General features: G+C 43.5%; 2 long non-coding RNA genes across 6 annotated transcripts; one reads left to right on the top strand and one right to left on the bottom strand.

The window, feature by feature from the left end:
- Positions 1-43: 43 nt before the first annotated feature.
- Positions 44-39,936, bottom strand: LOC138831451 (uncharacterized). Of its 5 annotated transcripts, none has more exons than XR_011373303.1 (4): positions 39,489-39,936; positions 3,540-3,660; positions 2,050-2,157; positions 44-131 (listed from the first exon to the last, which is right to left on the bottom strand). It is a non-coding gene; the product is annotated as an uncharacterized lncRNA (long non-coding RNA). The 5 variants fall into 5 exon arrangements; XR_011373302.1 differs by having other exon boundaries at positions 39,439-39,936; XR_011373304.1 differs by lacking the exon at positions 39,489-39,936 and adding an exon at positions 39,245-39,299.
- Positions 39,937-54,046: 14,110 nt separating this feature from the next.
- LOC138831450 (uncharacterized) lies at positions 54,047-64,804 on the top strand. The gene is made up of 3 exons (XR_011373299.1): positions 54,047-54,160; positions 54,697-54,816; positions 64,671-64,804. It is a non-coding gene; the product is annotated as an uncharacterized lncRNA (long non-coding RNA).
- The last annotated feature ends 7,285 nt before the right edge of the window (positions 64,805-72,089 follow it).

The raw sequence follows: 72,089 nt of genomic DNA on the forward strand, positions 1-72,089 counted from the left end.
TATACTGTTCCTCTTCTTGCTCTGCCAAAGTAGCAGACACCAGGAAATGCTTACCCAAGGATACCAGCCAGGTCAGGCGAGAGATGCCACTGAATGCAGGAAAGCCAAACTGCTCTTCGTCCATTGGCCAGCTGTGGGCAATCACAAATGCTGTGAGGACTAGGAAGTAGAGAATGCCTGACAAAGAGCAGGACCCAGGTGCATGGGAGAGCGCATGGACACAGGGACCTTGCCTTACAAGGCAGCCAAATGTAGCCTCAAATAAGAAAGCCTCTTGTAGGTTTGAACTTCAATTTTGCTAGTAAAATGAGACATGCTCCTGGCAATAGCACACAATTCAGCTAAACAGTATGATGAAAAGTTCTAGGCTTTAAATATAGGAAGTTTACATGTACTTAGGAAGACAGCTACCCTCCACCCACCCCCCAAAAAAAAAAAACGCCTCTACAATAAATGATTTAAAGTCACCCACCATCCAGGCACAGTAGAGCAAACCGTAATACAAGCTACTTGGGACATGGACACTGGAGGAGTGTGGTTCAAGACCAGCAGTCTGGACAAAAGTTACTGAGGTTCTATATCAAAGTCTATATCAAAGTATAAGGGCCTGTGGTCCCAGTACTCACAGGCAGGACTAGGAAGGTCACTGACTGCATCTGGCACCAGGTAAATGTTCAGGACCCTCTGACAAACAAACTAAAGCCAAAGGTGCTGAGGCATAGCTTATGTGTAGCAGGTAGAGAGTCCTGAGTCATTTGCCACTGCTGCCAATAATGTTAAAGTCTTCTGGCAAGAGGAGAACAACCATGGTCTGCTAAGCTCCTGAAACCCAGATTCTTATCAACTCCATGTGAAATGGCGCACATCATGAAAATGGAAATAGAGAAAACAGCAACACTGGTCAGCTAGTTCAAGAGCATCAAGTTGATGGAGTGCTAAATATTCCCTTCTCTCTTCACAAAACCACACTCTGGAGAGTGTATGTACTAGAATTTCTGCCTGATTATGAAACTGACTGCTCATCTTCGTCCTTAGCCCAAATCTTAAACAAAACCTAAACTTAAGACTTCATATACGTTATATTAAATTTGTCAATCATTTCTTATGATTCTGACATTAACACTTAAAACAATGAGCGTGTTCTAGAGAATGACATATACAAGTTGTAGCTGGGTGCTGGCAGCTCATGTCTAGAATCAGCTACTTGGGAGACTGCAATCTGGAATCATGGTGTGAAGTCCATTGGGTCAGGAAAGTCTGTGACGCTCATGTTCATGAACCACAGAAAGCCAGAAATGGAGCTGTGGCACATGGTGGAGTGCTAGCCCTGTGAGGAAAAGCTAAGGGAGAGCACACAGACCCTGAGCTCAAGCCCCAGCCTTGACACACAGAAAAATTCTAAGGAAGCACACATAACAATTCATGGAGGCACTAGGACCTAAATGAAGCATCAAACTTAGAAGCAAAATCAGCTCCCTCCAGGCTGCTCACCATCTCCTGAAGTCCATCTCCTCTGAACACCTTACACAACAGCTCCTACCACCTCCTGCCACAAACTGAATCTAACCTGGTCCTGACTGGTATGTGAGCTCAATGCCTGTGACCTTCTATTGCTTTACCTGTTCTGAAGGTAATAATTACCAACTTTACTTGGCTATTATGTGAGTTTCTGACACATATTGTTATACTCCTTGTCATAAGTCTCCTATATCATTTTCAAACATCTGGACAATGATATTCCATTGTTTTGAAACTCATGAGGAGATAAAGCATCTTATCACCCATTGAAGTCCAGGATCCTAAAGATTTTCCTTCTCTAATAAAAGCCACTCAGATGGTCCTGATACCCATATGAGCATTCATCCAAGCACAAGAGCAGGTATCTCTAACAGGGTCCTTTTCTCCTATTCTTGCTCAAAGAATGACTACCATACAATAAATGATCCAATGTACAATACATGAAATACTGTGCACCCAGCCAATGTTCCTCTAATTTCCCGGACAAGGAAAGGAGCTGAGTGTTCAATGAGTCTGCAGACTAAAACTGACCTGTGAAGAGAAGGGACCCTTTGAGCAGTTCTTTCCCCAGGACTTCTCTTTGCAGGATTGCAAATTCCTCCATCAAGAGTTCTCTGTGTTCTTCCTGTATGACTTTTCCTGTCATGACAAAAATCGGTTACACATGCCAATTTGAAGTACTGGGTACAGGTGCACATCTTGAGAGGCTGTGTCAGCCTCAGGAAAGGACAGGACACGTGTCCCTTAGAAATATTTCTCTTAGCAAGGTCCCAGTGTCTCACTACTGTAATCCAAGCTACTCTGCGATCCTTGGACCAGCACAGAAACAAGTACTATCCTGGCCAGGTGTCTAGGCTCTCCGCACACCTCCACCCACGTGCCAGCTGAAGGAGACTCCAGGTGGAAGCTCAAAACAAATAAAACTCTAAGAAAGCACGACGGTAGCCACCTGTCTCCAAAGACACCATGAAACTTCAGAAGTGTCTGAGAGCCCACAAGGGGTTAATCTGGGTTCTGGAAAGGATTCAGTTACACACACACACACACACACACACACACACACACACACACACACACACACACACACACCTATGACCTGAGGAAGGGAGATAATGTGTGACTCTATTAAAACTGAAGGAACCATGATTTATCAAATGATCATGTCTTCAGGATCACTGAGAAACATTATTTAAATTGTTGTACAAGTAAGATGTTAACAGTTTTTGATGTGTGGTGGAATTTTCATATCAAGGTGTGATGTTTCCCTGTATGTAAAACAAACAGGCTCACAGGTTGTTTGAGTTACACAAATTATCTAGAATAAAATAAAATAGAACACAGAGCCAGGCACCAGTGGCTCACAACTATAATTCTAGCTACTCAGGAAGCTGAGATCTGAAGATCAAGGTTCAAAGTCAGCCCAGATAGTAAAGCCCAGGTAGTATAGTTATGTCCAATTAACTACTAAAAATAGTCAGAAGTGGAGCTGTGGCTCCAGTGGTAGAGTGCTAGCCTTGAGCAAAAGAAGCTCAGAGATAGTGCCTTCCCCCTGAGTTCAAGCCACAGGAATGGCACAAAAAGAAAAAAGGATCACAATGCTACTCTGTTCACAATGCGTTCTTTTATTTCACATCTTTGGAAAAGTACCAAGCAATCACACTTGCCTGTGTGTTGGGGAAACGGGAATCATATGGGACAGGCCCTCTGGGACTCAATGTCAGGCTCCTTCACTGGAATTAGGGAGTCAGGAAGATAGTTATTGGTGTGATGGTAGTGAAAACACAAGACTGGCTGAATCACAGCCCAATAATGTCTTGCAATACAAAAGCTTTACAAAGGACGAGCAAGTGTCCAACGGCCCTCCAGGGCCAGTACACATGTTACTCCATACTACGACATCATGACCTAGCTGGTCCCAACAGCTGGCCTCTGGGAGGCTGCACTCAAGAGGGCTAACCTCCAGAGCATCAGGCAAAATGTGCTAGGGAACCCATCCCTATAAGGACAAAGCCAATACTTACTGCTCCTTATCAGTCGTTCCCAGTTGACAGCAGCCACAGGCAGAAGCAGGAAAGGCAGTGCAAGCTGCAGAGATGAGATACCTCTTGGCCTCAGAAGTATTTGCAGCCTGCGATGAGGACCCTGTAAGCCACGTAGTGCATTAGAGTCCGTTCCATCATTTTGCAAACATTTGACCTCCCTCCCTGAGATCTAGATCCTGTGTCAAACACAAAGAAGATCACAAATATGGGAAACAAGCTTGTTCTTGGGGTAAAAAATACTGATGGCCAGGGGGAAATCTGTGCTGTTGAAGTGTCATCATTTTCTCTCCTTGTAATTTTCCACCTTTGCTGCCTGTACCCAACACTTCTACTACTGGATGAGATGCTGAACTCAGTAGGCTAGAACAACAAGGGGCAGAGGAGGTTAAATGTAACCTCCTTAGGAAAGAAAAGAAAAAGTAGTAAGGAAATAAGGAAACAGTCTCATTCTTGGTTTTGGCATCTCTAAGAGGTAATGTTGAGTGGATGGTCTCAAAGGTCCTCCCAATATGATAACATGACTCACTAGTCATCAGCAAAAAGGAAGGTAGAATACAATAAAATGCCAGGTTCACCCTTCAAATGAGAAAAGCGCAAAGAATACAACAATACCATGCATCAACAAAAATATGGCATAAGCCAGATACTGGTGGCTTGTGCCTGTAATCCCAGCTACTCAGGAGGCTGATCTGAGGTAGCAGGGTTTCCCAGTGAGCCTAAGCAGGATAGTTCATGAGTCTTTGATGACTAATTAACCATCAAAAAGCCAGAAGTGGAGGTATGGCTTAAGTGACAGAACACAAACCTTGAGTGTAAAAGCCAAGAGAAAGTTTAAGGTCCCAAGTTCAAGGCCCAGTATCAGAATACACATGCGCACAAAAACACATGGAATGACCAAGATCACATACACAATGCTAAATGAAGTGTAAATTAGCATAACCTGTGTGGAGAACAATTCACTTACTAGAATAAAGTTGAACAAATTCAACAGGGCCTTTATTCAGAGTCTAGGATAACCCGTCTGGGTTAAATACATAAAAATATGAATTACAGAATGCTTCTTTTGGTGGAATTAAAAACAATTTCCATGTCTAGCGGTGTATAAGGGAAGTACACAATGCACTTGGGTGGTCTAACAGCTTAGTCTTCTTTGCATTGCTAAAACAAATACTTGAGGTGAATCAGCTTATACAGAAGAAAGGTATTATTTCAGTTTAGTTTTAGAGGTTCCAGTTCAGGGTCATTTGGCCCTTTGCTTTCAAGTCTGTGGCAAGGAGTACCACCATAGTGGGAGTATACACATAATAGCCAAGGAGAGAAAAAGACAAGGGCTCAAGATCCCAGGATCCACTTCAAGAGCAAGCTGCTCCCCACGCCCCACCATTGACCTACCTTCCCTTCCATCAGGCTCTTCCTCCTGAAGGTTCCACTTCTCTTTCCTAGTGCCTCTGACTTGTCACTTGGCCTTTCACACATGAGCCTTATACGATATTCCAGATACAAACTCTAGTATCCAATTCACAGCAGTTAAAGGGATAAATAGTACTTGTATAGCTCCTATTATGTTTTTGCAAAGAACAGATAAAATAAGAAGTTGATCAATATATAGATCATTCCTGAGAATCAGAAAAGAAAACAAAGAAGAGAAAAGAAAAACAAAAGGGGAAAAAAAAGACTTTAAAAACCAAGTAATTGGGCTGGGAAGGTGGCTCAGTGGTAGAGCCCTTGCCTTGCATGCCTAAGGCCCTGGGTTCGATTCCTCAGCACCACATAAGCAGAAAGAAAAAAGCCAGAAGTGGTGCTGTGGCTCAAGTGGTAGAGCGCTAGCCTTGAGCTGAAGAACTGAGGGACAGCGCCCAGGCCCAGAGTTCAGGCCCCACAACCGGACCCAAAAAAAGACAACCAAATAATTTTCTGACCCAGTAAAGAACATAGAGCTCAGCAGAATCTCGGCAGAAAGCACCTCCAGGAAGCTCACACACAATAGGGTTTTGCACATAACAAATAAAGTTCCCTAAAACCTACTGGATACTATTGATGATTTCTATTAAAACTTACTTATTAGTAACACAAATTATTTTAAAAGCTATCATTACTGGTTCGTGCTGATTTACAGGCATTATTTCATGGACACTCCTTAGTGACTTTCTCTGACAAGCATCTCACTTATATATTACTGCATGGAAACAATCCTAAACCCAGTAGTTTCAAACAATAACAATAGTTTTAGTCCTCTTAGAAAAGGGCCAGGGTTGGTCTGTGTTCAAGCAGAGTCAACTAAACCCAGGCTTTCTGGATGATCCACTTGCAAGACCGTCATTCACATGGTCAGGATTGGTCCCAGGCATTTACCAAGAGCTCAGCCAGGCCTGAGGGCCACAGGGCTCAATGATTCCCACATGGGTGTGGGCTTCCTCACAGCATGGCGGCTGGATTCCAAGAGCAATACATGTCTAGGTGCTTAGCATTTTGATCATAGAGCTTTGCTAGGAATATAATAATCGATTTCACTACAGTCTGTCTGTCAGTCAAGGCTGTCACAACATAATCCTGGAGACCAAAGAGAAGACACATCAACCCTACCACAAGGTGAGAGGAGTAAAAAGGGAGCAGTGTGGGAAATGTGTGTCCAGAGATCCATGCATGGCTATCTTTGGAAAATTCAATATGCTACAGGGTCCTTGGTATCATCTCCATTTGGAAAATGAAGAAACTGTGTCCTACACAGACTCAGACACAGTTTTCTAGGCAGCACACAGCTCACAAGGCAGAGTCCTTGCCAGCAACTCTCCAGCCTTCTAGTTCTTCTAAAATTTCTCCTGTAATTAATCTGGCCTGGATCACCTCTACTTTCCTTTTCTGGGAAGGGTCTATGTCATGTCACTAACAGGAAGATGAAGGTAAACTTCCCATTATGGGAGATTTTGCTAAATGAGATACCTGTCCTTTCTCCTCAACTAAAGTCTGAACTGCTTGCAAGACAGGAAGCAGCTCAGTAATACCTTGTATCCACTTGAAATTTGATCCGGTTCCATGGGCACAACAGGAGTTCAATGAACTCCTATTTGAGATGCACCTATTTATTTCCAGCCTGGGTCTCTGACTCTCCACTACGCTATGAATAAAAGGCACAGGGAGAGGGGCTGGAGGCCTGTTTATACCTCCTACTCTACCTCCTCATCCCTCAACTCACATATAGCCCCTCATGTTATAATCCTTGAATGAATTAAGGAATGTATGCACGCATGAATGAATGACAGATGGATCTAAGTGGGGTAGTGTTCCAGGTTTATCATCACTTTCTTGATCCAAACAAGCAAAATCTAGCATAAGAGATAGACAATGCCTTCTCATTGAGACCTCCAAGCCTAAGACAAGGCAACCTGATGTTTTGGTGGAAAATTAAACCCAGTGGGCCTCATGTTGGAAAGAAGCAGATAAAGATGCATCATACAGAGGATGGCAGTGCAAAGAGTTTTTAGCTGAAAGAGAGAAAGGATGTAAGCTTTGTTGTTTTCATTTTATGCTGGTACTGGGACTTGAACACAGGATCTGTACACTGTCTCTTAGCTTATTCACTCAAGACTTGTGCTTTACTATGTGAGCCACATCCCCATTTCTAGCATTTTGGTGGTTAATTGAAAATAAATGTATCATGTACTTTCTTGACCTGGCTGTCTTTGAACCGTGATCTTCATAGCATTATAGAGGTGAAACACTGCTGCAATCTTTAAGCCTGCTCATCTTCTCTGACATTTTCTAACACTCTCCTTACTGGGATCCTGTGGTTAAGTGCAGAAGACACAAGGATAAGAGGAGGAGGAAGCAGTCAGTGTTCCCTGATGCCTTCTCTACTCCATGCTGTCTGCTGAGTAGAAGCTTGGGCGTTTACTCCTACTTAGACAGTTTCATAATGAAATGAAATGGGGCTGGGGGAAGGCAGCTGCAACTGGAAGTAGGGACAAGAAGTAGCTGAGATGCAGCAACCAATTCCAGTTCACCAAGATTCTACATTGGAAATCCCACAGTTATCCTGAACTGTTAATGGAGTAACTCAGAGGTTCATTCTCCTTTACCACACATCTCTGTAAATAAATAAAACCCTCTGGCTTCTACTTACCATGCCAATCTAAACCTGGTTTCTCCCATCTACCACACTTTCTTGGTTTGAAAAGAAATCACTGCAGGAAGGTACACACATTTTTGTTTCCCACAATGAGTGGCACAATGAATTGTAACCGTGGAGCGATCGTGGAGAAAATTTTCTATTTTTCTATTTTTGCCTTCTCAGAGTTCCTTCAGCAACAATTAATTTTGCTGAGTCTTGACCCTTAAGGGTCTTAGAGGGAGGTCATAAACTGACCTCAATTGAAATGCTGAATTGAAATCTCTTTGTACAACTACTGAATAATATATGTATGTATGTATGTAGATTTATAAAACATTTACTAAATAGCATGCTGTGAAAATAAATGAAGAAATAAGAGAGAGGTAATGCATTCTCTTGTCTAATTTCTCTATTGTGTTGAAAGGTATCTTTTCATAAACACAGTCTACCAAAATATTGGGTACTAGTGATGACTCACACCTGTAATCCTAGCTACTCAGGAGGCTGAGGTCTGAGGATCATGATTCCTAGCCAGGCCAGGCAGAAAAGTCCGTGAGACTCTTATCCTCAATTAACCATCCAAAAGCCAGAGGTGGAGGTGTGTGTGGTCAAGTAATAGAACTCCACCAGCCTTGAATGAAAAAAGCCAAGTGAGAACTCCTGAGACCCCGAGTTTAAGACTGTTGAGAGAAAGATTCTTATGATCAGTGAGCATAGTTTTTTCCTTGTCTGGTCTGTAGTAATTTGCTGTGCTTTATCAAAGGCACTCAACAAGCACCTCCACAGTCTGCACTTCTCAGCATGGTAGGGGAACAAAGTCCCTGCATGGCTGCAGCTGTGTGACTACTGAGGAGGGAGCTTGAGTCTTCCTCCACTGTGAGGCCCTGCCTGGGGATTCAGGCCCTGGCACCTTATCAGCTGCCTGGCAACACCTCAGTCATGAGGTAAAGAAGGATATGTTAAGATGGTAACAGAGCTGGGAAATTCCTACCACCCACTGATGTCCCAGGCTCAAACAGCAAGGCAGGCCTCAGTGTCTGTGATGACAAGTGAGAGGCCAGGTGCCTGCAGGTACCATGGAAAGCCAGCACTCTCTCCACTCTATAAGCACACCACCCTGCTGTGCCCTGAATGCCTTTGCTCCTTTATGTGCTTACTACCTGGTACTTTCCAGCCCTTACAGCATGTTTCTTCTTCCATTAAAAAAAAAATCAGCACCCATTCTATGGACACAGCTTCATATTTGTGTTTATTGTTGCATTTTTCTGTGCTGTTAAAAAATATTTTGTTTGCTTGTTTTTAACAAGGTCTTGCAGTGTAGCTCAGGCAGTATTCAAGGTCTCAATCGACCTGCCTCTGTTTCCTAAGGGCTAGGATTTCAATTGTATGCCACTTCCCCCTACTTACTGCATCCAGAGACCACATAGAGTACCTGACCTGAAACAACCAGGTTTGTACAGGTACACAGGTATCGTCCACACCTAGGACTCATTCGTTCACCACCAAATGATGGATGATTGATGAATATTGGATTGGTTAAGTGATGCGCAACTATGTACATAATTTGTGCTCCAGAGAGAAGATTCTTTTCTAATTACAGTCCACTTCACCGTTTTCCACTACCATCCACCTCTGTCCATAACACAACTTCTAGAATCGAAGGCACGACTCAAGGGGTAGAGTAACAGCCATGAACAAGAACACTAAGGGACAGCATCCAGGGTCTGAATTCAAGCCCCAATACTGCCACAACATCAACATCTGAAGAGAAAATTACAATAATGGGGAAGAGAGAAGTACTGAGTATTTATAAGCAGCACTTCCAAGTCAGGGAAGTGTTAGAAGATAAGAGTGCTGTGACTGTGCTATGCGAGGTGCGAATAATTTCCAGGGCTTTAATTTACTGTCGAGTTGGATTTATTTTAATTGCTTTTTAATAAAAGGTAAAGTGTGTTGTTGCTGTTTTTATCTATATCCTAGTTGTTACAAGGAAGAAACCTCATACTGTGTGACTATACTGAGAAACAGTTCAGCAAACTTAAGATTTCCTTGTCTATTGAACTGTAGGGGTCAGTATCATTACTTTGTCATTAATAATTGCACACTGTGGGCTAGATGCAGGAAAGACCGTCTGTCACCCACATATGACTATGCTAACATCTTCATATTATTTTGCTCATCGTTTATGGAACTGAGACCACACTCTTTCAAACCACATGGCTTGTCCTTATAGGCATCTTCCCTTGCACAAAATGCTTCAGTCATTGCTCTAAAACTGAATGCAGGAAGACAATCACATTTCCATTTACTTCTCACTGGAAAACTAGGCTGTTTTCATTTCTTCCCACACAGCTAAGCAGAGTCAAACTCTTTAAACAAAAATCCTTGTCCAGAGTGCAAGATAAAACCCTTGAAACTTTTACCAAGTTCCAGGCACTACATTATGTCCTGGAACTTTCTGCACCTTGCTCCCAGTCATCTTACCAGCAGCTCTGAGGCATGTGCTCTGGTTTCACCCATTAAATAGGAGGAAGGAGAGCATTCAGGTCAGGGAGGGCAAAGTACATGGACCAGCACACTAGCTGGGTCCCCATCAGGCTAGGATCTGTCATCTAGACAGATCACAGGGGAAACCACATAGGCCAAGTTCACAGTCCCAACATGGACAAACTGCCTCCTAGAAAAGCCGGAGCGATTTTACCCAGCAGAGCTGTCCTGGCATGGCCAACAGCAGGACAGCAGTTTTATTAGGCTTTGAGCCAGGGACAAACACATTTTAAATATGATCATCTAGGCACAGGGGTGCATTTGCCATCCAGCTTATAAAACCCTTTCCATGATTGAGCCCTTGCCATTCTCACTCTAGGTCATTTTTGTTTCCTTTTGTCACTACTTTGGTGTTATTTTCTTGCAAGCCCTGCAACCCTAGATCCATTGTCTAGCAAGACCACTGGGGGGCTGTGGCAAACATAATGCTAAGTGCACTATGCCAATGGCACTTTCCATAGCCACACATTTCCCAGGCACCTTGGAATTTGCCACAACTTCAAGGAACACAAGTAGAATGTAGGCCCCAGGTTGGCAATGCCCCTGAACAGCCCCATTCGCACTACATCAATAGTTTGGGGTCATTTTATTGGATAAAATTCTTAAGAGGACACTGATTGGAACAGATGAAACCAGTAATGGACTCACTCGTGTTAATAAATAAGCGAATAGATCCAAGAAGGAGCTCTTGGCCTATCCTGGCAGCCCTGACTTCAGTTAATGGCAGAAGGACAGATAGCTCATTAGAATAATGTCAAACATAACTAATTAGACAATTATGCTGTCACCAATTAGAACCTGTCGATATCTAATTTTGACTTCTGTCTAATCAGGCAGGCCCCAAGTTCTCCTAACTTGTTTGTGACTCAGGGCTAACGATTATTTTTTCTTTTTCTTTTGTTTTTAATTGCTCTGTAGTATACTCTGCTGAATGTAATTAGTCTAAGAGGGTCTTTTTTTTTTCTTTTGTTTGAAACAGCATTTAGCCTTACCTAGGTAACTAAGGAGGAAAGCAATGTCTTCCAAGAATGAACCACTCTCAAGTCCTGCCAGTCTTTATGGCTCTCTTGGCACGTCCAAGTCCAAATTACCTAGCTCACTTGGCATCTTTTGTTCCTGTTTCCAGCCAAGCCATCCAGTCTGCCCACTTGGCTGTGACATTTCAGAGCTGGAACCTCCTAATATCAGGGCATAAGCACAACGCAGAATTCCTAGCCACGTCTTCCTTAGGCCTAAATATACTCTGCACCAGGCTTAGCTGTCTACTGAGGAGGCAGAGTGAGAGGCTAAGTTGAACAATTTCCTCCAAATAGTTTAAAATCCAAAGTTGTCTGCAAAGGAGCACAGATGTTCTGATCTCTGACAACAGCCAGAATTTGTTGCCAACACATCAGCCCACTGGCAGAGAAAAACAGACACAAAATACCAGATCTACGTGACTCTCTTTCTGCCTGACCTAGCACCAACTCTGTGATCTCCCAGGGCACACATACTTGGCGATTATCAGCCAGGAAGGCTCAATGTCACTAGTACCCTTCAGAAACCTCTGTACTCCAGCCAACAACCTTATCAAATTTTTATCACGGTTCATTTGGGTCACCCTCCACATACCATAAACCTTTTCCTGTGAGGATTCTCTCCACATAACAAAGCAGAGAATACAGAATCAAGACTTTGGAAGCTGATACCTCAATTCACCCCCTGCTTCTTCAGGATTTGAATCTGAAGCCAATGAATGAAGCATCAAAGGTAGGAGGAGAAAAGTAAAGTCTTTCTCAAAACTGGGCACTGTGATGGATCTTTCAGAATATTCTCCCAACAGGCAGGAATGAAAACCACCAGGTATCACAAACTTCAGCAGAACAGAGCTAGCCAGAGGATTAAGTCACTTTCATTGCCCAAAACTGGCCTAGTGCTTGGAGTTTGCAAATATACTATGGGGTTTAACTACAAGGAGCAGGACCAGAAGTGATGGGTGGGTGGATCAGTCCTGAGTAAGACCAAGAAGCCAATCTACTCTCCACAAATACAGACAAGGGGTATCTCTGTCCCCATCCAAATGGTAACCTTTAAAAAGTGCAGTTTACAACCCTAGTGTATTGTGCAACTGAAGTATTTGTGCCCTTGTTAGACTCATAAGCTCTGATGCTTAGGACATCTGGCCAACAAGAACAAAGCCAGGCTCAGCCAAAGTAGAGGGGCCCACCTTGATATCAGCATCAGATGCATCCTCAGCCCCAACCTGAAACACCACACAAGCAAAACAGGATTTATTCATTATTGATGACACTCATACTGTCCAGAGAAATAAATCAATGAAGAAACATGGATGCCTTCTTCATCATCGTCTTAATTCAGCCCTGAAAGAACCTTAGTTTTAAATCTCCACAGGGAATTTATCCAACAGGCTGGATATTATTGACTTAATTCATCAGGTTGGTTTTTAAATTTTCATGTGCTTTACTTTGGCCTCAGGGGTCTAGTATAAGTCAGAACACATGCGTAGCATTAATTGGGAAACTCATGTGGTTTTCCTGCTTCCGCTGGAGGATTTGGCTCTTGGCAAGAACAGACAACACTTTTAGGGAATCTGGTTTCATCAGGAAGCAGTTGGTTTTCACTGGCTTGCCACATTCCTGTGGCTGTTCTAACCGGTGAACAGGTGCATAAGCAAAAGAGGCAAGGACAGTCACCTTCCTGCTTAGGAGAGGATTTTAGAACATGTTCACTAATTGTCAAGTAGTGTATATCAGTACTGGAAGGTGTCCCATTGAAAGAACTCGCCAAATCCAAGGATGCTTTGGAGTTCCTTTGTGGGCTGGCTATGAACACTTGGAAACTTGTACACTTTTCTACTTATAATTCATAGGAAAGGGAGGCTACAAGTCTGTGTTGAATGTTCCTATCTTGCAGGGGAAGAATGGGAGATTTTCAAGCACTACCTACATTAGAGTCTCAATCCTATGACACTGAAAAAGGATCCAGGTCTGCCTCTTCCTGACTCCAGGCTCTCTGCCCCACACAGATATCTTTCCCCATGACAGGCAATTTCCTAAGAATATTGAAGAGGAAAACCCTCAGCACTTTCCTTCAGTAACATATGTCATGATTTCTTATGCCATCTGCCTTAAGACAGACACCAGTGGTTTATGCCAGTAATCCCAGCCACTCAGGATGCTGAGATAAGAGGATCACGGTTCAAAGCCAGGCTGAACTAAAAGTTCATGAGACTCTTACCTCCAGTTAGCCAGCAAAAGTACAGAAATGGAGCTGTGGTTCACGTGGTAGAGCACCAGTCTTGAGCGAAAAATCTAAGCAAGAGCAGGAGGCCCAGAGTTCAAACCTCAGTAATGGCACACAGACACACAAAAAGACATTCCTCTTACAAGCTGTGGCAAACTGCGCATATGACTAAGCTATGTCATACCTAACCTGTAAAGGCTCACTTTCCCTCTGAAATTAAAGAAACTCATACCTATCAATTCATTTCTCACACCTCTCTTCTTAATCTTCCTATGTATTTCATTGTAGCTCTTTCCTCAGATATAAAGATCTGCTATTGCTACAATCTATATAACAATGTAGAGGGAAATCATTCTTTCCTGAAAGTGCCCTCCTGAGGTTTTACCTCAAGAATCCTGCAAATGAACCTGGAAGATGGGGGTCAGATTGCCTTCCCTTCCTCTTCCTAAAGGTGTAAGAGCCTGTACCTGAGAGCGGCTGCTTTCATGATCAATGAATGGGAGATGTGGGGCTGAGAGCTCTGCGAGGTGGTGGTCTAGGATCCTCCCTCATGGGAGACCCCTTGAGCCACAGATCCACTTCTGGCAGTTTCTTGGTTAACAGGAGGTAAAGGTCTCATGAACTTTCCTTACCAGGATGGCTTGGAACTAAGATCCTCAGATTGCAGCCTCCTAAGGAGCTAGGAGCTATAGTGAATGCCCATCCCAAAGCTTTTCTAATCTTCTAACAAAAGGACACCCCCTTCCAAGCACAATTCAGAGAACTTCAGGCCATCTTTCCATTCAACTCCAGCCTCTGCTGAGATCCACCACCTTCCATAAGTTCATCCTCTCTGAATTGTGAACTTTTCTCATATGAAACAGGAGTACTACTAGTTAAAGGGCTACAGTGAGAATTAAATGAGATAAGCTGACTCCATCAGTGAGCACCTTTCTTTCCAGTGAATGCTCCAAATGCAAATATCACCATCACCAACACTGAGGTTTCAAGCTATGTCCTATCCAGCCTCTGCACCAGCTCAGGCCCCACACAGGCTCTGCAGTGCATCAGTGCTGCCCAGGCCTTTTCTAGACCCAATTATACTTCAATGTCTCTTAAAATCACTGCAGCTTAGTCTCATCTGTAGCAAGAACATTAGCTCCATCACAGGTCTGCTGTGCTCACTCTGCTTCATCAAATATGGGTTAACAGAAACAAACAAACAAACATTTAAGTATTCCTTTTAAGCCAGCAGGAAGGTCTCACACATTTCTTCCACATTCTGGCAACTGTTCACTCAGCATCCTCATCCAGAATCCTATCCCTAAAAAGTCTGTAGCTTCCTTCGGGAAAAATCACAAGCCAATCTTTGTAAAGCCTCCCCTGAGCCTCCTAAGGCAGTGGAGAGAGTTCAGAACTCCAGGGATGTCTTTGGAAATGACCTTCAAGCCACTGACTGTCTACAGTGTGAACTCTGACAGCTCCCCGCCCCCAGGCCTACGTGTTAGGTCTGATGGCAGCCTGGAAGGTTCTAGAACCTTAGCAAGAAGGGCTTAGTGGAAGGAAGTCAGGTCACTGGAGACTTGTCTAAGGGATGGTGGGACCCCACCCCTTCCTGTTCCTCTCTTTTTGCCTCCCGGCCACCATAAAGTAGGCAGCTTTGCTCCATCCTGTGCTTCCACCATGAGGACTTGCTTTGCCACAAGGCCCAAAGGCAAGGGGCCAAGACACCAAGACCCAAATCCCTGAAACCGAAATAAACCTTTCTTCCTTAGGGTTTGGCTGATCTGGGTGTTTTGTCACAATGACAAAAAGCTGGTAACACAGGTGTGGAGCCGACCCTATGGCTTTCCTAAGTCAGACTGACACCCAGACTGCTCCTGTCAAGAATATTAACCTATGTACTTCGGTGGAATCAAATGGCTTGACTCATGGTCAACTTTTTTTGCAGTTCAGTTGCTAGAATAATAGGAAATCTCTGTAATGAGCTGTATTCACTGAGAGAGGAGAGAAAAAGTTTTCTTTGGTGGTGCTGGGGTTTGAACTCAGGGCCTCCCATTGGCTAAACAAGTGCTCAGCCAATTGAGTCACTCCAACAGTTGCTTGATGCAGTGTTATTTTTGTTTGTTTGTTTTTGTTGGTCATGGGGCTGAACTCTGGGCCCTGTTGCTGTCCCTGAGTTCTGCAGCTCATGGTGAGCACCCTACCACTTGAGCCACAGTGCCACTTCCAATTTTCTGGTGGTTAATTGGAAATAAGAGTCTCATGGACTTTCCTGCCTGGGCTGGCTTTGAACCATGATCCTCAGATCTCAGCCTCCTGTGTAAAGAGGATTACAGGCATGAGCCACCAGCACCAGGCTGCAGTTTATTTTCAAGGTGAGGTCTCAATTATGTCCCAATCAATGTAGACTGTGATCCTCCTATTGGTGCTTCCCTTCACGGATGACAGGCATGTGCCACCAAGCCCAGTGATTGACTGCATGGGTCTCAAGAACTTTTATGGCCTCAAAGTACCATCCCCCAATCTGCACCTCCCAAATAGCTAGGATTACAGGCTTGAGCCATGACATCTGGCTGAGGAGCACTTCATAAAGATATAAGCTGGGCTAAGATTTTTCCCAACTTCTGGACTTGACAAAAATCATGCAATAGATATGATGGTCCTGGCCAAGAATGAGAGGCCCAGCCTCCCTCCAGGAAAACCTCAGAGCCTAGTCACATCCATAAGAAACAGCAGCAGCCATCACACCATAGGGTGGCAGCAACCTGCACAGAACATAATCACAGCTCATGCCCACAGAGACCCTCCTTCCTATGTGGCAAATGGAAAGCCACTGCTGACATGGGGGAAAGTAAGCATCATTACAATGACCTAGGATGAAATTTGGAAAATCTGTTATGGACTCCCAAGGCTCAGCCCTTTCGTGGACAAAAAAGCTGTGTTAGTTACACACGAGTGTGAATCATCTATGCACGAATACATCTGTGTGTGCATGTGTATTGGTGCATGTGTGCATATATACATGTATCTGCCTTTGTGAGTGTATATTTGTGTGGGCATTGTGAGCGTGGTGCATGAATCTGTGTATGCATGTGTCTGTGTGTGTCTCTGTACACATGTGTGTGAGCACGCACCTATGTAGGCATGTGTGTGCATATGAGCCTGTGTGTGCATGTGTGTGCATGCGTTTCAGAATATTCATGTATATATGCACATGAGTGGGCAGCTGTGTGGGCATATATGCATGCATCCCTGTTTGTATGTGCATGTGTGTGCACACATATTCGTAAGTTTAAGGAAATAGACTCCAGACTTCTCATAGGAAGGGAGGAGTTAATATTCCACAGGTTATTAATCCTGTAAGCCTCTTCCTCTGGGGACACATCCCAGGAAAAAGGGAAGCAGGTCAGAGGGACCAAACAGTCTATAAAGTAGTACAAGATTCTAGAGCTAACCTTGCCTCTCATAAAAGGGGGAAAAAGTGAGTGATGACTTTGGGCACCTGTCCCCAGATACTAAACTTGTGGAAAGGTGAAAGTAAAACTTCAGAGGAGCTGTCCATCCTCAGGACAATGAAGGTTGCTCTGCAGCCACTTAGCAGCTCTGAGTAAGGGGACATCTGGTCCACACAGGGAGAGGACACCCCAGTGAACAAGCAGGGACATGCTGCAAAGCCCAGGACTCCCACCTCCTCCGCACAACCACCAGGGCCCCGGGCCCACACATGATGCACCAGTCCTCATACAAGTCCCCAAGTCCACATACAACCTAAGAGATGAAACCCACGTAAAGGAAGGGCACATTACCAACACCTCAAACCAAATGCTCGCCACACTTTTATGTTTTCACCAACTCACAGACTCCACAGAAAAAAGAAGCGCAATTCACCACTTCACCCTGCTCACCAGATGAGCTTTTTTCTTTTTCTCCCCTTTTTAACCAACAAAGTCTGTCCTTAATCCAAAGGCAGAAGCAAAACACAAAATGTGCAGCATCCTGCTACCTCTCCCATTCCCAGGCTCTATACCTCCTCCTGGCAGTGTTTAAATTTAAGAGTCAGCCTGGCAGGCCCAGCAGCTCTGAGATGCAAACAGCCTTGGTCCCACCCAGCACTGTGCCAGCATGGGGGAGGGGGCACAGGAAGCCAAGCTTCCTGTTTGTAGCCAGATGCACCCCCCCACTTTCCCTCTGGAGGAGGAACCAGGGGCCCCACATAGAGGCAGGGAGGTCTTTGCCAATGAGGACAGACACAGAGAGGGTACTGCATTTTGGAAGGATTTGCACAGTGCCTAACTTTAAGCCCTCACTGGCCAACTTGCCTTACCAGGTACCACCTTGGTACCAGACACAAAGCAAAGAGGAAGAGACTGGCCCAGATGAACCACTCCAATGGCAATCCCAACTACAAAGGAGGGGTTTGTGTGAGACACTTTTTTAGCTTATTATTTTTATATTGAGGTCTAACTAGGGAAGAGATCTAACACTCAGTTACCACCCCCTCCAGCTCCCACCCACCCAAAAAAACAGCCAATATACTTTCAATCTTTCCTAGAATTGCTTCTTAGGTTTGGAGATAGCTTAAATGTGTCCCCCAAGCCTCTCAACCTTCACCCCCCACCCCCCTACACCCCAACCCTGGCAGTGTGCCAATGTTAGGAAGGACTAAGGCCTTTAAGAAGAGAGGCCAGAGGTGTACACTGAGAACATCACAGTTGGCTGCCAGTCCCAGCAGAAATTAAGACCCCAGTCTGGAAAGGTGGGTCAGTGGTAGAGTGCTTGCCTTGCCTGCATGAGGCCCTGGGTTCAATTCCTCACCACCTCATAAGCAGAAAGCCTGGAAGTTGCCCTATGGCTCAAATGGTAAAGCACTAACCTTGAGCTGAAGAGCTCAGGAACAGCACTCAGGCCCAGAGTTCAAGCCCCATGACCCACCAAAAAAAAAAAAAAGAAAAGAAAAGACCCCATTTCAAAAAATAAGCCCCATCCCTGAGCTTTTGTACTTAAGACTAGTGCTCTATACCACTTGGACCCACAGCTCCACTTCTAATTTTCTGGTGGTTACTTGGGGTTGAGAGTCTCATGGACTCTATAAGCTTGGCTGGCTTTTAACCATGATCCTCCACTCTCAGCCTCCTGAGTAGCGACTGTTATAGGCATGAACAACCAGCACCTGACATAAAGCAAAATATTTTTACGGAAAGCTTCAATCCATCAGCATGTTCCCTATTTCCTACCACATGTACTATGGCTTGGTGGCTCTAAGCAGCTCCTGCCACAGGCTGGCACAAACACAAAAACTGTTACTCCACTCCGACCACAATCAGTCTCCTGGGAATTACGGGAGGCTCAACTTGGAAGAACACTGTGTAGCCAGCAGATGGTAAACTAGACACCAGTACCACAGCCATCTCCATGGCTGTTGTATCAACCAGGTGAGCACTCGTGCCCTCTCTCCAGGAGCCAACCCTGATCAAAGCTTCTGCACAGACCACACTCGTCTAGTCCCACTGCTTTATCTCTGCCTGCATAAAGCCCTCAGGATGACATGAGCAACTTGTCTGACTAGTAAATTCAGTCAGAAGTCTTTCCCAGTGGTCGTATTTATGAACATTTGTCTTTTTTACCCAAAAATATTCCTGTCTACTTTGCCAACCCAATTTCAAGGACTGGGACATCCTGCATAATACATGGCTAGCATTCTGTACACTCACTGAGAAATTTGCCATTCACATGACAGAAAGAAAAGGACTCAAAGAAATTTTGGTCTACGATGAGCAAACTGGTTCTATTCCCTGTATTCCACAAATCTAAAAAGTGAATTCCTACACTCAATGGGAAAATATTTGGATTTAGAATATCAGATCACAATTACTTAACTGCTTCAGTAAGTTTTCATAACTTACACAATCCTTAAACCTTCTGTTTCCAAAGCTGCATTTGCAGCCTCAAAAGAGTTTGTTTTGCAGGACTAGTACTTTAGTGGCCAGGCTTCTATCTAAGCAGTAGTTCCCAAGTCACACTCACTGTTCTTGTTATCCATAGGAAGATCACCTTACAGCACACAAGTCTTTGTTCTTCATTTTAGTTATTCTAGGAATTTGTATGTGTGTGTGTGTGTCTTTGTATGTGTCTGTGTGTGTGTCTTTGTGAACTGGGGTTGAAAATCAGGGCATTGTACTCTCACTTAGGTTTTTTACTCAAGCCTGACACTCTACCACTTGAACCACACTTCCACTGACAGCTTTTGGCTGATTAACTGGAAATAAAGAGTCTCATGGACTTTCCTGCCCAGGCTGGCTTCCAACTTCAATCTGCAGATCTCAGCCTCCTCAATAGCTAAGATAATAGGCACGAGATATCAGTTCCTGCCTAGAAAACTTTCTTTGTTAAAGCAAACATTTTTATGTGAATCTATCAGCAGTGCACCATGTAAGAACCATCATTTTCAAGGATTTAGCTTTCTTTTAAAGAACTTACTTTCTTTCTCAGCTCTATTCCCCAACGGTTCTTGATTTAACTCACAGAATACAGTAAGTCCAGACACCACATTTCCTAAACAAAAAGATTTTTGCTTACTTTTCATAAAATAAAGAGGTTTCTGAAAATGGCCACATTTAGGGTTTTTTTTTTTTTGGCAGTTTGTTTCTAAACTACATCTTTAGTTTATAAGCCATTAGCTGGCATGACTCCCTCTTCCTTAGAAGTGAATGTTAGTCTTCTCTTACACCTCTTCCTCCTCTTTCTCCTCTTCTTCCTCCTTCTGCTTCTCTCTCCCTCTCTCAACTTTCACAAAAATTGTCCTAAATTTGAGAATTGACATCATAAATTCTGATCCCATGCACATCCAGTTGCTTTCTTTTTTATATTATTATTATTTGGGGGTCAGTTATGGGGCTTGAACTTGGGGCCTGGGAGCTGTCTCTGAGCTCTTTTTTGCTCAAGGCTACCACTCTACCACTTAGAGCCACAGCTCCACTTCCCATTTTCTGGGGGTTAATTAGCGTCTCAAAGACTTTCCTAACCAGCTGGCTTTGAAATCAATCCTCAGATCTCAACCTCCTGAGTAGCTAGGATTACAGTGTGAGCTACCAGCGCCCACCTAAGCCAATTCTAACCTCTGTGTTTCTTCCTTGCTATAAGCCATGTTCTCTTTTTGTCTACCTTCTATCTCTTAAACATCATGACCACTCCCAACTCAGGCACAGAGAGACCCCTGGGGATACCTGGCTTTTTATGGAGGAGGTGGACAGGCCAGCCTGGCAGGAGGTTCCTTCCCAGGAGAATTGTCCAGCTGCTGTCCTTCATCAGAACCCCGCCCCCCACGACACCTCATCTCACCATGACAGGCCTGGCAGCTCCTGGCAGCTGAACCACCTACTCCTGCCTGTTGGCCTTGACACCACATCCAAGGCTTCACCCAGCCCCAAGAAGCACCTCAGGGCTCTCCAGGCCATAGCTGCCCACACATTTCTAACTTCATTCCTATGTGCTGAAGCTGGCAGCAGCTCACTGGTAGACCACACACCTGTTAGCAACTGCACATTGCAGGCTCAATTCTCTGCAGTGACAACCACCCATGGATCTCACCACTGCCCAGTGTGGCAGACCCAGGAAGAAAGTCTGGGTTAGGCCTTGCCAGTGTGTCTAACCACACAGATGGAATGTTCTAGGGATGCTAGGAAGCAAACAGATACCACAAAGCCATTTAAGGTGACATGACACTTACTTTTCTTTTGACTGACTTTAGAAAAATAGCCTCTGGGCCCATCTAGCCTAAGCATGAAGGGCAGAGGTGGCTCATACCTATAATCCAAGTTACTCAGGAGGCTGAGATCCAAGAATCATGGCTCAGGAAGACAAATCTAAAACACTTGTATCTCCAATTAATTAGCAAAAAGCCACAAGTGGAGCTGTGGCTCAAATGGTAGTGCACCAGCTTTGAGTGAAAAGTCAAGCAAAAGTTCTAGACTCTGAGTTTAAGACCCAGTATTTTATTACGGTACTACATGAGTTATAACATTTATAAATATAACATGTAATATTATGTTATAAATAATATAATACTGTTACAGTATTATAATAATAACAATAATAAATCAATAATAACAACAAACCAAAAAGGGCTCAAGATGTAGCTTGGTGGGAAAGCACCTGCCTAGCAAGCATCAAGTCCTAGGCTCGAACTCCAAACTGCCAAAATAAAAAGTTGTGAAAAGTTTCCTGAGATTAAACCCCAGCTTTTAAGTCCCTCACTTTGTAACATTAGACCTATTACTTCCCTTCTCAATACTCCTGTTTTCTCTTCTGTCCCTAAGGGTAAACACAATGCCACAAAAAAAAGAGGGTCACAAATGATGTAAGCTTCTTAGACTAGACCTGATATGTAGTAAGATGTTATATAATGGCACCTCCGAAGAGACCACTTACTTCTTACATTCTCTGTCTGGACACTTCACTGGTCCCTTAAAAAATGTCCGGGATAAGGAAATCAATGGCCAAGGAAGGTGGTCCATGCCCATAATTCTAACTACTTGGAGGGCTAACATTGGCCAGGACCGATCTAGGCAGGAAAGTTTTCAGCTTACCTTTGCCACTGAGATTTGGGTAAAGTGGTACACATGTGTAAACAACAAGTGGAAACTTAAAGAAAACAGGCAGATGACAGTCCAGGCACATGCCTGGGCACGAAGTGAGACCCTAGCTCAGAAATAACCAGCACACACAAATTCACTCTTATACTTGGTTGCTAGAATTAGAAGATAAACATATAAGTAAACACATACCAAATCCTGTACCTAAATATGTGATCAATCTGATTAAAGTACCATAGATGCATGCGTGAAGGGCCATAATAAAGTTCCTGAGAACAAGTACCATGAACTTTAACAAAAACATTAGGAAGGTGGAACATGTCCTGTCTGTGGTGTAGGAGCCAGTGCAAAGGGGTGGGAGAATGGAGAGGGTGAAAGGTAGCCAAGGGGTTCACCATGTTTTATGTCGATGTGTATGAAAATAAGCAATAAAGCATGGTGAGACTGATTTAGGAAGGAGGAGAGAGGATGAAGGGGAGCGATAGAAGGGATGAGTCTGACCCAGGAGCACGGTGTGCATTAAGGACATGTCAAAATGAAACGTCAAAAAACAGCCAATGAAAGAAATGGTTGGGGTGGGGCTTGCCTAGCAAGCAGGAGGTCCTGAGTTCAAACCTCAGTGCTGCTAAAGGAAAGGGGAAAAAATGAAGAAGTGTCTATTTCCTCCTTCTTCCTTAAAGTGACTGGCCTTTAAATGCTACCTTTTGTCCTTCATTCATCATGTCTTTATTCCTAAAGTCAATTTCATCTGTTTGATAACTCGATTCTACCAACTTAAAGGCAGAGCAGCCTCCGAGATACTCTGTCATTACTCAGGCAAGTAGCTAATAAACATAGGTTAAGAACACATCTGTTCTCAGATTTTTAGCTTCTCTCCCTTTTTATCTAGTCTCTGATTGTTCCTGAGGCTCAGGCAGGCAGCTGGCCTTGGGACCAGCACAGACCAGGACAGTCTCACCCCCATTCCCCATTCTCTCATCTGTCCTTTCTCCCATCCACATCCTCTTGCACCATTTCCATTGTAACCACAGGTTTGAAAGATTTAGGTCCTAGACTATTACCAAAAAGCTTTTCTCTTGTGCTTTGAAAGAATCTGGCAGATGCTTTATTCTGTCACATTGAGGCAATAGAGCACAGCAAAGCACTTGGGTTTCCCTTTGCTTTTATAGATTGAAATTCATTAAACATATTCTGCACGGCAGTTCTGAGTAATGTTGGCCCGGGAAGAAAAGAAACACAGCTCCCAAAACACTGAGAAAGGATACTCAGATGGACCACAGCTTGGAGAAACGTTGAGGTTCAGTAATCCGTCCACCCTTAGACAGTCCGCAGGACATCCCATGAATGACACCACTTTATTATAGTTTTATTCTCCTCTGATGAGCCAGTGACACTCTCTGAGACACAATGAGCTGGTACAGAAGGATCTGCTGTTTAGAGAGGGGTTTTCTTAAGAGCAGTTTCTTTAGTTTGCAGGATGATTCCTAAACCATGCTTTCCTGAGGCAAAGTTAGCTGGATGTTTGGAAAGCAAGGGTGTTGACACCAGCTGTGAGGTAAATCACCAACTGAAGACTCCAGTAATCATCAGAAATGACAGGAGAGGCTCACAACCACCCTCCAAGGCTGGAAAACCTGGTTATCAAATTAATTTTGGAAAGTGAAAGATGAAAGGACAGGCCACTTTTTTTACCCCCTGGAAGAATGCTGATTTGGTTCAAAAAATGATTTATGAAAAAAGACTTGTTTCAAGCTTCATGAAGCTAATTAAACAGGAAATTTGCACCAAGATAAATTCAATCTTTGTGTCATAAAACCACTGGACTGTGAAGAGGGGCAGAGGTATAACTGATTATGAGTTATGAGACATAACTGAATGGGTAGGCTGAAGATAAAAAGCAGATAGAAAGTCTCCATGCTGTTTTCTTTTGGCAGTACTGGAATCCAAACTCAAGGCCTTGTACTTGCTCAGCTTGCATGCCCAGCTGGCATTCTATCTACCTATTGAGCCATGCCTCCAGCCCAACATTTTGCTGGTTATTTGGAGGATTAAAAAGTCTTATGGACTTTTCTGCCCAAGCTTGCTTTGAACTATGATCCTACAAATTTCACCCTCCTGAGTAGCTAAGATGAGAAGCACGAACCACACATACTCTTTGACATTCTAACATACTACTAGTCTATAGAGAGTGTATTTCTCTTCATTTGGAAGAGACACTGCAATAGTAGAAGACATGCATTCAAAATTAAAGCACTGTTTGTATCAACAATATTTAGTTAGCTCCCTCTTCATCCCTATTTTATTTATTCCACTGCAATACTGCTATGGTGACAAGGAATCATTTTCCCTAAAATTGCACTTTCTCTGATAGCAGCACCAGTTTTCCTTTTTCTATCTCCCTCTTTCTTAATCTTCTTTAATCTCAGTCTTCTCTAGAAAGTATTTGCAGGTAACTCTGTACTGTCTCACTCCATGACATTGTAATTCAGGGTTCACACAGATTCAGTCCTGGTCCTAGGTCTGCTTCCCTTCATCCATGCCAAGCAATGTATTTCTCTTCGTAAATTCCTACATGGAAGGTTGGCTATGTTTACAGACATGGGATGAAATAAGAAGGATAAAGCAGGGTTCCCAGGAATAGCTGTCTGCTCGGACAGGCCATCCACCACCTCTGTTTATAGAAGAGGTGAAGAGACAGGAGGAATTTAGCTAAGTTTTGAAGGCAATTTCAACTTCCACCCAGGGTTAGGAAGGCTGTCAACTACCTAGAAGCTGACACTGGATGTAAGACAGCAGTGAAAAGAATACTGAGAAGAACTAGTGGAATACGGCATATTAAGAAGTGAGTTCAATACTTAAAGATAATAAGAAAAAAAGGAGGGGCTGGGAAGGTGGCTCAGTGGTAGAGCACTTGCCTTGCATGCATGAGGCCCTGGGTTCGATTCCTCAGCTTCACATAAGCTAAAAGAAAAAAGCCAGAAGTGGCGCTGTGGCTCAAGTGGTAGAGTGCTTGCCTTGAGCTGAAGAGCTGAGGGACAGTGCCCAGGCCCAGAGTTCAGGCCCCATGACTGGACACCCCCCCTAAAAAAAAAGATAAAATAAGGAAGTGAGTTCAAGCTGGGTACAGTGCTATATACTTGTAATTCTGGATACTGGGAGGACTGGATTTCCAGAGCAGCTTATGTAAAAAGTTACAAAGACGCCATCTCCAAAGAAAACAAAATGCTGTGTATAGTGATACACACTTGTCATCTCAGCTAGGGAAGAAAGTATAAATACCAGGTTCACAGTCCAGAGACCAGCTCAAGAAGTCATAAGGTCTTATCTCAAAATCCACCAGAGTAAAAGGGCTGGCAGCATGACTCCTGTGGTAGAGAGCCTGCTTAAAAAGGATGAAGCCTTGGTTTCAAACTCCAGTATAACAACACACAATAATCACAATAACGTTTTATTTCTCATTCATCGTTCCTCTCTAGCACTCATCTCTTTTCACTACCTAGGGGGTCTAGGTTTGTAAGTGGAGGCACTAAATTCAGCTCCTTGATGGCTAACAGATATGCTGAGCCAGCCACCTGTAGGGTGTGAAGGGACAGAGACTTCAAACAAATGTCCATTCAATGAGACACTGGCAAAGCAAGCTGAGCCAGAGCCCCAGCCCTGAAGAAAAACCAGGCAGGCTTTGTAGGAAAGGACCTATCCTAACAATGGCACAACCTCACCTTCCTCAAACTCCCCCAGCTTCAATCACTCTGTGTTGATGTGTGTGTGTGTGAGAGAGAGAGAGACAGAGACAGAGAGACAGACAGACAGACAGAAAGACAGACTGATGGAAAGACAGACTGACTGACAGTCAGAGACAGACAGAAAGAGAAAGAGAGACAAAGTGTGTGTGTGTGTGTGTGTGTGTGTGTGAGAGAGAGAGAGAGAGAGAGAGACAGACAGACAGACAGACAGACAGACAGACAGACAGACAGACAGACAGACAGACAGACAGACAGACAGACAGACAGAAAGACAGACTGACGGAAAGACAGACTGACTGACAGTCAGAGACAGACAGAAAGAGAAAGACAAAGTGTGTGTGTGTGTGTGTGTGTGTGTGTGTGTGTGTGTGTGTGTGTGTGTGTGTGTGTCTTGGGACTTGAACTCAGGACCTAGCTGCTGTTCTTAAGCTTCATTTTGCTCAAGGCCAGAAATTTACCACTTGAGCTACAGCTACACTTTTGGCTCAATCACACTTTGCATTACCTATCACCACTCAGCTGAGCCTTCTGAAAAAAAATATTAATGCCGGTAGTTACAGTTTTTGAGTAAAATACACCATATCCCCTGAACGCTCTCAGTGCTGTGTGTGCTGTACTACTGAGAAGATTGTAGGAGGCTCCTGAGGTGTTTCCTGATGTGTTCCATGACTCATTGCATAGGTAACAAAGACTCTGAACGAGACTCATGTAATTCTACAGTCCTGGCTCTTGAACTCCATCTAAGTTTAGAGTAGTTGCAGCCAGAAGCAAAAAGCCCAGATGCCCAGAGGTCCCATCTGAGAGGAAGGACGCTGTTACTCCAGACTCCAGCACAAAGGTAAGTACAGAGGTTTGTTTTTACAGTTCTCCAGTTTGAACTCATACCTTTGTACTTGCTAGGCAGGCACTTTATCACTTAAACCACAGTCCAATACCAATCATCTATTTTTCATTTCAATTATTTTTCAGATCTCACATTTTTGTCTGGGGATGGCCTCAGATCACAATCCTACTATGTCTGATTTCCCAAGTTGCTGAGATCACAAGTATACAACAACAAGTCTGGGCTTCTTTGTTGAGAACTTGTGGCCTGGGCCTGGGCAACTGTGTTCCTGCTACCTCTACATCAGGGTAGCTGAGATTCCAGCAGTAGCCACTGATCCAGGCTTGCTAAGCTCCTCACAAACAATATCTAAAGTTCAATGGGCATGACTATGGTAATCGTAGATGACTTTTTCTTACCCGTGAGTTGAATAAATCATGATGAACTCCTAAGTGAACATTAAACTTCTCACACCATCTACTCTGGAAGTCAAAGGTCTTCCCTCCTCTCCTGCTTGTTTTACTTCAAAACCCAAAATCCTCCCACCCTCCCCCCACCAATGCCACTCCTTTGTGGTCCCTTTGGGCCCAGGGCACTTCAAGGGGAGAATATAGACACATGTAAACTCCATCTCAAGTCACGCTCTGAACTCTGACTTCTCAACTTCTGTTCATTTTCTACTTTGCCAGAACTTCAACCTGGAATGAACATTATGTCTTCCTCATCCTCCCTGTTCTGTCTATTTCCAGTTTGCTGCTTAAATCTGAGGTCAGGCTCTAAACTTTCCTTCTTATTCTGCCTGTGGCTAGCGAGGAAAGCAGATGGTAATTGGACTGTGTGGAGTATTTCTATAAGAGCAGCAAACACAAAGGCTTAACTGAATGGAAGGTCAGTTGGGATACAGGGGACCTAACAATGTCAGAGAAATGAGTAGCTGACAGTGGCTCATGCCTGTAATCCTAGCTACTCAGCAGGAAAGTCCATGAGACTCGTCTCCAATAAACCACTAGAGAACCAGAAATGTCACTATGGTCAAGTGGTACAGCACTCATCCTGAGCTAAAGAGCACAAGGACAACAGCCAGGGCCAGAATTCAAGCCCCATGACAGACAAAAAATAAATAAATAAATAAAAAAAGAAATGTGTGGCCAAAAAAGCAAGCTAGAAGCAGCACACAGCCAAAGTGCCTCATTCTTTCATTCACTCATTTATTGACACTGAGATTTGAACTTGCAGTACTGAGTTCTGAACTTAGCAAGGGTGAAGCCTGCTGAGCCACGCATCCAGCTCATCACAGGCTTTTGGATGGGAAGTAACAGTTGGATACGTTTTCTCAAAGGACTGGAGACTACACTGAAAGCTGACACACCAGTTACCTAGACAAACTGGCAAGTGGGCTAAAATGTAACAAGCTTTTGAAAGGAGCTCTGACTGTATAAACACCCAGTCCATTTTCCTGATCCCCACTGTGAGTGAGCTTGCCATATTTTGGTGGATGCTGCCAGCATCAACGTGCCTGACCATACGGAAATCTTGAAATTCTCCTCAGCACCCCCCATTCTATTTAAACATTTAAATATTGCCTATTTAAATACTGCCTTGCTTTCATGGATTCACTTCTTCATTAGTGGAACTTCCAATGAAAAGCAGGTCGGGACTTCTCAACTTTTCCTTTTCAGCCCAGTTTGGCTTTCATAGTTTTTATTCCTTTATCTCTCAGTGATGTTCTGGGTCAATTTCTTACTCACAGAGTCCACAATTCCAATTCTCTCTTTGGCTAAATCAAGCTCATCATGAAGTACCTTATGGATTTTAAATAATTGTTATAGAGTTAAATTATTATATAATTGTTACACATTGTTAAAAATGGTTAGGTATCGTTAAGTAATTGCTATTGTTCCATGGAGGTTTTCACTTTTGAGATTTCTAATTGGCTCTATCCAGGTGCACGTGCTCTCCATTTGCACTGGAGTACTTAGTGTTCATCATGTCCTGCTTCTATGGGTACCGTTCCCTGTCTTTCAAAGTTCTCTCCTTGAGGAAACTTAACACTTGATTTTGTAAGTTCTTTCTGTGTCCCTCCACCCTGACCAAGTAGAGCATCAGCAGATATTATGAAGCAAGGGTGGGATCACAGGACACCTGACTGCATAGAGAAGCAGAGGGGCAGAGAAAATCTAGGAAGATGTCACCATGGTCACGTGGGGGTGGAAACTAACCTCCATAGCTGTGGGATGGACCTCTGGGCTCCTAAATTTAGAAGGTGAGTAGGCACAGAGTAGAGTCTTCCTGAAGAGGCACGGGGAAGCCTGCATGTCTGCTGCTTTCAATTATCCAACCTCAAGTACCTGGTTATAGTGACTAGAAGAACAAACATGAAGATTCATCATCATCGCTATAGCCCATACTATGCTGTTGAGTCTCAACTGACTTTTAGTTGTGGTTCACCTCCCTGCACAGAGTTCTGGGCCCTGGACTGAGAAATGCAAGGGTGCATGAGGCTTCTACCTTCTGTGTATCCAGAGAAGCACCCATCTTATTAGCCTCATGTGGCCTCTTGAGGTGGAAAGCCAACATCAGCCAGAGCAGAGGCCACGAAGAAGCTAGCTAATATGGCTGACACAGCTCCTTGCACAGACTTTGACAGTGTACCGCAAAGTCTATTGGTTAAAAACTCCAAGGGACTTTTTTCCTCCTGACAGCAAACACACAACTGTCATCTTCAAACTTACAAAGATGGGAAGTTACATGTGAGTCCACTGTGGGCTGATCAAAAGTCTCCTTGGAACACAACAGGCTGAGGGAGCTGATAATCACCAATGAAAAAACTTCTCTCACTAACTCAATAACACCATGGGGAGACTGTCCATGTTCTGTAAACAACTAAATGTCTACAACCATTTCTCAAGCTATCAGAACCCCTGCATCACATCCTTCTGGTGCTTATCACAAATGGCATTAAGCCATCACCCACTACCCAACCCCAGGCTGCCAGAGGGAAGACCCCTGCAGAAGGAAGACTGGACACTCGATGTAGACCCCAAATGATTCTTTTTGGTTGTGGAACTTGAACTCTGGGCTTGGGCGCTGTCCCTTCGCTCTTCAGCTCAAGGCGAGCACTCTACAGCTTGAGCCACAGCACCACTTGCGGTTTTCTAGTGATTTATTGGAGATAAGGGTCTCACGAGTTTTCTGCCCGGGCTTGCTTTGAACTGTGATCCTCAGATCTCAGCCTCCTGAGTAGCTAGGATTACAGGCATGAACCACCAGCTCCCAGCTCCAAGTGATTCTTGTGCACACACAACATGCAATCTGGAATCAACGGTGGGACACACACGATCCCACAGAACACAGCACAGCAGTGTCGAATTTACCCTCTAAAAACGGCTCTTCCTGAAACAGCATCTACCTACCCAGGTTAAAAAGAAGCAAAACAGTGGGACGGAGAGAGATCAATTTCCTGCTCCTGACCAAACAGTAGCAGACTACCCGAGGAACAACCATTGGTTGACCACGTGGGTGCACGTGGAAGACATGGATTGTGCTTCCAGTTGCTGTGCCCAGGTCTCCCTCCAGTATGAAATAGCACCTGCCACCCACACTGCCATACTTGAGCCATTGCAGGGCACTGGGAGTCTGAGCTCCTCAATCTCAATGAGGGTGTTTCCTGGTGGCCTGCAATTTAGCCGACTGCTTCTAACATGAGTCTAAAGCCAGTTCCTGGGGTTATGGCCTAGCCTGTCACTCCAGAACAAATTCTGCCTTTTCTAATTCAATATTCTCATCTGTGAAGCTAGAATAATCACCGAGAAGGAGAGGAGGGAGCATCACAGGCCTCCTGATAGGATGCACTGCGAAGGACAAGACATCAATCACCTCTCTGGTATTTCTGCCCAAAATGCAAAGCCCAAAACTAATGGGGGGAATATAGTTGTCATATATTCCACAAAGATGTCACTAACGGTAAAGGAAGACTAAGGGGTTGTTCCCAATGACTGGAGACCAGAGAGTCATGACAATAAGCATAGCCTATAACCCTGGATGGAATGGTAGACTGTAGGAAAATTTAGAAGAAAAAGAAAAAACTCACTTGAGAAAATCAATTAAAGTGATGTTGGCCAGGTACTGGTGCAATCCTTGCTACTCAGGAGGTTGAGATCTGAGGACTGCAGTTCAAAGCTAGTCAGGGCAAGAAATCTCGTGACACTCTTATCTCCAATTAACCACCAGAAAACCAGAAGTGGTACTGTGGCTCAAAGTGGTAGAGTGCTAGCCTTGAGCAAAAGAGCTCAGGGAAAGTACCCAGACGCTGAGTTCAAGCCCCATAACCAACAAAAAAAAAATAAAATGTAATAATTTTTTTAAAAAATGAAATGATGTTAGTGTGCTGATGACATCTCTTTGTCAACAAAACCCCCCGTCCCCAAACATACCTTTCCTTACATTCAAGAGTAAGCTCCAGAAATTGCCCTGTATCATTTAGTATTCCTTTGAATTTTCACCTTGCTATATCATTTCTGCATTCTATACCCAGGAAGAAAACATCATGTAATTCTGAAGCAGAATTGAGGTCATAAAAAATAGAGTTACCATGATATTCAAATTGGGAAAATGAAGAAAACCACCTAGAATCTTACATTAGAGGCTTTTGAAACCTGTAAATGGATATTAAGTCTCAACCTCTCTTTCCTTCCATCATTCCCACAGCATACCCCAGGGAGGGCAAAGCTAAGCTTCTGAGACCATCTGTCACACAACAGTGACCGAGAACTAGATCACAAGCCATCACACAGCACTCAAGCCAAAGGATCTCTCACAGCTCAACCGTCTCTCACAAACCTTTAGGATACTTTTCATTCAGTAAACATTTCCTGAATGTCTCATGCATAGAACAACCTGCTACACAAACACATAGTAAAATTTACACTAGCAATAAAATTACAATTGGCTGGGATCCAAGACTGGAGTCCCTCAATGTTAATCTCATTGTAAAGCTGTTAATATAAACAAGTAGCAATGTGCTTACTTGGCTGCTTCTCCAACAAGTGAAGAATGATTAACCTGGACTAGTGCTTCATACCTCTAAATTCTAGCTCCTCAGGAGGCTGAGAGCTGAGGATCATGATTCAAAGCCAGCCCAGGCATGAAAGTCTATGTGACTCTTTATCTCCAATGAACCACGAGAAAAGCAGAAGTAGTGCTGTGGTTCAAAGTGGTAGAGTGCCTTTGAATCCACAAAAAATATAATAATAATGTCATCTGGGAAACCTTTCCTAAAGGACACACACACACACACAAAGCACCTTTCCCCACAGCAGCTGTGCACCTGGAGGAAGGTGCTTAACTTGCCTATTGTATTTAGAAGTGGGGTTGCTGGAAGAAGGGGATACTGGAAGTAGCTAAGGTTATCAAGATAGAATATTGGTGATTTTATAAGAGGAGGAGATCAAAAGACATCCAGTCAGGGTTTCCAGTGACCACTTGAAAGTTCCAGAATATCAAAGCATTACTGTGGCCCCGACAAAGAAGGGCTCGTGGGGGTAGGGGGATGGGTGGGCTTTGGGTTCATGTCTGTCTCCAGTTTCAGGATGCATAATTAAAACAGAGGTGGCCCCCAGGGCTGTCTCTGAGCTACAGGATGGATAATTAGCACATACACACCCTCAGCCACAGCAGCACCCCCAACCCTGAGAGAGCAAAAGGCCCTGGGAGAGGCAGGAGACCAAAGGGCCCAGATTTGCTCTGCTTCCAGAGTGAACTCAAAGACTCAACTTTGGGGTTGGCTGTGCGTGCTGCTCGGTTTCAAAGAAGTGGGAGCAGCTCAACCACTCAAGCATCAGGATAAAGCAGAGCGTCCTGGAAAGAGCCAAGATACGATCAAATGGGGAGAAAATGTGGAGAACCTTAGGAAAATAAAGCAACACAAAGGGCAAAGAACCCAAGGGAAATTAAGGGAACACAAAGGACAAACCGTCAAGTGGGAATCCTTCACGTGGGAGTCCTACTTCTAGACTCAAAGAATGAAAACGCAGCTTCCACCTGCTGCAGAAAGTCTAGATGCTCTGATATCACACAACTGCTCTCACTTCTTAGGGAGAACAAAGCAGGGGTTCTCAGCTAGGCAGGGGCAGGAAAGGGAATAGGCTGCTCCCCAAGAAGACAATCTGGAAAGTGTAGACACATTTTTGGTCATCCCAAAACAATGGGCAAGCCAACCCCAGGAAGAGGGGAGGGGAACTTTTTGGTTAAAAAGCTTGAAATGTCAATAGCACTGAGACCCAGACTTTGTGAAATAGAGGGGCGATTTCAAGGGCAGTTCTGCAAGTAGAGAAAGAAGGCTACCAGAGACCTGAGCCTCCCCCATGGGGAAGCCATCCTCCTAACAGACTTTGTATTCATCTATGGTGGAAACACCAGAGGCATCATGGGGCCTATGCTCCTGTCTTCAGCATGACTTGTGGCCTGTAATCCTAACTACTCAGGAAATAGATCTGAGGATCCCTGTTCCAAGCCAGCCTGGACAGGAAAGTGCATCAGACTCTTTTTTTTTTTAATATTATTTTATTTTATTTGAGAACATACTGTACAGAGGGGCTACAATTACATGGGCAGGATAATTGCATCAGACTCTTTATCTGCAATTAACCACCAAAAAGCCCAAAGTGGAGGTGTGATTCAACTGGTGGAGTACCAGTGAAAAAGCTAAGAGAGAACTTAGCCCTGAGTTCAAGCCCCAGTACTGGCACACACACAGAAAAGAAGAAGAAGAAGAAAAAAAACGCACATTCGTTCTTCATGGCAAATATTTCTCCTTTTGATTAATTAAATTGCACTCTGGCTCACATGCCAGAGTACATCTATCCTGGGCTAGGTTGATGGGCACACTGTCCCCAGAGGAAAGTGAAAACCAAGATCATCTGAAGAATGGCACATCCAAAGAGGAATCAGCTCTGCAGAGGTCTGCCTCAGTGGCAGCAGGTAGCCTTAGTTTCCAGGGCAACCCAGGGCACATCCCTCACAAACAACAGCGTTCATTTCTGTTGTTTGAGGTTTTGGGTTTTTTTTATGATTCTGGGGACTGAAGCCAAGGTGGCATGCAACTTGAGCAACTCCCTCAGCTGAACCAGACCAATTTCATCCTCATAATCCTCCAGCTGCAGCCTTTGAGTAGCTGGGGTTACAGATGCTATCAACCACAGGTGAGCATTTGTATCAGCATGCATGATGATGATCCTCCCCAGAAACTAATGCAGGAAAAGTCTGACTCAAGCATCCTAGTCTCTGATGCTGGCAAGTCCTGGAAAACCAACAAGACCAGCAATCAACCAGTGCATGCAGACATCAAGGATGTAGAGGAAGAAAAAGGGTAGCAGAAAAAAGAATCAAAAGAATTGGCTTTAGGCTCAGATCTGCTCTCCAAATACCCCTGGGACATTTCACCCCTCCAAGCCATAGGTATAAGGACATTATGTACAGACTCTCCTGTGGCTTCCAAATTGCATGAGGGTAAAGGGTTCCTTCCCAGAGGAAGAATCAAGTCCACACTGGGTCTCCAACCCATGTGCTGTGCTTACGGACCCACCATCCTGCCAAATACTGCTCTTTGTGCAGAAATACAGTTCTCCCGGGAGCACATCAAGTACCAAGTTTCCAGCATTTTCAACTGAGGAAAAGTTTTGTTGCTACATTATTAACTCTTAGAACTAAAATAGCCCCAACTGTAGCCTCAATTCTTAAAATTGTGGTTCCAATACTAACCTCGCTCCATTTCTGGAGGCCAGTGTTAGGGGAATGAAGAGAAGAAAGGGGGCCTCACAAACCTTGAGCAGCATCTCCTTCTATTATACATGTGATTCATTCCTCCGCTCACCACTATGCCAGGTTGTGCCTGAGGTTAATTCCATTTGGTGAGCTAGAGTTCCTGTGCCCACATGAACTTCTATCTCCTCCTACTCCACTCACCTGTCACCCGCCTTCCCTCCCACAGCTTGAGGACAGTGACAAAACTCTGCTCAAATTATCCATGCACTGACTCTTGCAAAACATCAGAAGATATACTGCAAAGACACAGGCCGTTAATTAAATTGTAGATCATGAGAACTGAACCCTGGTAGGCTTCAGTTGTGGTTATGATAGGTGGGTCATGCTGGCTAAATTATGCTCAGCCTAAATTATGCTCAGAACTGACTGAGCAGAACAACCTCTGTGCATGCTGCACCTGAGCTTTGCTTCCTCCCCAAACACAATGCTGATATACCGGAAGGCTGGGGTCAGGTAATGTCCAGAGGCCACACTGGAACTTTCACATCCTTGTTTTGGACAGTGCTGAAGTTAGAAACCCTTAGCTTGCTTCTCTACATAAAGGGTCTCAAGTTCTGACTGGCTGAAATGCCTAACTGAATCATATATTGCAGCACTGTGGCTACTAGCAAGAGAGATTTGATAGGGTCTCTGCAAATCTAATTAAAATCACAGAGATAGTGACTGCTCAGCATAAAATAGGAAACGAAAGGCATGGCAGAGTAAATTTCCAAAGACTTCCAAAGTTCTAAACTAGCACACAGATACACTTCTAAGTGCAGTAACTAAGTAATTCTGTATCACCACAGTGAAAAGCATGTCCTTGGATCTCTGATGCCTCCAGGAGGGTGATGTTTGGGCCTAGCACACTGCTGTGTTCCATAAGCAGACAGAAAAATCGGGATGATCAAGGGTTCAGGTCAGCCCCAAGCCAAAAAGTTGTTGAGATCCCACCTCAACAGAAAATTCAGCAGGGAGCAGCAATGTGCACCTGCCAGCCTAGGACCAGCAGTCCATGCCAACAGGGATGAAAGTGAGATGCTATCTCAAAAAATAACTACAGAAAATAAAGAAATAAGGGCCTGGGTCACATGGTAGCATGCCTGCCTTGCAACACAAAGTGCTGACTTCAAACTCCAGTGTAGAAGAAAAAACTTGCCTCAAAAGAGGCATTTTTTAAAGTTAAGCCAATGACTGACAGTTACTGCTGCTGCTTCAACCTTTAGAAATAGTGACTTTTACAGATTAAACCAACAGGACGTGGTCTACAGAACACAGCTATGTCTTTCTTATGTCAATATTCTCACAGAGTCACTACAAAGTTGATTTTAAAAAAGTATAAATTCCTAGAAGTTCCTGGATTATTTTTTTAAAAAGAGTTAAAAAAGCAGGGGCCTAGAATAAGGCTTTGTGGTACAGTGATTCCTAAGCATGCATGAAGCCCTGGGTTTGATTCCTCACTAACACATAAACAGAAAGAGCCAGAAGTGGTGCTGTGGCTCAAGTGGTAGATTAATTGCCTTCAACAAAAGAAGCTCAGTAACAGTGGGCAGGCCCTGAGGTCAAGCCCGAAGACTGGCCAAAAAAGTAAAGAAAAGAAAAGACACATTGCTGCTCTTACCTAAAATTCTAGCTGCTAAAGAGGCTGAGAGCTGAGAATCGAGGTCTGGAGCCAGCATTAGCAGACAAATTCCAAGCAATATCACAAGGCTCTGAGTTTAAATCCCAGCATGGTATTAAACACACACACACACACACACACACACACACACACACACACACACACACACACTCACACCACATATCAAGCCATACATTGGTCAATAAGATGGAGTGAATGCACAGAGTAACACCAGGAGGATATTCTTAGGAGAGGGTCACAGAGGCTCAACAACTATGTACATCTGGTCATATAAAATAATATTTATCAAAATGAACTCCAGGAAAAATGATCTTTTTTTCCTTTGTTGCTGTTTTCATTTTCCTTTCCTCTTGTCTTGTTCATTTATCTGTCTTTGGGAGGGTAAGGTGGAACACCAAAATGGAGGGACAAAGAGTGAACAAACACAGCAGGAGTATTCAATAGGCAATGTTGAAAATGGACTCTACAACTTATTGGGTGGGGACTAGAGGGAAAAGTGGGGAGAACGCAAGAGAAGGGATGACATTGTCCAAAAAGGAATGCACTCGTTACCTGACTTATGTAACTGTGACCCCTCTGTACATCACCTTTCCGGTAATAATACTTTTTTTAAAAAACCTCAGTGTATATTTTGTGAAACAATTTCTCCTCTGCTCACCTCCACTGCAGGTTTTATCATTTGGTTTTCTGTTTATTGTGCCAGTACTGGGGCTTTAATTAGCCCCAGGCCCTGTCCCTTGTGTTGGTGCTCTAACCCTTGAGAGCCACACCTCCACTTTAGGCTTTTTGATGTTTAATTGGAGATAAGGTTCTCTTGGATTCTCCTGCTTGTGCTGGCCTCAAACCTTTGTCCTCAGATCTCAGATCTCTCCTGAATAGTTACAATTAGAGACATGCATACCTATGCTGGGCCTACTACATGTGTTAGTCAATGCTAGTCTGAACCAACCAAATTAGTATTATCACGTCACATACTCCTTAAGCTTGCAAGCCCTAGCCTAGTAGACAGAAGCCAAACTGAATGTGCCCAGCTGTCCCAAGCACCTTCTGCTCTGCAAGGTGGACCCATTGCAACAATGAGATGTACAAGTCGTCATGTCGAAAATGAACTTTACAATTTTGGTAGGGGAGGAGGAGGATTGGGGGGGGGCAGGGAGGATGGGAAGGGATGGAAAGGGGAAACAAAGGAGGAGGCTACAATGCTTGATAAGAAATGTACTCATTACCTTGCCCATGTAATTCTAACCCCTCTATATGGTATTTTTACAAAAAAAAAAAAAAAAAGGCAGCCAGGTTCAACAATTCCCAACCTTTTCCAATTTCAACAGGATGTCTGCTAAGACAAGCCATCTGCTTGGTGGTTGGGGACACTCAAATGTGGTTGCTGAGCTTCAGGCTACTCCAGGCTGCTGTTCTACCATATGAGACACACTTCCACTTCAGCTTTTTTCTGGCTAATTGGAGGTAAGAACCTCAAGGACTTTCTTCCTCAGGATACTTTTGAACTGAGATCCTCGGATTTTGGCCTCTCAAGTAGCTAGGATTGGAGGCATGAGCCACAGACACCTGACTTCTAGTAGCTGTTTTAGATGGAATGGTCAGAGAAACTTTGCAAACCCACAATTCAGCAGACTAAAGTAATGGAAATAAGAGAAAGCAACTCACGTGTAAATACAGAATGTGCAAAGGCCCTGGGCTGAGAACTCAGTGAACAAGAAAAATGGGATGTGCTCAGCATGGCTGTACTAGACACATGCCATCCAGCACTGCAGCCAGTAGCAGGTCCTGAGTTTCCCCAGACTGCTGCCTGAGCCTACCCCTGGCTGACACCACCCAAGAGTCTGGTTCCTACCTTTCCCCACAAGTCCAGCCCCAGCCCCAGCCCCACCTGGAGTCCTCATCCTTATTCTTTCACAGACTACCAGTTCACCTAATTAACAACAAACACACCAGAAACTGAGGACATGTGTAATGGGAAAAGCAGCAGGCCACACGATCTGTTCAATCTACACTTCAATACATAGGACAGAGGTTACTGAGGGTTAAAATTAAGTGTGTTGTATGTCTGCTGAAGATCTCACCTGCTAACTTAGCAGGCTCCCCGGTTCTACAAATGATGGGACAAAAATCCTTGAAACAACCTTGGAACCATGCAAACCTGGAGCACAGAAGGCCTCAATAGCTTCTGGCAGCCTTTGCAATCTCCAGGTGCAGAGAACTGGACCAGGCCCTCAGGTCCCTAAATTGCTCCCAGAGATTGCAGACTCAGTTACTCTTGTTTTCTAGCTATCTTCTTTCAATGCTCAAATTTTCCCACTGTCCCTAACCTCAAGTCACAGGCAGGAGCCTTTGCCTCTGGGCCACAACCCCCTCTCTAGGGTTCTGGGACATCCTACCCCTGACAGTGAGATCCAAGCGTCCCCAGCAGAGGTGGGAGGCCTGTGCAGGCTGAGGCCTGGGGAGCTGTCCAGGGCCCTGGGCTGGCCCTGCGGGGACCTGCCCTGCTGCAGGAAGGCCCTTTGGCAATAAGCCAGGGCTGCTCCTGAAACCAAAGGCCCCTGACCCTCCTGACCAACTTCCATGGGCGACAGGATCAGTGGGAGGGGAGGCCCTGGAGACAGAGCCCCCTGTGTGGTCAGCCAGCCTTGTGCACCCGCCTCCTAGCGCGCTCCTGCCAGGGGCTCGGCCTGGGACCTGAGTCCCTCGAAGCTCTCGAAGCCGCCCCAGGGTCACCAGGCCGCGCTTCTGCTCCGGCTCCGGGAACGCTAGCGCGGCGGCCTCGTCCTGCAGGGTGCGCCCACCGGGTCCACGCCCACCCCGGACCAGGCCCCCTCTGCCGCTCCCCAGACCCTGCCCCGCTCCAGTCCCTCCATTCCCCCTGGAGCCTCCAGCCCGCCATCCCGACCGGCCCACGCCGGTCCCCGCCCCTCGCACCCCGGAGCCCTCCACGCCGAACCCCGGCCCCGGCACCTCCTCGTCGGCCCCGGCAGCCTTCTCCCCTCCCCGCCGACCCGAGGTCAGCGACCCCGCGCGGCGCCTCGGGGTCTCCAGACAGCGGCGGCGGCTGCGGAGGCGGAGGCGGGGTTCCCGGCATCCTGAGCCCTAACGACCCCACGTGCAGTGAATTGCGAACTCGGGGCTCAGCGCACCGGGAGGCCGGCGGATCGCTGCTCCCCGCCGGTCCTGCCGCTCTGCTCGCACTCACTCTGCGGGTCGGGCGGCGCCGCGGCTCTCACCTCCTCTTCCTCGGCCGCAGCCTGCGTCTGCACCCGCGCAGAGCACCGCGCGCTCCGCCGGGAACTCCCGCCAACCGCCGGCCCCGCCCGCCCGGCCGGCGCTCGCGCCCCCGCCCGCCGCCCACCGCGCCGAGGGCGGGGCCCGACTTCCCCACTTCCCAACCTCACACAGAGGGAACGGCCACAGCCCGCGCCCAGACTGCGCGCACGCACCGAGGGCGCAGGGAGAAGGCCGGCCACCGGCCACCTCACCCCCCGGAGCCGCCGGGGCCGCCAGCAGCGCCTGCAGCTCTGCACAGGCTTCCATTCAGCCTCGCACTCGGAGACGACTGCGGGGCTTCACTCAGCTCCTCCCCTTCGGCAGGGCAGAAACAACACAGAGCCGGTTGTCCTGCGTGTGCTCAGTCACTGGAACCACCAGCATGTCCACCTGCCTGCCCTCCTGCCAGATAAACACCGCTGGAACTAGCCAATCAGAGGGCAGCTGGAAAGTTGGGAAAGGACCAGATGTTCCCAATAGTTAACTTTGGGGTCAGGCAGACCAGGAGCCACCAATGGGAAGAGAGCATTATTTGTTTTGTAAATGTCAACCAATCCTGTATTTGTCAAACTGGAAACCCCCTTTACTTGTTTGTACCCCATTATAAAAAATCCTGTGTGAACTGAGCTCGGGGTCCTCGCCTTTCGCTGTATCCATGCTGGCGTTGGTCTGGGCTCAAGCTTGCTAATAAAAGGCTCTTTGCTTTTGCAATGGACTTAACTACTCTGTGTCTTTGGGGGGTCTCAGATTTGGGTGTTACAATATGCTAAATTGAAACTCTTTTGCATAACTACTTGAAAGTAGTAATAGAGTCTAAAAATCGTAATAGAATAGCTTTTAAAACAAATACAAAACCTAAGAATCCTTCCAACTTTACAATAAATGTTAACAAATAGACTGACCATCCATTCTTATCAGAGAAATGATGCAGAATATTTCAAGGCCCAGGTATTGGGGGGGACACGGTGGAAATCCCACCTGCACTTGTAGCCAAGTGACATTGGACATCTTTTTAGGCTTTGTCTTTTCTTCTAAGTTCTAAGATGAGAGATGTTAGGATCCGAATGCTTCTCTCAGACAGTGCTGAGCTTATTTTAATTGCCCAACAGATGGAGCCAATGGGAAAATGCATTTATAATGGCTATTAATGTATTGTAGGAATACCCAGTAAAGATCTCAGTACTCCTTAGTCAATATGTCTTTTGTAAAAAGTAGAGAAATAACTCACAGGAAGGGACTGGGGAAGAAACTGAAGGAAAGTGAAAGAAATAGTGACATTGTCTAAAAGAAGTGACATTGTCGAAAAAAAGAACATGTAACCTGTTTGATTTGTAGCCACCTTGGGCTGCTTTCCAAAGGCCTGGTGTCCTGTAGTAACTTCTTCTAAGCCTGAGAATCTGTTCTCGAATGAGTCTAGAATTTCGGGCATAAGTGAGCAAAGTCAAGAGTAAGGAAAAATCACTAGGTTGTTTGTTTTCTGCCTGAAGGCAGAATACTTAAATAGCATATTATATCCATGAGCAAAGGGTTTTGTACACACACACACACAAACACCCCCTCACACACACACACAAAGAAGAGAGGCCTTCTTTTACTACACTATGGATTTGAAAAGAAGAAAGAGGTAGATTAATGGCAAAGTTACATTATCTTAAATAATCATTTGCATATTCATTTATGGAAAATAGGAAAGTTTTGTAATATTTGGGAAAGATATTTCTGTAGTTTATTTCAAAGAGACTAATTATAAAGGAAAAGGAATTCAGCATCCAGGCAGGCAGTGTGTTGTGGCTATGTTGCTTTTTAATAAGGTAAATAATAATGAAACACTGCAGACACTAACATTCCTGTCTGAAACTTTACATCTGAAGATGTAAGAATGAAGTAAAGAAAAGGTTTCTTTTATTGAAGTCCAATTCCACAGCAACCCGAGGAAAGATCTTCCATTATACCCGTTTTATAAATGAAATAGCCGAAGAGGTTAAGTGGCTTGCCCAACTGACGGTGTTATCAAGTGGCAGAAGGAAAGTGAAGTCAGATTTCTCAGTTCCAAGCCAGTGACTTTCATGCTGCAATAGCGTCATACAGAAATGGACCCAGTCTCATGGAGACTGCAGAGTCTTCCAGCCAGAGACTGTCACATGACTAAACTGGACCTGGGGAAAAATCTTTCCTGTCATAGAAGAAAGCAGAATTGGCAAGTGCCTGTATATTATAGACACACAGATTACTGAACATGAACTAATTTGATATTAGTAGGTACATACTTAGTGTCATTTAGGAGCAGGGACTGTGCTTCAACAAGACAAGACCCCTGATGTATTTTAGTACATTCCATATGGCAAGGAAACAAGGGAATTACATGTATTTATTTACTAAAACATCCGTTGAGTAAGGCTGGTCATCTTATTTGTGTATGTATGGCCTGGGCACTGTCCCTCAGGTTTTGTGCTCAAGACTAGCATTCTACCACTTGAGTCACAGCTCCACTTTCAGAGGGTTTTTCAGGTGGTCTATTGGAGATAAGAGTCTCACTGACTGTGCTGCCCAGACTGGCTTCCAACCACACATCTTGGCTTCCTGAGTAGCTAGGATTACAGGTGTGATCCATGGGTGCCCAGCCACCTTACTTTTTGAGTAAAGCAAACCACCACTGTGGTAACAGTTTTGTAAGAATCACAGGGATGGGATAGGGTGTTTGGATGTGGTGCATCCCTCAAAGGCCGGTGTTCTGAAGGCTTGGTCAGCAGTCTGTGTTACTATTGAGAGCCTCTGGGAGGTGTGGCCTCGTGGAAGGAAGTTAGGTAATTGGGGGCGAGCCCTGAGGAACCCCAAGCCATCTGTGTGTGTGCCTCTCTCTGTCTCTGTCTTCCTATATCTCTCTGTCTGCCCTCTGTCTGTCTCTCTGTCTCTGTCTCTGTCTCTCTCTGTCTGTGTATCTCTCTCTCAATCCTCTTGTCCTCAGCTGCCATGAGATGAACAGCTTTGTTCCTCTATTCTACAAACCATTCTACAATCCCTGAAACAGTAAAAGCCAAGCACATGGACAGAAGCCTCTGCACACATGAGTCAAAATAAACCTTTTCCTCACTCATTTCAGGTAGGTTATCACAGCCACAAAAAGCTGACAGAGATGTTAGGTATGGATGAATGTAAAGGCGAAAGATTATACTCTGATTATACTACTTCTTGGCCTCTGCTTTCAGTGACATATATGAAGCCATGTCAGTGTTAATAAATGAAGTTTCATCTGAATTAACTACTTCACAGGATTTCATATCATGAATTAGTAAAAAAAAATTCTTCTTTATTATCAATAATAATCCAATGAACATCTTTGCATAAACAGCTTAACCATTTTTCTATTATTTACATATTCTCTATTTTATCTCATTATTTCCAAAAATATCCTAAAATTCATTTGGGTTTGAGCTCAGTGATAGAGAACTTGTGCAGCATGAGAGGCTCCAGGTTCAATATCCAGAACCAAAACATTAAAATGTTATTTTAAAAAACCAAAAGCCTTCAGTGCTGAGCTCTGGTGGTTCACCCTTGTAATCCTAGCTACTCAGGAGGCTGAGATCTGAGGATCACAGTTCAAAGCCAGCCTGGGCAAGACAGTCTGTGAGACTCTTATCTCCAATTAACCACCAGAAAACCGGAAGTGGTGCTGTGGCTCAAGTGATACAGTGCTAGCCTTGGCCAGGACAGCTCAGCAACACCACCCTGGCCCAGAGCTGAAGCCCCACAGCCAACAAAACCAAAACAAAACAAAGAAAACCTTTAGGGCTGGGAAGGTAGCTAAGTGGTAGAGTGCTTGCCTAGCATGCATGAAGCCAGGGGTTCAATTCCTCACCTCCTCATAAACAGAAAAGACTGGAAGTGGCACTTTGGCTCAAGTGCTAGAGTGTTAGCTTGAGTAAACAAAGTTCAGAGACAGTGCCCAATGCCTGAGTTCAAGCCCCATGACTGGCAAAAACAACAACAACACAAAAGCCCTTCAGACCAATTGTTGAATCAAAACATGGATGTGTTGAATATGTTGGTAAATATAATTGTCTTCTGGAAATATAATAGCAATAAATTCATAAGTGAACTTCCTATTCACATCTGTCTCTCTTTCTAAATGCCCGTTGCACATTTTTAGGCCAATATTTCCTGTCAGTTATTTTTATTAATTTCTAAAACCTTACAAGTTATCCACTATCTACAAATCCTTCCAAGCACTGGCTAACACTCATTCCCTTCCAGTCCTAGGCCAGCCTGTCCCTTATGGCTTTAACTCTTTGGTTTTTCAGTATGATTCCATACTTTGGCTACATTGGTCTCCCACACTGATATCATCATTCTCAGTGCACCCATATAATGAAATGTTAAACAGCTCTGAACAGAAGTCTGTCTGGATATTACTTGCCAAGTGAAAAAATATATACTCAAGAGCATCAAAGCTCTGTATATGAATTGTGTTTGTTTTACTTCTTTCCTTTGTAACTGAAATAATGGGCACATATTTTCTTTGAAAATTGAAAACATTGTCTATAACACTTTGGCCATGAGCCTTTCTAGACATATCATCTTTCCTTTCAGTCTCCTCACTTCCTGTTTGAGTGTCTGTCATCCTAGTGGCACTTGGCAAATAAGCCAATGCAACCATCTCCCCCAAGAAAACCACAAATTCATCCAGACCTTGAGATACTTCTTGTGCAATGCTACGTGATTCATAAAAAGCCCAAATCATTTACCAGAAAAAATGACTATTTGTATGGATGGTGGCTTGCCTGTCTGCCTGCCTATCTTAAACATTCTGCATGACTGAGTTGTCTCCCTTTGCTCTCAGAATAGAACAGCTACTGTACACAGCTGAATGGTATTTGCCTTGAGGAGGCAACAGTTCTGGACAGGCCTCATCTCCCAACTTCTTTCTCTTTTCCCATTGAGTGCACATTGAGTGATCTCTTAGGCAAAGGATGGATTTCAGCTTTTCTTATTAGAAAGTGCCTTCAAGGCTGCTGCAATGGATTGCTCAAAGGTTAGTAAAATGTTCAAGGAACCCACTGGTACTTTTTTTGTTTTGTTTTGTTTTAAGCCACTCCCACAGGCTATTCCAATAGGCACATCTTCATAAATCCGGTACACAGGAATAGATAACTTTCACTTAGATACTTCCTTTTTGAACATCTTGAGCATAGAGTCAGAGACTGTATTGAGAACACTTAGTCTTAAATATTCCAGATTTAGAGGAGGGTGTTAACTATAGTTCTTCAGTACTCCTCCCGGTGGCTCAGGGTAGAGTGCTTGTCTTTTATCCATGAGGCTCTGGTTGTGATTCCTTAGTACTACATAAACAGAAAAATCCAGAAGTGGCACTGTGGCTCAAGTAGTAGTGTGCTAGTGAGCTGATGAGCTGAGGAATAGCACCCAGGCCCAGAGTTCAGGCACCAAAACCGACAAAAATAAATACATTAATTAATTAATTAGTTCATTAATTAAAAATTAAAAAAATAATAAGTGAGTGATGTGTTCTCAGCTATTAGCAAGATTATCTAAATTACTGGTAAAGGTTATCTAACATAGACATGTCTTTTGCTACCAAATCATTAGCAAAATGGGCATGGTTATGATTTAAATTTATATACTGTCTCTTGCCCTTAGTTCTTATTTCTCCCCACAAAGCTCTAACTAAATGTTTGACTTAAAACTTATATTCTGGTGCATGTTTAATTCAGTCTGCATGTAATAAGAAAGGTTTCTCATAGTGAGTTTCACAGGGTAAATAACTGTGGCTCCTTGGGAATTGGCTTACATCTTTTTTTTTAATTTGTGTATGTGTTGAATTAAATTTTATTTTATGTTTTAAATGAATAAATATATGCTTACTGTAGAAAACACTAAACATTAAAAATAAACAAAAAACATCCCATATAGGTAACATCCTATATGTTCAATATAAATCTTTTAGAGGCATTTTGAAAAACAAAAGTAGAATGATACCACAAACCTAAGGGTTGCATGCTGTGTTTTGATTTTGTTACTTGTTTGCTACCTTTATGTTTTAAAAGTAAAACAGCAGAATCATCTTCTATCAAGATCCAGAATGAAAACCAATTGTTCAAATCATCTTTACATGAAAGGTGAAAATTATCAAGATTTTCCTTTCTGTCATAATCACCCTAATTCCTGGCTTTTGTAACATAATTCTGTTTGTGACTAAGATTTTGACAACCAAATATTTCTTGGAGTATATCTCTTCTTTGCAAAAAATATTATTTTTACTTTTTATTGAGATTTGCTTTTGGTTTTTGAAGTAAGTCTTTGAATTAAGTGGTACCCAATATTGCAGCCTATCTTGGGCACAAAAATATACATTCTTGTTGGGTGCAGTTGGGTCATAGTTGTAATCCTTGCTACTTGGGAGGCTGAGATCTGAGGATCCTGCTTCAAAGCCAGCCGGGACAGAAAAGTAAATGAGAATCATCTTCAATTAATTGCCAGAAGGCTAGAAATAGAACTGTGGCTCAAATGCCATCTTTGAGCAAAAGAAGTTCAGAGGAAGTGCCTAGTCCCAGAATCCAAGCCCCAGGACCAACACAAATAGATAAATAGATAAATAAATGGGCACATAAATACATTATTGAGTCTTCACTTTCTCTTTCACTTAAATGGAATACATGATGTTTTTAGAGCAAACAAAACCTTTTTTTGACTATGGTAGGGATTAAACTCAGAACTTTGCCCTTGCTAGGCAGGTGCCGTGCCACATGAGCCACACTCCAGCTGAGATTCATCTTTTAAAGTAAGGGTGAAGGGCTATTATATTTTTAAATAGTTGCAAATTTGAGACTATTTTTCAGTTGATTTCATACTGGAAAATTATCTTGCATATGGTAAAATTATGGCAAAATTTTCTGCCCTCAAAAAGAACTCTGCCAATGATGTGTCTTTGGCATTTAGTGTCACAGAGACCTGAGTGATTGTTTTTTCCAATCCTATACCACATAATGCACTACAGGCTTGTCTTTAAGATCTTTGGAGTTTTTATAAATTGAGTATTTGTCAAGATGTAACCTAATTTTTGTAGGAATGTGGTGAAACTTATTAAGATTCATTTCCCAGTGATTCATTTATTTATTTATTTTGTCTAAGAAAAAATTCTACATTTGTGTGTGGTTCTTGCTCTTGCAAGAATCTTCACCAGAGCCAGGCTCTGGTGGCTCACACCTGTAATCCTAGCTACTCAGGAGGCTGAGATCTGAGGATCGTGGGCAAAGCCAGCCGGCAGCAAAGTCCGTGAAACTCTTATCTCCAATAAACCACCAGAAAACTGGAAGTGGCCCTATAGCTCAAGTGGTAGAGTGCTAGCCTTGAGCTGAAGAGCTGAAGTACTGCGCAAGGGCCCAGAGTTCAAGCCCCATGACTGATAAAAGAGACAGGGGGAGGGGTGCAAAACTTCTAGCTTTGGGGTTTTATCAAGGAAGAAAGGGATGCAGATGAATCTCACAGCAAACCAGAATTTGCTGGATGAAATATGATGGTGTTCTCCTATCCAATCCTATCAGCTTCAGAATTAAGAGATGTATTCTAAAAGCCAATCACAGTGAGATCAGAAAAAGGGACATCTAGGGTCCTCAGGACAACCCCCTCCCCTGAGGTTCTACATCCCTCACCATGGTCCTGAGAAGTCCTGTGTGCAGGCCCTTGAACTCCATAGCACCATGGTTGTGAGCATAACACATGCAGGCCACTAGGCATCACATCATGGCCCATGGTAATGGAAGACCTGCAAGTGAACAGTAGACTGAAGGAACCCCAGAGTTATCCAGGATGGAGCACCTGGTCAGAGGGAGTAAGGATGCAGATCTCAAGAGTCATATAGCTCTCTCCTAACTGAACCTTATTCACTCATGCACAATGCACCCCAGGCTAAGCTCACTCTTGGGACCCTCTTGCCTAGCAGGAGCCTGCTTAACTTTTTCTTCAACAAGTCTTTGCTGTTTTGGGGGTTTGTTTTTTGGGGGTTTAGTTTTTTTGCTTTTTGGTAGGTCATGGGGCCTGAACTCTCAGCCTGGGCACTGTCCCTCAGCTCTTCAGCTCAAGGCAGGTGTTCTACCACTTGAGCCACAGCACCACTTCCAGCTTTTTCTGCTTATGTGGTGCGGAAGAATCCAACCCAAGGCCTCATGCATACAAGGCAAGCACTCTACCACTGAGCCGCCTTTCCAGACCCTTACATGCATTCTTTTCTTCCTTTTATTTTTTTCGATGGGGAGCATTTGAACTCAGGGCCTTCTACTTCTTGTTGGATTCCTGTCCTTAGCCTTTTTTTCCCCTCTGTTGTTGTTTTTCCAAGATGGACTTGAGCTTATGCCTAAACCTGGACCATGATCCTCTTCTTTGTACTTCTCACTTAGCTGGGAAGACAAGCATGCACCATCATGTCTAGCTTTATTACAGAGATGTCTCAAAAACTTCTTGCCCAAGAACTTCTTGTCACTAGAACTTCTTGTGATCTGTCTGCTCTTTCCCTTCTGAGTAGCTGGCATTAAAGACATGTGTCTGGCACTTTCAAGTATTGTCATTGGTGGTAGCATAATTGTTTAAGTATCTTTTAGCGATGTGGTGTGAAAAGCCATTGGAAGTGGGTGACTGTTCATTTGACTTGGTCATTTTGATATCCATCACAATTATTATTTTCAAACATAATAACTCAGTATCCTATAAAACATTATAAACTACCATGTAACTTCCAAGTTATGAACTGTTTGCTGATAAATGACTTGCAATACCAAGGGTTTAAAATTGGATCATACAATAGCTGTAGGTTTTTAATGTCTAAAATTAATATACTCTAGGCTTATTTAACTAATCTAAAGGTAATAGAACTGGTTCATTGGTACCTGGAAATTAAAGTATGGTATTGAATGAACAAAGCATACACATATAATGGAATATTAATTGGTTTGGAAAGTTTTATTCAAAACAAATTTATTAAAAAATGGGCATATCTGTTATCATGGTTAGTGTGTCTAGGTTTTAATCATAATTTGTCTTCTAAGCACTTAAAGACTAGCTTTTGTAAGCAACAGCAAATCAACCCTTTCAACATCACTCCTACTTTAATTGACAAAATGAAGAAATCTCTGAAAACAACACGGAAATAATTTCAGGCTTAGACTTCAGCATGAATGGTATCACCGTGCCCTTTCCCTCTAAAACACAGCTATGTTCATTTTAGAGAGAACATTCTACTCCTAATGACGGTGGGGAAAAATGTAGTTTGTCTCAAAGCTTTTTCTTGTCAGCCAACAGCAAGGACAGAATAGGAATCAGGAGTGGAATACAAAGGGTTTGTGGTCAGATAATCAGATTATTTCTGAGCTTTGTAAACAGACATTTGGTGTTGTAATCTGTAAATGTGGAGAACAGATATTCTGATTTCCAGTGCTTCCTCCTAGAGTTTAAACTTCAAAAGAACAACTTCCAAATTACTTTTAGCTTAGCCTACCCAAATGGGCTGCAGTGCCAACAGAGGTGGGCAGCCGGGCACCAGTGGCTCACTCCTGCACTCCCAGCTCCTCAGAAGGCTAAGGTCTGAAGATCATGGTTCAAGCTAGCCTGGGCAGGGAAGTCAATAAGATTCTTGTAAGGTCCACCCTGGGAAGGCAGAGCAGACTCCTCCCTCCTCTTGGTTCAGACTCCGCCCAATAGCTGTTTCACCCAGGTAACCAACACAGGTGGAGGCAGTCACCTTCCCCTCCCCCCACCCCAGGTCACATCCCCAGCCGGTGTGGCCACACCTTCTTCTGCCCTTAGCTTGCCTGTGGTTCAACCCTTTTTTATTCCTGCTGCTTGGGCTTCCAACTTGACCAGAAGCAGCCTGCAAAGAAACCTTTTCTTTGCCTGAATACCACGTACTACTCTCTTTCCTTGGCAGCCAATTTAATTTACCCAACAAAGCAGAATTCTAGGACTCAAAGCCAGGTCCAGATGCAGTTCTCATGAGCAATGTGTATTTGCATTTCCTCTCTTTGCCCTTTTTGTTAGGGGTAGAGGGAAGAAAATACATTTGCTGCTTTGAAATGCCTATAAATTGTGTTTTCCAAATTCTAGAAATCCCAGAGAATGTTTATTTCCACTTTGATTATAATGAAGCAGTCTTGGACAAATAGAAGTCAACAGCTGTCAGCCAGACTTTCTGCCTTTTTAGGAGAAATTTAAATTCATACTGATTTAATCTCTGGACATGGAGTGACTCTCTGAGGAAAAAACTAGATCACAAATAGAAATATCAATATATTTGACTGCATGGGAATAAAACAGCTCATATGTTCAAAGCAGAGCACAATTAAAGGCACAGTATTTAGCCACAAGTGGGTGCAAAGGATACACAGTTTTAATATTTAACAAGGTTATATAATAAAAGAAGAATCACTCAGTAGAAAATGATGGATAGAGATGATTCACACTGGAAGATATACAAGTGGCTGGTGATCAGACCACAAAAACTGCTAATATGCAATTCAGAGGCTTAGAAATGATGGTGATACATCTTTTTTTTTTTTTTCTAGTAGGTTAGCAACAACATGAAAACACTGTTATAAGACTGTCACAATACACTAAAATACTGGTCTACCTTTCCATCCTACAAAGGTTCCTCCAGGCCCTGGTGGTAGATTATATGGGGCCACAATTAGGTACTGGTCTGAATTGTAAGTTATTTGTCTCTGCCTCAGTTTTCTCATCTGTAAAATAGGTATGAAAGAATACTTCCAGTGTGTGGCTGTGGATAGAATTAAATGAGCTAGTCTACAGAACTCATTTAGCATGGTGATGGTTCAGCTGCTATCTGCTGCTGGGAGAGTGGCCTATACCTATCAGATAGGTCTTTTCCTCTGCCTTAATCTAAACTAAACTTTGATCGTGGGTATGGACATATAGGAAATAATACAGAATACATAAGATTGGGTACTATCCATGGTTTCAGGCATTGAAGGGGCCTTGGATTATATTCCCAATTCATAATACGTCAAAACAATGCGGCTATGCTTCCTATAAATGAAAATTCAGAAGCACATTTTGGACATTTTTGTTAAGACAACAAACACACCAAGCTATTAGCAGGTTAAAAAAAAGAGTAAAACACTTAAGATTGATACAACTCAAGGGGCTCACTAAGCTTTTCTAAGGGTTATGATTATAGCCGCAAGTAAAAAGAAATAAAATTAGAGCGATTTGTTTGAAGTAACTGCTCAAACTGCCCACAACTCAACCCCTTGCAGTTCCATCTTTTGGGAAAGCAATCAGGAGAGAAGAGAGAATTAGAAAGCAGAGCCAGCCAAGGCCCAATGGAGAAGAGTGGCTTAACGGTGTTGACAGAGCTTTGGTCCACTGTGTCTTCTCTCCATCTTGTCCTCCCTCATCTGTCCCTCCCTCCCTCCTTCCTTCCTTCCTTCCTTCCCTCCTTTCTTTCTTCCTCCTTCCTCCTGCCTTCCTTTTCCTTCTTTTTTTCCTTCTTTTTCTTTCTTTTTTTTTCTCCGTCTCCTCTTTGTTTCTATTTTTGTTTCCTTTCTATTATCTGTAAGTAGTTGTATTAAGGGGTTTCAATTCAAGATGTCAGTTTATAAGTACAATGCACCTTGGTCAATGCCACCCCTTCCACCCATAGTTCTCTCTCATCTCTCCCCTCCCCACCCATCCCAAGTTACCTGGTTCCATTTTCACATCCTTCATTCATTTCTAAACAAGCTAACGTGAACATCAGCCTTCAAGGATTCTGCCCATCAGAAATGGAAGGGGCCCAGCCTACAGCTGTGCTGTGGATGGCAGCATGCAGTCACCACTGAAAGCAGAGGAAATAAGGACAAATAGAAGTCCACGGCTGTCAGCCAGACTTTCTGCCTTTTTAGGAGAAATTTAAATTCATACTGATTTAATCTCTGGACGTGGAGTGACTCTCTGAGGAAAAAACTACATCACAAATAGAAATATCAATATATTTGACTGCATGGGAATAAAACAGCTCATATGTTCAAAGCAGAACACAATTAAAGGCACAGTATTTAGCCACAAGTGGGTGCAAAGGATACACAGTTTTAATATTTAACAAGGTTATATAATAAAATAAGAATCACTCAGTAGAAAATGATGGGGAGGTTCAGGAAGCCAGCAGAGGAGCCCGGGTTGAAGTGTGGAGCTCAGCATGTCCTCAGCCCCTCAGTGGGTTCTGAAAACACCACTGTCTTCAAACACCATGAGACCACAGGCTGTCACACTGCTGGTGAAATGAGCCCATTCTTTTCTTCAACTGGTTGGAATTAGAGTGTGGGAAATACTTTGTTTTAGAATACTGTCCACATAAAATATTTTAAAACAAGTGGGTTTAAAGGGAAAAGCTTCAACTTGACAAAAATCATCTTGTTAGAAAACGTAAGTCATTTTGGGGTGTTTTTTCCTTTTAAAACTTCTATAGACACGTGTACATGCACACAATGGAGGAGCAATGGAGGAGCATCCAGAGGCAGTAAACCACTGCTTGGATGGCAGAAATGTCAGATCCTAGAGTCACTTGTGCATGGCCCTTCAAAACTGGTCAGAGCCGGGAGGTCATGGGAAGAGTTTGTAAGCATGCCTAATGTCCATGACTATCTACCTTGTAAGGGACAGACACTTGCCAGTCCTCTGTGATAGTAAAAAGCTAATGTTATAAAATATGGGAAATAGCTTAAATCTCAGCCCCTTTATGTGCCAAAAGCTCTAATTGGCAGCTCTAATTGAGCTGACACTAGTTACATGAAGTTCATCTGCTCAGGAAAAATACAGAGAGTGTGTTTCTATTGATATCTGTCTTAGGCATTGTTTGGGATCATTAGAGATCACATTCCTAAGCCATCTAGGAAGATGCTTTTGCAAACCAGAGTGCTAAACAAGCTACACTGCTGTAGCTGGAGAAAAGGTCTGTGCAGTTGTCAAAATATTGTTCTTAATGACATCTAACCCTGATGGCCTCTTTGTAAAATAGGCTAAGGTTATAGGTTCCTGGCTAGGTAAGATCAACGCCCCTGAAGTCAGCTTGAAAAAGTTACAGAAGATAGACCTTCGCTCTTCTACCCCCATTTTAAGTTCAAGGGTCCAGAGTCAGTTTTGGAGAAATGAGGCAAAATAGATAAAATAAAAAAAAAGACATAAAAATAGTGTTAACTGTTGTAGGTGTGCAAGGTGTGGAGACTGCATCTGTCAGAGATGGTTACAAGACTGAGCCTTCTGTGTCTATTTACAAAAATATCTGGTTAGTAAAAAGGTTGTGATTTTGGTAAATTGTCCTGGGCTATTGTTTAAAGATCTTAAAGACCAGCAGGATCAAAGCCTGCCAAGCCTATGCAATGTATCTTTAACCAGTCTGTGTAGGAATTTACAGCCCAGCATGAGGTGGGATAGTCCCTTGGAGCCACTGAGAGCCTGGGCTGCTGCGGGGGCTGCTGCTGCTGCTGTTGGGGAATGATGACCTGACAGCCACCTGGAGGAACTCCTGCCTGATTCCATCACCTGAGTCTGCTTCCTGGTTGACTGCTGCTAAATCTAAGAACTTGTGGGACATTCTTTTAGGTGATATCCAGAAACCCTCTCTTCCCACAGTGGATATTGGGGACAAGGATATCACTGGCTTGCTTGCCTTAGGCACTTCAGTGCATAGTGACTGGAAATCCACTCTATGGTCACAGCCTAGTTTGGCTCTGGTATGGTAATAACCTGAGTGTGTTATCAATGGAAATAATAAACTGAAAGGGATCGGGAGGTAGTAAAGAAAGCCTTGGGAAAGGAACTGGAGAAAAATTGGTATCCCCTTTGGATAAGAAAGGATTTGAAAAGTAAGGATTGTCTTTAAGACAAACCTCAGAAAGTTTAAGTATGTCACAGATGGTATGAGTATGTCTTAAAATTGGAGCTTACAAGTGCAGCTGGTATAAAATTAAGTTAACTGTGATACACGGAGTCAGGACTGGTGGAAAAAAAATGTAAGGGCCCTGGTACTGTTACTTTTGTTACAATCGGACCTTGTATACTCAACAGACTTGTAAAAAAAAAAAAAAAAAAAAAAAAAGATCAGCTCAGTCCGTCTATTAGTTCTGAGATCCAAATACCAAGCATTGAGAACAACTGACACCACACAAGATAATATAGAGACACCCTAAATTTTAAGATTAAAATTAGTCCAAAGACAAGAGGAGGGAATGAAAGATTGAAATTGGGGCTATGTCCATTTTACAATATGCTAACTGCTAATTCTGCTTCTGTAAACCTGCTTGTGCTAACACTGACTCTTCCCTTCCCAGAAATAAGTTAAAAAGTTACAAAGTCCAGATGCAGGCCCAGGGACAAGGTCTGCAAACATAGATAAAAAACAAAAGCATATGTTCTCCTGAATTCCTGTGTAAAAACTCACGGCAGGGGGCTCAAGACAAGGACCATCTGGCCAGCCCAGCAAACTAGGTCAAATGTCAACCAATCGCGAGCCTATAACTATGTGGACTCCCCCCCAGAGAAGCCTCCCCTAGGGAACCAACCAGTTTTCAACAAACAAGTGTTACAAAAATGATTGCTGGAGTATATGATAATTTTTAAGCTGAGCCAATCCTGGGGAGCCTGGGGTCTTATGCTAATCCTGTGGTTTTTGTCTTTAAAAGGGCCTGTAAACCGCTGCTCCGGGCTTCCAGTCTGCCTTGGACAGGGAGCCCGTTTGCGCAAACGCCTAATAAAATCCTCTTGCTTGTTGCATCTGCTGGTTTGGAGTCTTGGTTCGTGGGGTACCCTCCCGTAGAAGAAAGCATCCCAGTGAGTCTGGGGTCTTTCAGTGAGTCATGTAGCTCTGTACTAGAACAGCTTAACACCAATACAATGCACCTCAAGCCCTGCCTTCCCTTGAGGACCCTGCCTGTCCAGCAAGAGCTCTGCTTATCTTTTTCTTTAATAAATCTTTGCTGCTTTGCCTCTCCCTCTGTGTCTGTGGACTTTTCTTCAAGACCATTAGACAGCCTTTCAGTATCATAAGGCTTCTGATACCAAGTTGGTAAAACAACTAACAGGAAAAATTATTACTATATACCTGACTTTGCTTTAACCCAGTCTTACTCTGCGCAGGACCACAGGATTTTTTTTTTAATATTATTTTATTTTATTTGAGAACATACTGTACAGAGGGGCTACAATTACATGGGCAGGATAATGCATACATTTCTTACCAAGCATTGCAGCCTCCTCCTTTGTTTACCCTTCACCTCCCTTCCCAGCCTCCCCCCTCCCCCCACCCAATTATACCCCCCTCCCCCCCCACCGACATTGTAAAGCTGGTTTTGACATGACATTTTGTACTTCTCATTGTTGCAACAGGTCCACCTGAAGGACCACAGGATTTTATGCATGGAATAGTTACAAGCCATTTTCTCTCCAAAGCTTTTAGGATGACTTCTTTGCATTCTGGAAACACTGGTGAGAAACTTAGCTCCCAAGGTAGGTCATACAAATTTTAAAGCTTCTTAATAATTCCAAAAGGATATCTTTAAAAATTAAAAACCCAAACAGACTTTTCTTTTCTTCCATTGACAATTGTTAGGTTAGACAGACTGCAATTGAATTGCAAGGTCAACCAACCAACATTTATATTGACTATTGGAAAACTTAGAAAAGGAAGAGGAAGTTCTTATTTGTCGAGAAGGTTCACCTTGCAGATGAAAGCGTGTCAGAAAAGACCACAGGAGCCACACACTGCCAGATGTATTCAGTGTAGACCTTTCACTCACGTGTGTCCCAGCCTTTGGCCCCTGCAGGACAGAAAAGCCACTCCTCAGTGCATTCGAACCTCCACCACCCAACTGGACTTTGGAGAGCAGGTCATGCTGTACTTTGACTGACAGGGCTGCAGAAAGGCTTCCTTTATATGCATCAACAGAGGAAGGAGCTCTTTCCTGCATGTATTGTGCTGAGGACAGAGAGTAGATGAGACTTTATTTCCTGTGCTTCTCATGGCCCATTACTTCTGGGACTTCTGTGCACCAGAATTTAAAGGGAGGTGAAAGGCCATGACCACAGTGTATAGCTGGCTGGAAAACTGGGCTGTACCTTGGACTCAGCTGGAGAGATGAAAAATATTGATGCCCTTTTTTGTTGGTTTGTTCATTGTTTTTCAATACTGAGGATAAACTCAGGGATTTGTGCTCGCAGGGCAGCTGCTCTACCACTTGAGACATGCCTCCAGCGCTTTTTATTCACTGATTTATTTATTTAATGTTGGTCATGGGGCTTGAACTCTGGGCCTGAGAGCTGTCCCTCACCAATCCAGCTCAAGGCCAGCACTTCACAACTTGAGCTACAGCGCCACGTTTAGTTTTCTGGTGGTTTATTGGAGATAAGAGTTTTGTGGACTTTCCTGCCCGGGCTGGCTTTGAACTGTGATCCTCAAATCTCAGCCTCCTGAATAGCTAGGATTACAGGTGTGAGCCACCGGCCCCCAGCCCCCTTTTATTTTTGAGGTAGGATTTGCTTTGTGTCTGGGACAACCTGGTCTGCAATCTTCCTTCTCATGCTTCCCTGCATTTCTGGAGGTGACAGGCAGGCTCCTCTGCACCCAGCCATTGTGCTTTCCCCACAGCTGGGAATAATAGGTGTAAATCAACAAGCCCAGCCATTGGTTGAGATGCAGACTTGTCAATTTCTTTTTGCTTAAGCTGACTTTGAACCATGATATCCCTGATTTCTATCTCCCAAATAGTTGGGATTAGAGGGCTGAACTACTGTGTTCAGCTTGATGCCTGGGCTTTAATTTGTTTGGGTAGAGCTGTCATGATTTCAGAAAACATATGAAGTGCTTACAATACACAGAAGACTGAACAATACATTGTTAGGATTAGAGCACAGAGACTCTTGGGTCTTACGTGTTTAATTCTGCCTGGTTGGTAGATAATAGACTTACAAAGCCATTGCACCTTGTAGCCACAGTTCATGTGTGGTTTTGGTCATTGCTCTCTCTCTCCTCTCCCGATGATGAATGTGAACTGGCATCTCATAATCTATGAATGGCATTGAACACATCTTTACAAGTTTACTGGTTTTTCCCATTTCCTCATGTGAAATACCTGTTCAGGACTTTTGCTAATTTTTAATGTTAAGATGTCTGCTTTTGTTTTTAGGCCTATTTTTTATTTATAAGTTTTTTTATTGTGAAAATACAGGGGGGTTACAGTTACATGAGCAAGGTAATGAGTACATTTCTTATCAAACATTGATGCCTCCTCCTTTGTTTTTCCCTACCATCCCTTTCCTCCCACTTCCACAACTACACTACTGCCCCCCACAGTTTAGCACTGCATATGAGCTGAACACTTTGAATCATCTGTAGATTGCTGAGATTACCTAGCACAGTGCAGATGTCATGTGAATAGTTGCCCTTTCACATCATTTAGGAAATAATGACAAGAATATACATGTTCAGCTCAGATGCACTTTACTTTGTCTTCCAAATATTTGAATTTGTGGCTGTGGAACCCAGGCATACAGTGTCCAGGCTAGAGAAGTGAAACTGCTAAGTGAGTCTGAAATCATGCCCTTCAAAAATACTCTATTTTTAAATGTCAAAAAAATCCACAGAAAAGCCGTCCATTCTTTAGAGTCACATAATAACTGTAAATAGCTTGTCACTTATGTTGGAATTCACCAAATCTATGACTCTCCTGCCACAGTCCAAGTTCACCTTGCCAGGTAGTGAGAAAACCCTAGGAGATTTATAAAAACCACCACTTAACCTGTTTTACACAAAGACAACTCAGATGAATCTTGGTTCCTCTTTCACTATGGACGGGGTATGAGAGGCTAGGGTTGGGGGGACCAGATCCTCCCGAGTTCCTAGGTGCCCATTGGGACTTCAGACCTCTAATGCCAGAGGGTCTGTTGGTTTCAAGTTAATGTCAGAGCATGAAGAACATCTGCTTCATTCTCTTTTGTGCAAACAAGCAGATGAGCAAACCTGTCCAAGACAAGAGGACTTCATTGTGACAAGCAATTTTTCCTGCAAACAACTTGGCATGTGTGTCAGCTGTTTGCAATTCCAATGACCTTTTGATGGAGAACTGAGAACACTGCCAAATGGCTCCATTATGACTAGTCATTCTGATCTTTTGGTTGACTCTTCTTTGGAGCAGTGTTTCTACATGAAGATGGGTGGAGCAGTTCTCATGTCTACAAGATTTGGGGACTGCTCAGGAAGGTATTTGTTCCCACTGAATCAGGCAAAGGTGATACCTTATTTTTCTGGCTTCTACTTTCTATCTGCAAGATTTAAGCCAGCTCTCCAGAGGCCTGGCTCACAGATGTTGCCATCCCAGCGTTCTGTCCTCTGCTGTCTACTGACTATTCCCTCCAATGCTGGGCTGGCAGAATTCTCTGGTTTCTCAGCAGCGCTCTGGTCCTCTCAAGAAGAGACACAATCAAACATAAACCCATCCAGATGTGACTGTGCAACTCAAAAGGTAGATTTCCAGGCCTGTTGTGACTCACCATTCCTCCAGATTTGATTGAAACGAGCCTTTGCTCAATGATGTGTTCCTTGTATTTTTCCATCAGACTGAAAGGAATGCCTTTGTTTATGTAGGGGGGTAAGGAGACTTTGCACTGTACATAAAAGGATGGCACCGCCAAGGCCAGGGAGTTATAGATCCTGGATCTGTGCTCGCCAATCATGGGGAAGTATGTGGCTCTAAGTCATGTATGGGATTTTCTTAGGTAGAAAAATCTATTGCAATGTATTATTCTTTTTTTTTCCTTCCAAGGAAGGCATTTTTTTAAATTTTTTATTGTAAAGATACTATACAGAGGGTTACAGTTACATGAATAAAGTAATGAGTACACTTCCTATTGAGCATTGTTACCCCCTCCATTGTTTTCCCCCTACCATCCCTTTCCTCCCAACCTTCCCCAGGTTCTTTTTTTTAAAATTGTGATTAAGTGATTACATAATTTCCCAAATTTCACAGTATTGTGGAATAATGATGCTCATTTAAAGTCACAAGTTCATTCTAACTTTCCTGGAGCAAATTGTCTATCACAGTCTATAACATATAAAGTTGTACACATATACCCCATACATGTGATCAGCAGCATGGGGATATTTAGTAGTGGTTCAGAGTTCTTTGTTTCTTAAGTCCTGTTAGTTCTGTCGTATCACCTAACGTTTTGGTTTTAGCATCCACTTATCAGGGAGACTATGTACCGTTTGTCTCTTTGCTCTTGGCTTACCTCGCTCAACATGATTCCTTCTAGCTCCATCCATTTCCCTGCAAATGCCATTATTTTGTCATTTCTAATGGCTGCATAGTATTCCATTGTGTATAGATACCACAATTTTTGTATTCATTCATCTGTGGTGGGGCATCTGGGTTGTTTCCATATCCTAGCTATTGCGAACAGTGCTGCAATAAACATGGAGGTGCACGTGTCCTTTTATATTGGTTCCTGTTGTTCAGGGTAGATGCCTAGAAGTGGTATTACTGGGTCATAAGGGAGGTCAATCTTTATCTTTCTAAGGACCCTCCAGAGTGCTTTCCAAAGTGGTTGTATAAGTGTACATTCCCACCAGCAGTGTAATAGGGTTCCTCTTTCACCACATCCCCTCCAGCATTTGTCGTTGGCTGATTTATGGATGTGGGACATTCTGACTGGGGTAAGGTGGTATCTCAGGATTGTCTTTATTTGCATTTCCTTCACCAGCAGGGATGATGGACATTTCCTCATGTGTTTCTTTGCCATTTTTATTTCTTCACCTGAGAAGTCCCTCTTTAGTTCCCTTGCCCATTTAGTAATTGGTTTGTTAGGTTTGGGAGGGATTAGTTTCTTGAGTTCCCTGTATATACAGGATTTTAACCCTGTGTCTGATATATTGCTGGTAAATATTTTTTCTACCTTGGTTGTGATAGATTTAGCTGTGCAGAAGCTTTTTATTTTAAGGTAGTCCCATTTGTCGAGTCTCTCTCCAATTTGTTGTGACCCTGGGACTCTGTTCAGGAAGTTCCTTCCTGCGCCTATTAGTTCAAGTGTCTCTCCTACTCTGTCCTGCAGTAGTTTCAGAGATTCAGGTTTAATGTTAAGATCTTTAATCCATTTTGAGTTGATGTTGGTGCATGGTGATAGGCTGGGGTCCACTTTTAGTTTTCTGCATGTGGCTGCCCAGTTTTCCCAGCACCAGTGGTTGAAGAGGCTGTGTTTCTTCCATTGTATATCTTTGGCTCCTTTGTCGAATATCAGCTGGCTGTAGACCTGTGGATTTATTTCTGGATCTTCTATTCTGTTCCATTGGTCTTCGGGTCTGTTTTTGTGCCAGTACCATGCTGTCTTTGTTATTATAGCTCTGTAGTAGAGTTTGAAGTTCGGCATGGATAGCCCTCCCATGTTGTCTTTATTCCCTAGAATTGTTTTGGCTATTCTAGGTCTTTTGTTGTTCCATATGAATTTTTGGACTGTTTTCTGTATTTCAGTGATGTACGTCAATGGGATTTTAATAGGAATTACATTGAATTTGTATATTAATTTTGGAAGTATTACAAGGAAGGCATTTTTTAAAGAGATTTCACAAATATCAACACTCATTTTTCCCCCAATATCCCAAAATTCACAAATCTCTTTGAATCAAGTGATGTATTTTGGTTCAGAAAGTGTGGATGTTGAATCCACTGAGGGCTGTTTCATCCAGGGGTGCAGTCAAGGTCAAGACGCACACAGCATTAATAAACATAGCTGTGGCTTCATTTTTGGAGCTGCTCTGATGCTGCAGACTGAAGCTAGGCATAGGTGAATCTTGCCCAGCAACCCAGACTGTCCTGTGGGTAGATGACTTGAGTTTATCAGCCTTCCATCAGCTTCTTTCTATTAAGGCAGTCATGGATGGGTGTGGTGGCTCCCTTCTGTAATCCCAGCTACTCAGATGGTAAAAATGTGGGAGGATAAAGATATTAGGCCAGCCCAGGCAAAAAAACAAGTTAGTGAGATCCCCTCCCCCATCTGAACCAATCATCTAGGCACACGCCTGTCATCCCAGCTACATAGGAGGCAAAAGTAGGGGGAGCTCAGTCCAGGCAAATAGTTGAGATGCTCGGCAAGCATGAAGTGCTATTGGTGTGGATCCAGATATAGAATGCCTGCCTAGCAAGGCCCAAACTCTGAATACAAACCCAGTACTTTCACCACAAACATGAAAAGAAAAAAAAGATTAGTCATCTCACCAACTAACAACAAATATACAATATTATTCACTACAGGGAAATAGAGCAGCCTAGAGAAATTCTGGGTGTCCCGGAACAAACAAATTAATGTCTGGATGGCAGTGCCAGGAGTCACCACAGCCAAGTGTCTGAATTTTCCTGTACCTGGTTGCCCACAGCCTCACACTGCTGAGAATTTTCTGCCCTGTGTTACTTTTAGGTCATTTTGTTTTAGGAGCGGAGACCATGAACAGTATTGACAGATTTATTTTAGCAGCTGGGGGCAAAAGAGGCCAAATAAACCTACAACAGAAATTCATATTTTGGGGCTGGAAGGTGGCTCAGTGGTAGAGTGCTTGCCTCACATGCATGAGGCCCTGGGTTCGATTCCTCAACACCACATAAACAGAAATGGCCGGAAGAGGCACTGTGGCTCTAATGGTAGAGTCCTAGCCTTGAGCTGAAGAGCTCATGGACAGCACCCAGGCCTAGAGTTCAAGTCCCACGACCAACCAAAAAAAAAATTCATATTTATTTTGCCATTAGTCTGCAGACTTAGGCAAAGAGCAGCAGGAGATGAATAATATAAAGACCAAGGAATAGAGAAATGTCTCAATCAATACATATAAACACACATATACACCATATATATATTATATAGACATAATATTAACATAAATACACATATGTGTGCACACAAATACACATATACAAATATGGCTAGCCTTTGTAAATACACATACACAATCACACACACCCACACACAAATATATCCGTCTCAGATTGTTTTCCTTTCATTCTTCCTGATGAAAACACTGTGTGGCTGTGTATGCAAGTTGGAAGTATGCTAATTTGACTTAAATATTAACAAACTCATAATTGGGTATTAAAATTTGAAAAAAATAAATCTTCCACGCAAACACAATATTAAGAAACATGGAATACAATTTCAAAACAAAGGGTACATGCACTTGCACCCCCATTTGCAGACTACCCCAGGCAATGATTGAAGTGCCTGATTTCATGGTTAGAGGCTATGGCTCCCCCTTGTGTTTACAAGAACCCCAAATCTTGCACGGATTTTGGTCACTCTTGGGCTGTTTCAATATTCATTGCTACTTAAACATTTAAGCACTTTTGTGCCAGACCTTATCATTAAACCATGCTTCTGCATGTGCTGACAATCCTATCTGAAAGGCAGTCACTTTTGAATGGACAGGACATAAAATGCCATCACTCAAGCCCCCAAATCACCCAGATTGGCCAGGCAGTAAACTCAAGTGAGCCCTTAAGGAGCATTTTAGAGAAAAATACTGAAAATAGAAAAACAGAATCCTAAAGGAGATATATACCCTACATGTTCATGGAGAAACTATTCTGAAAGAAAGGCTCTTCTGCTCTGTAAGCAGCTATTGTTTTCCTTTAGCAAAAAAGATCATTGTACTGCATAAATTTTCAGTTTTTTTTTGTTTGTTTTGTTTTTCTTTGCCAGTCCTGGGGCTTGAACTCAGGGCCTGGGCACTGGCCTTGAGCTTCTTTTATTCAAGGCTGGTACTCTACCACTGAGACACAGCACATTTCTGGCACAATTCAGAACCATTTCAGGCACAATTCCCAGCATCTGCCCCCAGCTTGTCACCAAGCAGAAATAAACTATTGGGAATTGTCAGAGGGCTGGCATTTGCCTTGGGAGGTGAGAACCAAAGTTCTTCACTTGTACTTCAGCTGTGAGCCAGCAGTGAGCTGAACAGCTGCTGCAGGACAAGGCTAAGCAGAGATGTTGGGGTGGGGGTACAGGTGGGTTGAAGCAGGAGTCAGGTGCCCAGATGAGTGGTTGGGGCTGAGGGCTGAAAGAAGGCCAGGGAGAGGTCCTAGGGTTTAAACCTCTGCAGAGAGCCAGCATTCCAACATAGAGCAGGTTGGGGATTTCAGTGTGGAATTGTTGGAGCTGGCAGGGACAGAAATAAAAGGCTTTTCCCTGCATTTGGCCAGAGAACACTGGCAGAGAACCCTTCCCTCATTGGGAGGGAGGATCAGCTGGTATGGACTGTCTGACCTGGACAGTTATGGAGTCACATATCTAATTATTCACAATGCAAGGCGATTACTCAGGGTGATGTATATTTTGTATGTATGCAGGGTAGTAGTTTGAGAGATAAAAACTGTTGGTTAGGATGCTGTGATTTCTGGCTACTGTAATTTTATTTTCGGAAGCAAATGTCTCTAATGATTCTCTCTACAAAACACAAGAGAGTTCAGCAAAGCAATTGATAGGCAATAATGAAGCAAGCACATGAGAGTTGTTTATTACAAGCTCCAGCCTGGATTTAAAACGATCACCGACGCCAGCAGGTCAGAGTTGAGAGCCATGACCCTTCCTTCAGCAGGGTTTTTACAGGATTTCTGGGGCATTCTATACACCATAGTATCACATAGCAAATCATATCACACCATGGGAAATTCATAAAATAATTCTAAAAGATGATTAGTTTAACTCGTGCAGGAACCGACCAGGGACTGGGGGTTGGCTGGTTCTTGGGGCTGATGCTCTTTGAAATGATCTGAGCTGCAACCAAGTGGTCTTTATCTTGCAGGAACATTTGGAACTTAGCTCTACTTTGTGGAATTTACTGTAAAGGGTACCGTAAAGGGTACTGTAAAGGTTCCTGGAATTTGGGCCCAAAGGGAGTTGCTGATACAGTTCCTGGAGTTTCAGTTATAGTGCCTTAACAGGATAGAATCTAAGCTAAAATGGCTATGTTATATTTTGTTCGGGCTTCACACTCCCTTTTTTGTTTTTGTTTTTTTTCTCAATTGTGGGGCTTAAACTCAGGGTCTGGCCACTGTCCCTGAGGTCTTTTGCTCAAGGTTAGCATTCTACCATTCTGAGCCACGGTACCACTTCTGGTTCTCTGGTGGTTAATTGGAGATAAGAGTCTCATGGACTTTCTTGCCCAGTCTGGCTTTGAACCACTCTCCTTAGATCTCAGCCTTTTAAGTAGCTGGGATCACAGGCATGAACCACCAGCATCTGGTGACAATGCTCCTCTTAATATAGTTCATTCTCCTCCCATTTCTCATCATATAATAAGAGGTTTGAACCAGCTGACTTGATGACATCTCAGGTCTTGTCTGTTGACAGTCCTCTGGTGACAGTGGCTGCAAGCTTGTTCCATTTTTTGCAACAAGCTCATCTGCATGTCAGTGGCCATGGAATGAAATCAGAAGTGGCAGAGGAATGCTCAGGTTTCTGGGGAGGCAGAATGCTTGTCACTCAGCGAAACTCAGATTTCCTTGGTATGCACCATTGATATATCATTAAAAAAACACATACAGGGCAGAGGTAATGACATCAAAGCAAGTTAATGATGTGGACCACTTATTCTTACTATGACTTATTCTGGCAGGCTAAATTCTGAGGCCATCAAGATAAAATTTCAGGAATGGCTCTTTTGTTAATTATTGATTGCAAATGGAAGAGGAATGGTTTCTCATCGGACACTATTACAGGGAACTTGTCTGCTCTTAGGCTCCTCTTGTTTTATTCCTCAACTGCCAGAGATTGGCAGCATTTTGGCTGTGTTTGTGCATACGCTTGTCATTTGTGTAATACAAGAGATGATGTCCAGCTTGGCAGCATGTTCTCCAACATGGCCATGAGAATTCAGACTGATTATTGGTTAAGCTGGTAACTGAGTTAGACTCTGGAGGACACGGTCAAGGTCAAGGTGGAACTAAAGGGCAGCCTTGTAGAGGCTATCAAAGAAGGCATGGGAGGGGGCAGGCACTGGTGGCTCATACCTGTGACCCTATATAGTTAGGAGGTTGAGAGCTGAGGATCTAGTTTGAATCCAACTCAGGCAGGAAAATATGTAAGACACTTATCTCCAATTACTACCATGAATTTTTTTATAAAAAAGCCAGAAGTGGAGCTGTAGCTCAAGTGATAAAGTGCTAGTCTTGAGCAAATAAAGCTCAGGGACAGCGGCCAGGCCCTGAGATCAAGTCCTAGGACCGGGACAAAACAAACAAGCTCAGATCAGCAGCCCCTAGAGTTCAAAATTATGTTTCTTTTACCTTAAAAATACCTAAGTATAGACTTTATTCTCTTCCTCCTAGGATCCTGGAAGCCTGTCATCTTCCCATGTTACTTCTGATATAAAGCGAAGCCCATTTAGCTCTGCAGCCTTTAGACCTCATCTGTTAGCTCATACAAAACAAAATTTATATTAAATGGAATTTCAGAAACATCATCCTGGTCTAAATTGAACCTCACTTGATGGGAAGCAAAATGTGTGTTGGTAATTTTGCTTTGGATTCTTGCCTTGGGGCTCTTTGAATTCTAGGGCTGAAGGGAGAGAGAGCCCCTGTCCAGACCTCAGTCTGCCCCTCCCAGGGTGTGACTCCTGACACCTCGCTCTTAGTCACCCCCCCCAACACGTTACACACCCCAATCAGACGTAGAATAGAGGGAAAATGATGACCTCCTAGAAGCTTCACTTTTCTCTGTTCAGACCCCTGATTGAAAAAGAGCAACTCTAAAATATGACAATCACCCCAGTATCTCCAATATCAGTCCTTTAGGCTGCTAGACCTTGGGGGACACTGGCAGCATTTGTTTGGGCAAGAGTTGACAAAATAGGGGTGAACACATAACATGTGGAAAAGCATGAAGACATAAAGCCAGAATCCATCTTCAGCTTGGACTGTTCACTCCCAGGGAAAATGCTCTTTAGATGGCGGGGCATGGATGGGGCAGGAGGGCAGCGCAGGTTTCCAATGACAGAGAGGACATAGTGACATTCCAGGGAAGGCCCACAGTGGCCCTGGGAGGAGCTGTCATTGCTCCAACTCCACAGAGCAGGGCATGCAGGGTGAGAAGGGCCTGAGGTCAGGAAAAAGATTGAGCAGGAGTGATAGATATGCTTGGTAACTTTGTGTCACCCTCTAATCAAGTCAAGCGTTGCACTTAGAATCCATGATAACGCTGGTACTCAGCTTTCTTCCTAGTTCTGCTTCCCTTGTAGCGGGGATTACAGAGATGTACTGGCTTGGTTTTATGAGACAGTGTCTCATTAAATATTTTTTCATTTTTATTTTTTTATTGTGAAAATACTGTATAGAGGGGTTACAATTACATGGGCAAGATAATGAGTACATTTCTTATCAAGCATTGTAGCCTCCTCCTTTGTTTCCCCTTCTCATCCCCTCCCATCCTCCCCCTCATTAACTATTTTCATGCCTGCACCAACCTTGAACTCGTATCCTACATCTGATATCTCCCAAGTAGCTGAGATTATAAGTATGATCCACTGAGCCCAGCCCTCACACCTGTTTTTCCAGTGATCAGGTGAGAAGTACTTTGAGGCAAAGATGGGAGAAAAATCAGTTCTGGTCATAGAGGAATTTGGCTCTTGCTTATGGAAGACAGTTGACTGACCAAAACTGAATACAGCCAATGTGGCTGCTGGTTAGCAACAATTCATCAGGTCAGATCAAAGTCACCAGTGTTTTAGCTTTAGATAAGCAACTCACCCATTGAGGGGAAAAGTAAAAACAGTCTAGGGTGATTTTTGTTAGTAGTAGAAGAGTTGGCCCAGTTCCTTCCCCACCCCTACCCCTTCTACCCAGGAGCCAAGCATTTCTCTCACAGATAAGTTTTTTTTTTAATTTTTTAATTTTTAATTTTTTATTGTGAAAATACTGTACAGAGGAGTTACAATTACATGGGCAAGATAATGAGTACATTTCTTTTTTATTATTTTTTATTTTTTATTTTTTTACAGAAACTATTAGTATTTATTTTATTTTGTGAAAATACTGTACAGAGGAGTTACAATTACATAGGCAAGATAATGAGTACATTTCTTATCAAGCATTGTATCCTCCCCCTTTGTTTCTCCTTCCCATCCCTTCCCATCGTCCTCCTCCCCGCCCCCCACGAAAGTTGTAAAGTTCCTTTTTGACGTAACGACTTGTACATCTCATTGTTGCAATGGGCCTACCTGTATCCCTATTTAAACGGTTTGTTTTTCCCCTTCCCCTCCACAAATTATGCTGACATCAAATACAGTGAAAGCAAGGGTTATACTGTGGGGGAGGGCCATACAAAGCAACAAAGAAATAATATTATAAATGTGTTAAAAAACAATTGCATGAAAGAAAAAAAAACATTTGAATACATATCTTAGGGTTCATTTCCTTAACATCACCTTATCTGACCTTTTCTGCATGGTTTCCCTTATTTGCAATATCTAGTATATGAATACATTTCTTTTTTTTTTATTGTGAACATACTGTACAGAGAGATTACAATTACATGGGCAAGATAATGAGTACATTTCCTATCAAGCATTGTAGACTCCTTTCTTTACCCTTCACATCCCTTCCCAGCCTCCCCCGCCCCCCCACTCAATCCCCCCTTCCCCCACCAAAGTTGTAAAGTTCATTTTCAACATGACAACTTGTACTTCTCATTGCTGCAACGGGTCCACCTGTATCCTTTTTTAAACGACCTGTTTTTCGTTTTTCCCCTTCCCCTCCACAAATTATAATGACATCAAATACTGTGAAAGCAGGGTTTATACTGTGGGGGAGGGACATACAAAGCAACAAAGATATAATCTTATAAATGAGTTAGAAACAATTGCATGAAAGAAAAAAAACATTTAAATACATATCTTAGGGTTCATTTTCCTAACATCACCTTATCTGACCTTTTCAGCTTGACTCATACATATACTAGATATTGCAAATAAGGGAAACCATGGGACCTATGTTTCTTTGGCCTTGGCTTACTTCACTTAATATAATTTTTCCAAGTCTTTCCATTTCCTAACAAATGGGGCAATGTCATTCTTTCTGATGGAGGCATAGAATTCCATTGTGTATATATATCACATTTTCTTGATCCATTCATCTACTGAGGGGCATCTGGGTTGGTTCCAGATCTTAGCTATGGTAAATAATGCTGCAATAAACATAGTTGTGCTGGTAGCTTTAGTGTGGTCTTGTTTGTAAACATTTGGGTAAATGCCCAAAAGTGGGATTGCTGGGTCATAGGGGAGCTCTATGTGGAGTCTTTTGAGGAACCTCCATACTACTTTCCAAAGTGGTTGAGCAAGTTTACACTCCCACCAACAATGAAGTAAGGTTCCCTTCTGTCCACATCCCCTCCAGCATCTGTTGTTATTAGAGTTCTTGATTATAGCCATTCTAACTGGGGTGAGGTGGTATCTCAATGTTGTTTTGATTTGCATTTCTTTTATGGCTAGGGAGGTTGAGCGTTTCTTCATGTGTCTATTGGCCATCCTTCTTTCTTCTTCAGAGAAGTTTCTCTTTAAGTCTTTAGCCCACTTATTTATTGGGCAGTTGTTTCTTTGAGGATTTGTTGTTGGGGGATTTAAGTTTTTGAGTTCCAAGTATATTTTAGATATGAGACCCTTGTCTGTTGTATGGCTAGTGAAGATCTTCTCCCAATCTGTGGCCTTTCTATTGATCTTGCTAGCTATGTCGTTTGCCATGCGGAAGCTCTGCAACTTCATGCAATCCCATTTGTCCAACCTTTCTTTGATTTGTTCTCACAGCTAAGTTTTATGCATTAACAATTACCCTGAAACACAAATTGAAGAGTTTCTCTGAGCAAAAAAAGCAATTTCATTCTCCTCTGATTTTTTTTCTTCTACGGACAGGTTAGCTTGAATCTGCAAGCTGCCATCTCTGCAGACATATTCTAAGCTGACCTCTTGACAATGTCATCTTAGAGATGAATTGAAGCCTCAGACTAGACAGGGGTATAAAACAAACAAAGAAACAAAAACCAACAACAAAAAACCAAAAGCACTTGCAGAACTTGGTGTCTCCCCATATTATCACGCTGAGTTTTGGACAAGTCTTTCAAATGTTAAGTGTTTTAAAAGTCCCCTAATCTAATTTGCCTTTCTGTCTTCTTCAGGGATGGTGAGGGAAGGTTAATGAGAAGATGGCAGCTGCTTTGATCTCCTGAGGAGAGACGTGTTTGAATATCTCACACAGTGACCAGGTAGAGGCAAGATTTTAGAAGGAGAAATGACCCATCATTAACACGCTCATCTGTACACCGGAGCCGGCTGTTATTCCAGGCCAGTCCTATTTATGGACTTGTTGTTCTGAAGAGAAAGAGAGACTCTGCTGTGTTTCCAGCATATCTGGTGACTTCTGTCCCTGGCAGCCGACCTCATGGTGCCTTCGGGATTACAGATCAAATAATCTTCCACCACCTCTTCTTCTTCTTGGTTTGATCTTTGCTTAACCTCGCCTCACTCAATTTTTATTGCTTCCTACTTTTTCCTCTTTTATTTTGGCAATTCCTTCTGATGTTTCCTAACATACCAGGCTCTCTCCCTATCCTTTCACCTCCCCCGACTTTTGTAACAGAATTTACTGAATGTTCTTTTTCTTCAGAACTCTCTTTTTGTCTGTTTCTGTTTTTGATACCAGTACTAGTGCTTGAACTCAGGATCTGGGTGCTGACCCTGAGCTTTTGTGCTCAAGGCTAGCGCTCTATCATCTGAGCCACAGCTCCACTTCTGTCTCTTGGTAGTTCATGGGAGACATGAGTCTCTCATGGACTTTCCTGCCTGGGCTGGCTTTGAACCTTGAGCCTCACATCTCAGCCTCCTGAATAACTGGGATTACTGGCATAAACCACAGACTCCTGGCTGTATTCTTTTCTTCCATCTTCCCAATGTTATCATGTGGCCAGTTGCCATGACCTGTCAGGTCTGAGCGGAGCTTTGTGTCCCTGAGGAAACTTTGTGTGTTTTCCTAGTCTAGTAGAGAGGGCCTTGAACAGTCTTCTCTCATCATGTGCTCAACTTTTCCTAGAGCTCCCTGAGCATCCATCGTCCTCTCGCTGCAGACCAGAGGTTGTCAATCTCCACAGTGCTCTAAAAGCACCTTGGGGTAGAATCTAGGGAACAGCACTTATAAAGTTTTCTAGGTGCTGCTGGGACCTCTGTCCCTTTGAAAACCCCTGTACTAGATTGTCATATCCTGAGGGCATGGGTTGTGACCACACCTACAATGCTGGCTCACTGTTGCATGGAAGAGTTTATGGAATGAGTGAATGTAGCCTTAAATGTGCAGGTCCCGACCTTTGGTGGCCAGACTGCTGTTGGAAGACCAGCCTCTTGGGAACCTGAGGTTCTACAATTATCTTCCATAGAAAGGAATTAAGTGAAAATGAAATCTATTGAGTACTTTTACTGCCTTGTCTTCATGAGTCCTTACCTTTGGCTCATTCTGTTCACTAATATGGAAGCTTATTTAGAAAGTCAGCTTATGATAAGGAGGAAGAAGAAAGGACAGTAATGGCCTTGCAGGGTAGTCTTACTTGGCAGCAGTGTTTGACAAACATCCACTTGCTACTCTCCAGATCCTCTGATTGGATCTTCTTGACATTTGATGAAGTTTATCTGAAGGGCATTGAAATCACAGAGAAGCTTTTGAAAATTTCTGCCCATGCTCCTAAGAGCATAAGACTAAAAAGATATTTATTTATTTACTTACTTATTTACTGAGTCTCAAGGCTGGAACTCAGGGCCTGGGTCCTGTCCCTGAGTTTTCATGCTCAAGCAAGTGCTCTACCACTTGAGCCATGGCTCCACGTCCAGCTTTTGGTGGTTAATTAGAGATAAGAGTTTCATGGACTTTGCTACTTGTGCTGGCTTTGAACCATGGTCCTCAGATCTCAGCCACCTGAGTTTTAACTAGGATTACAGGCCTGAGCCACCAGTGCCTGGCTTCCAAAAAGTCTTTATGACCCTAACATGGGCTTGGGGACAGCCAGCCGCTGTCCCTGTGGGCCAGGACGAGACCTGGGTGGGAAGTCCGGGAACTTGGAACTCTAAGGATAGAGAATGACTGACCTGTCTCTTCACCTACCTTCTGAGATCTTCCAGAGTGGAGGCCACCATGTCTGTTTCCATTTCTTTTGGGCCTGGCACAATTTCTAACACCAATTCATAATATCAAAGGTCAAGACAAATTCTGGACCTTTGGTTAATTAGGCTCCATTGAGTTTTAAGCGATAGCAAACCAACTCGTGACCATTGAAGCATAAAATAATTGAAGCAATTGTAGTAGTTTGGAAAGCCAAAACCAACATTGGCAAAGGAAACCCTCATCCAGCAGAGGGTCTCAGGAAGGCTGTCCCCATGGCCCCTCTGGGGACCACTGACCCTTGACCTCAGCATCCTGGCTACCACTGCCTCTGCTTCTCTGGTTTGTCTTGGGTTTGTTCTCTCTTCCTGCAGGTGAGCTGTGACAGCCAGTAAGCATGAATAATGGTGGTTCCCAAAAGTTCTGTGTCCTCCAAGCTCATGTAATAGACTCCATCCAAAAGAAGGACACTGGCTAGGCCAGGATGAACAGTTAGGTCTGCAGTGGTACACCTCAGGGCTGGGCCTGTTAGCCCTGGGCATCAGGAAGTGTCTTTGAGGAATAGTACCTTTGTTCCCACCAGGGGATCCATCGCTGGTATCTGGACTTCCTGGCTCCTCACAGGCACTCTACATCTCCATAGAGAAGCACCAACCGGCTCTGAATTTGTAGATTTCTTGAGAAGATACAATCATGTCTAAACATCCCTGCACAGACTTATTTATCCATGGCAGTCAGTCCTCATCATAGTTAGGTTGTAGAATCAGCCTATGTGCTTGTCATCTGACAGATGGATAAAGATGATGTGGTAGGTATACATAGTGGAGTCTTACTCAACTGTAAAGAAGAAGGAAGGCAGAGAAGGAAGAAGGAAGGAAGGCATATTATTTTCAGGAAACTGGGTGGAACTTGCTGATTTTTATGTCCAGTAAAATAACCTAGAAGGAAACCATATTTTTCAGAAAGAAAAATATCACGTATTTCCTTCAATGTGAGGACTCTTGAAAGTTGAAAGGAAACTCTTAGAAAGGAGAAAAGGTATCAAGGTGAAGGAAGAGGGGACGACAAGGAGGGAAATAGGAGGGACCAACATCAGTAAAGTAGCCATGGCTACCCATGGCTCATATCTGTAATCCTAGTTACTCAAGAGACTGAGATCTTTGAGGATCAAAGTATGATGCTAGCCTAGGCAGGAAAGTCTGTGAGACTCTTACCTCAAATTAACCACCCCAAAGTTGCAAGTGGAGCTGTGAATCAAGCGGTAGAGTGCTAACCTTGAGCAAAAAAGCTCAGGGACAGCGCCCATGCCATGAGTTCAAGCCCAAGGACCAGGACACATACAGAAAAAAAAAGTATGGTATTTTCCTGTATGATATCACAACAAACCCCATTATGCTGTAGAACAAATATATACGAATAAAACAAGAAATGTGAGAATTGTGATAGTAGAGGAATTAAACAGACAGAGGCAGCTGAGCCTCATTCATACAACACAGAATGTGGGAACCAAGGAAGATCCTGGACTCTGGCAGGCAAAGGAGAGAACAAAGTAAGTTGAGATCTGGGACCAGAGAGACTGACTGAATGGAGCAGAAGAGACTGAACAGAACTGTCAGC

Source organism: Dipodomys merriami, unplaced genomic scaffold, assembly GCF_024711535.1.
Source record: "Dipodomys merriami isolate MVZ:Mamm:240054 unplaced genomic scaffold, mDipMer1.0.p SCAF_1964, whole genome shotgun sequence".
Taxonomy (NCBI): domain Eukaryota; kingdom Metazoa; phylum Chordata; class Mammalia; order Rodentia; family Heteromyidae; genus Dipodomys; species Dipodomys merriami.